Genomic DNA, 72,089 nt, shown 5'->3' with positions numbered 1-72,089 from the left:
TCTTGCTTGGATGGCATTTTGACAACTGAAGAGTGATTTCCAAAATCCAAACAGGAGCAACATTCTACACACACACCTTCAAACTGAGGGGTGTTCAGGTTTTTTAAATGCAAAATTGAAATAAATACGTCAAGTTTATATTGACCAAATTTTGACCGTATCACCCTTTAATCTCTTACATTCTTGAGTCCCGAGCAACGTAGGTGTACCCAGATGTGACATGCGCTGCACAACCTCCGCACGTGACTTGCCGCGAACAAACTGGACACATGTACTTCACTGGTCCTGGATTACTTTCAATGTCTCCGGCACACAGGAGAAGACCGCCTGCACAGATGTAGGACTGCCTGCAGTGAGGGTGGCCGAGTATTTGTCGACCATTCCTTTGCATTTGAATATGGTTTGCGGTCGAACCGTAATGTCCGCACTTACCTTCCGGCAATCACGTTTTGTGGCCTCGTGTTATTTCCGAGCAAATTACCACATTCCGTTATGGCACGCACTTCTACCTGTAAAATTGTGTTGTGGTCTGATAACAGAAATAGGATCTCGGTGTTCAGGTCCTTCATATATACGCCCAGTCCCGTCCCATCACCCATGTTCGATCCATTGGTGTAGCAGTTATTTCTGATGTCCCATTCTTACGGCAGCATCTCACAGGCGTCAGAATGTGACATTCGGCAGCTATGGCCACGTCAGATATACGATCATGAATTATTGCGGCTCCCCCATTATACATCCTAACAGGTTGGCTGATAAGTCCCCGGTCTGACACATAGATGGCGTCGCTAGTATTAAATGTATATTATTTTTATATAGTACCAATCTTCAAATGATTTGACGTCTGTAAGTCAATTAGGTTGTGAGATAGAGCGTCTTTTGTGAATCAACTTTTTTTGTGAAAAAAAAAAAATGGAAAAGAAGGAATTTCGTGTTTTAATAAAATACTGTTTTCTGAAGGGAAAAAATACGGTGGAAGCAAAAACTTGGCTTGATAATGAGTTTCCGGACTCTGACTCAGGGAAATCAACAATAATTGATCGGTATTCAAAATTCAAGCGTGGTGAAATGAGCACGGAGGACGGTGAACGCTGTGGATGCCCGAAAGAGGTGGTTACCTACGAAAACATCAAAAAAATCCACAAAATGATTTTGAATGACCGTAAAATGGAGTTGATCGAGATAGCAGAGGCCTTAAAGATATCAAAGGAACGTGTTGGTCATATCATTCATCAATATTTGGATATGCGGAAGCTCTGTGCAAAATGGGTGCTGCGCGAGCTCACATTTGACCAAAAACAACAACGTGTTGATGATTCTGAGCGATGTTTGCAGCTGTTAACTCGTAATACACGCAAGTTTTTCCGTCGATATGTGGCAATGGATGAAACATGGCTCCATCACTACACTCCTGAGTCCAATCGACAGTCGGCTGAGTGGAAAGCGACCGGTGAACCCGAAACGTGGAAATACTCAAAAGTCCGCTGGCAAAGTAATGGCCTATTTTTTTGGGATGCGCATGGAATAATTTTTATCGATTATCTTCACAGAAAAAAATTTCACGAAAATTTTTCCAATTAAAATTTTAATTGAGTTTTAAAATATATTCAATTAAAAATTTAATTGATTCAACAAATTTTTTAATTGAAACAAAAATCAATCACAAAAATTAATAGTATCAATTAATTTTTTAATTGGCCTTAAATTAATTTTTTAATTGATACTATCATTTCTGTGATTGAAGACATTTCAATTAAAAATTAATTGAATCAATTAATTTCGTGATTGAACCAGAAAACAATTTTCTTGTGTGTTGAGAAGGGAAAAACCATCAACAGTGACTTTTATATGGCGTTATTGGAGCGTTTGAAGGTCGAAATCGGGGCAAAACGGCCCCATATGAAGAAGAAAAAGTGTTGTTCCACCAAGACAACACACTGTGCTACAAGTCATTGAGAACGATGGCAAAAATTCATGAATTGGGCTTCGAATTGCTTCCCCACCCACCGTATTCTCCAGATCTGGCCCCTAGCGACTTTTTCTTGTTCTCAGACCTCAAAAGGATGCTCACAGGGGAAAAATTTGGCTGCAATGAAGAGGTGATCGCCGAAACTGAGGCCTATTTTGAGGCAAAACCGAAGGAGTACTATGAATTGTTGCGGCTCCCCCATTACACATCCTATTATCCTTTGATGGTTCGTCATATTTCATATTTCCGTCCATTCTCCCAACATATTCAGTATCATCGCAACCATGGCGTATTCGCTTTTGATGTGAACCTCTTAGATCCAGTACCGCCACCAAGGCAAGTATTAACGGGGCCTACATTGCTCCAGTTACACCAAAAAAAAAATGTCCGTTGAACTCGTTGTAAAATTTCAATGTTGCACTTCCTCTCCATTGAAATCCATCAGACTATCGACGCGAATGTTAGGATTTGCCTAATTACGCTCTCATATACCCAGTGCGTCATTTATAGCCCACCGCTCTTTTGCAGAGTGCCCAACATCTATAGGCTTTCTCAGTTCTCTCTTTGATGGTGCTCTTCCATTCAGTTTCCTGTCTACACCCAGAGAAGGAATATTATCACCTCAAACATGTTTTAAGAGCAAAATGTTATTTTTGGGTGGTGACCATGTAACATGGTTTTCACAACCATGTTATTTTCTCGGAAATCATGTATCTGATTTCGGCAAGCAGGTTATATTTGACGAGAAAATAACATTTTGGTGACAAGTCACCATACAAAAATAGCATTTTGCTCTTGAAACATGTTTGAGGTGATTATATTCCTTCTCTGCGTGTAAGGTTAGACCTAAGTACTTTTTTCTCAGACACTTGGTATCGGCTTGCCCAAAAAAATCGTTTCGATACATTGTACAGTTTTAGTTTTTCTAGTGAATACGGTTCTAGGTTAACATTCAGGTTCCTGGATTATGCCCAGTAATATTTCATCTCTAGGAACCTTTCTGGCCTCCCACAGACTCTGTTAGCATCCGTTCCCTGCAGAAGTTTTACAACATCGTCTGCATAACAGACGTGGATTTAAATCCCTCCTTAGCTCGAATCCTTATTAGGGCATGTATAGTTATTATCCACAGTAGTGGCGACAGTGTACCTCCCTGTGGTGTACCTCGCTCTACATTGGCCGTTATCCACACACATTTACTTAAATACAATTATTCGAATAATCTATTGTTCAACATATTCCAAAATTTTTTTCCTTTTCGGGTCCGAATAGCACGAATTTCTTAAGAGGTTGTCCAAGATTGGTGCGATCCTATTAAACTGTTCCGGGACGTGCCCTTTCGAATAAGTCCAAATCGTATCCGAAAGTGTAAATTTAACCCGTCAATGACAAACCAGGGACTAGTTCTGTACCAGTCTTGAAATTGTTTCATTTCCTGCCGAAACTTTCATATGACGGATTTGTAAGCAAACTGTTTCAAAAATAATCTGCTATAGAGGGTTTTGTAGTGCAAAAAATTTTAAACTACCAGTTCTTTCTTTCATAAACATCACTTAGCAACATTTTAAAATCATCTCACCATTTAGTTTAGTGATTTTACCATTTGCAAGAAAAACGGAGACAAATAGCGAACGCATTCACTGTTAAATACTTTCGAAAAGTCAAATCTGAACTTAGAGCTCTAAAAAGAAGTAAGCAAAACATTTTGACCCACTTGCTGAAGAGAGAAAGAAAGAGAGAGAGAGAGCGCGTTTTTATTTTTCGTATTTTCAAAGGCAAAGGCTTGGAGCAAAGTTATTTATGGCTGTGTATTTAGAGCAAGAAACAACATTAAATGCAACTAAGACCACATCGCAAAAGCGGTGGTCACAGCGGGTGAATGCATAAATAAACTATTACGCCTTCAAAAACATACAACACAAATAAAGCCTCACACAGCTTCATACCCATACATATGTATACAGAGAAATATATCACAGAATAGTTTATCTTTTAGTAGAGAAAGAAAGAAAAATGACATCAAATAAAAAAAGTAAGCTTGCTCTTTTAAAAATTAAGAAAGTTTTCTTCAAAAAATTTAGATCACATAGGAGTTCTTCAAATTTCTTGGGAAATTCACTTTTAAATAATGTAATACTGTTGCCGAAATAGTAACTTTGTTTGTGAAGATAATAAGATTTTATCGGTGGATGTGTTATTGAAGCATTAAACAGTATATTGTAAAGATCTATTACAAATTTGCAGAATAAAACTACAGTCCCAAAAAACATTAAGTTTTTTAGCATACCTTGGGATTTTCTATCCAAGTTTTTGCAATTCCGATAGAATTCTTTTGGATAAGACTAAGAAAATATGCGTTTTCGCCGTCTTAAGCGAAAAATTAAATTCTGGAAAAATAAATGACGAAAAAATAGAAAACCAATAACAAAAAGCAATGAAAGTTAAATTAAAAATATCAGCCCAGCGGGATCAAAAAATGTACTTTTTTAGTTCGATGAAAGTTTAGTTAAAACTTAATCGAGAAACTTGGCAGCAAGATAATATGTCGATAAGGCGTATCGACATTATCCTGTTCCCTGGGATTCTGTAAAAACAACAACAATGGACTGAATAGTCTAAGTGAGCCTGAATCTTAATCGGGCTGCCACTTTAACCTAACCTAACCTAGCCTATTTTCCAGTAATTCGGCAAAGAAGATACTGTGCTTCATCATCTCTTTTTGGATTTTTAAACTCGATAAAAAGAGATTCAAAATTCGATAAATGAGATATGTATCCCAGATGTGTCCCTAAAAAGTCTTTACTTTAAAGAAGTCATAGCTTTGATTTGGTATCTATACAAAAATTCCTTAGGGAAGGCTAGTATATTTGGATCCAACTCTTTTTTTTAACCTCCACCATAGGATGGGGGTATATTAACTTTGTCATTCCGTTTGTAACACATCGAAATATTGCTCAAAGACCCCATAAAGTATATATATTCTGGGTCGTGGTGAAATTCTGAGTCGATCTGAGCATGTCCGTACATCCGTCCGTCCGTCTGTTGAAATCACGCTAACTTCCGAACGAAACAAGCTATCGACTTGAAACTTGGCACAAGTAGTTGTTATTGACGTAGGTCGAATGGTATTGCAACTGGGCCATATCGGTCCACTTTTACGTATAGCCCCCATATAAACGGACCCCAAAATTTGGTTTGCGGACCCTCTAAGAGAAGCAAATTTCATCCGATCCTGCAGAAATTTGGTACATAGTGTTGGTATATGGTATCTAACAACCATACAAAAAATGGTTCACATAGGTCCATAATTATATATAGCCCCCATATAAACCGATCCCCCGATTTGGTTTGCGGAGCCTCTAAGAGAAGCAAATTTCATGCGATCCAGCTGAAATTTGGTACATAGTGTAAGTATATGGTCTTTCACAACCATGCAAAAATTGGTCCACAGAGGTCCATAATTATATATAGCCCCCATATACACCGATCGCTAGATTTGGCTTGCGGAGCCTCAAAGAGAAGCAAATTTCATCCGATCCTGCTGAAATTTGGTACATGGTGTTAGTATATGGTCTTTCACAACCATGCAAACATTGGTCCACATCGGTCCGTAATTATATATAGCCCCCATAAAAACCGATCTCCAGATTTGGCTTACGGAGCCTCTAAGAGAACAAAATTTCATCCGATCCGGCTGAAATTTGGTACATGGTGTTAGTATATGGTCGCTAATGACCATGCATAAATTGGTCCACATCGGTCCATAATTATATATAGCCCCCATAAAAACCGATCTCCAGATTTGGCTTACGGAGCCTCTAAGAGAACAAAATTTCATCCGATCCGGCTGAAATTTGGTACATGGTGTTAGTATATGGTCGCTAATGACCATGCATAAATTGGTCCACATCGGTCCATAATTATATATAGCCCCCATATAAACCGATCCCCAGCCCCTTGGAAGAGCAAAATTCATCCGATTCGGTTGAAATTTGGTACGTGATGTTTGTATATGGTATCCAACAACCATACGGGAATTGGTTCATATCAGTCCATAATTATATATAGACCCCATATAAACCCATCCCCAGATTTGACCTCCAGCGCCTTTTGGAGAAGCAAAATTCATCCGATCTGGTTGATATTTGGTACGTGGTGGTAGTATATGATATTTAAAAACCGTGCCAAAGCCCCCATATAAACCGATCCCGAGATTTGGTTTTGGAGCCACCTGGAGGAGCAAATTTCATCCGAGTCAGTTGAAATTTGGGACATTGTGCTAGTATATGGCCGTTAACAACCATGCTAACTAGGTCCATATCGGTCTATAGTTATATATCATACAAAAATTGGTCCATATCAAGTTCATAATTGTATATAGCCCCCATATATAAGCGACCCCCATATTTCAATTCCGGCTCTCTACGTACCATGCAAAGTCATTTCAAATTTTTTTTAATAGTAATACAATTTTGACAAAGTTTTCCATAGAAATAAAATTTTGACAAAATTTTCTATAGAAATAAAACTTTGACAAAATTTTCTATAGAAATAAAACTTTGACAAAATTTTCTATAGAAATAAAATTTTGACAAAATTTTCTATAGAAAGAAAATTTTGACAAAATTTTCAATAGTAATAAAATTTTGACAAAATTTTCGATAGAAAGAAAATTTTGACAAAATTTTCTATAGAAATAAAATGCATTAAAAAACAACAACAATGCTTAAAGAACAAAACCAACAATAACAAAACAAAACAAATGGAAAAAGAAGAGGAGGCACGCTCAAAATAAACCCAGCCATGTGAATTCAAATCGATGATTTGACAGTGGCATAGGAAAAGAGATATGTTTGTTTCGAATTTATTTCGGCATAAGCCGGCTATCAATGTAAAACCTTTTTTCGGAGGGTTCAAGTGTGGTTTTTGTTGGGTTTAATAAACTACCTGAATTTATTCTGATAATTGGTTGATAGTTTTGCTGCAAGTAGAGGATGCTGATGAGGAATGTGGTAATTCCGAAACGTGCGTCCATCCAACCATCTTGCAGTCTATAGGGCTTTGCCCAAATAAATTTGACAAACATTCTTTTCCTCTGTTGGTTAAGCTACACTTGTAGTTTAGTCAATGTATGGTTTTAAGCTGCATTAAAAAACAACAACAATGAAATAAAATTTTGACAAAATATTCTATAGAAATAAAATTTTGACAAAATTTTCTATAGAAATAAAATATTTGCAAAATTTTCTATAGAAAAAATTTTTGACAAAATTTCTTTATAGAAATAAAATTTTGACAAAATTTTCTATAGAAATAGAATTTTGCCACAAGTTTCCATAGAAATAAAATTTTGACAAAATTTTCTATAGAAATAAAATGTTGACAAAATTTTTTATAGAAAAAAAATTTTGACAAAATTTTCTATAGAAATAGAGTTTTGACAACATTTTCTATAGAAGTAGAATTTTGACAAACTTTTCTATAGAAAAAAATGTTGACATAATTTTCCATAGAAAAAAATGTTGACATAATTTTCTAAAAAAAACAATGTTGACAAAATTTTTTATAGAAAAAATTTCTACAAACTTTTCTATAGAAATAAAAAATTGACAAAATTTTCAATAGAAATAAAATTTTGAAAAAATTTTCAATAGAAATAAAATTTTGAAAAAATTTTCTATAGACAAAAATATATAATTTCGACAAAATATTCTATAGAAATAGAATTTGGACAAAATTTTCTATAGAAATAAAATGTTGCCAAAATTTTCTATAGAAATAGAAGCTTGACAAAAATTTCTATAGAAATAGAATTTTGACAAAATTTTCTAAAGAAAAAAAAGTTGACAATTTTCTCTAGAGAAAAAAAATTTGACAAAATTTTCTATAGAAAAAAAAAAATTTTACAAAATTTTCTATAGAAATAAAAAATTGACAAAATTTTCAATAGAAATAAAATGTTGACAAAATTTTCTTTAGAAATCAAATTTGGGAAAATTTTCTATAGAAATAAAATTTGTTGTTTTTTTTTTTATTTTATTTTTTTTTTTATTTCAGCTTAAAACCATACATTGACTAAACTACAAGAGTAGCTTAACCAACAGAGGAAAAGAATGTTTGTCAAATTTATTTGGGCAAAGCCCTATAGACTGCAAGATGGTTGGATGGACGCACGTTTCGGAATTACCACATCCCTCATCAGCATCCTCTACTTGCAGCAAAACTATCAACCAATTATCAGAATAAATTCAGGCAGTTTATTAAACCCAACAAAAACCACACTTGAACCCTGCGAAAAAAGGTTTTACATTGATAGCCGGCTTATGCCGAAATAAATTCGAAACAAACATATCTCTTTTCCTATGCCACTGTCAAATCATCGATTTGAATTCACATGGCTGGGTTTATTTTGAGCGTGCCTCCTCTTCTTTTTCCATTTGTTTTGTTTTGTTATTGTTGGTTTTGTTCTTTAAGCATTGTTGTTGTTTTTTTTTATTTCAGCTTAAAACCATACATTGACTAAACTACAAGAGTAGCTTAACCAACAGAGGAAAAGAATGTTTGTCAAATTTATTTGGGCAAAGGCTTTGTGGTTTTTGTTGGGTTTAATAAACTGCCTGAATTTATTCTGATAATTGGTTGATAGTTTTGCTGCAAGTAGAGGATGCTGATGAGGGATGTGGTAATTCCGAAACGTGCGTCCATCCAACCATCTTGCAGTCTATAGGGCTTTGCCCAAATAAATTTGACAAACATTCTTTTCCTCTGTTGGTTAAGCTACTCTTGTAGTTTAGTCAATGTATGGTTTTAAGCTGAAATAAAAAAAACAACAACAATGCTTAAAGAACAAAACCTACAATAACAAAACGAAATAAAATTTTGACAGAATTTCTCAACAAAAAAATCGTCGCAAAAAAAGTAGCACAAATGTTCTTTTTGGATCCCGAAGTGGTGCAAAAGCGACGAATTTAATATGGGCTTCTCATAGGACAGATGTCCACCATTTCAACAGCCTTTGCACTGAATATGAATCACTTTTAGGGTGTGATCTGAATTCAGTGTTTTGGATGTGAATTAAAGAATTCTGCGATATTTTGATAAATAAATAATTTTAAAATTTTTTTATGATTTTTAGTGCACTCTATCGATTGTCTGAAACGTTTGGCCTGATATATTTTCAAAAATTCGCAATTTTTCTGGATTGGATTTCGGAGTTTTATCGACAAAATTTTAATAATTTTTTCCATTATATTAATTCTTACTCTGTTTTTAATCTATTTGAAACAAAACAACTTAAAATTACCCCCAAAAAAATATGAAAAAAGCGAGTTATGAAAAATTGAATTAAATGAACTTCCTGTGTAGTTAAAATATAGAACATCTTTGGCAGGACATTTTTGGAAGTGCATTTAAAGTTGTGCCTTTAGAAGAACTTCCAATTTTTTTTTGCTGGATTTCTATAGAAACAAAATTTTGACAAAATTTTCTATAGAAGATTTTTTTGTTTGGTTGTTTTTTTGGTAGAATTTTCTCAAAATATCATATCAATTCAATTTTATTCTAGAAAATGAATGCAATGAATGTTTTGTTTGGAGATCATGAAAAAAAACTGGTGCAATTTGTTATGTTCTATTTTTTTTTTTTTTTTCAAATTCGAGGCTTCTTATTTATAGTAACTATTTCGTGGCACTTTAAGAACGTAGTTTTTACAACATATATAGGTTTGCTTGATGGTTTCGTGAATTATTTAAAACAAAAAAATATGTTTATTGACCAATTATTAGCAATACACAGGATACGTTGACCATACACTAGACATTGACCATGCAAAAAACGAACATGTTCCACCATCAGTTATCACGAAACATGATACCTTATATCTATTTTACTACATGGCCATTTTGTAATTCAGATATAATACCCTCCAAAAAAAAAAGAAAATAAAATAATGCTACTGTTGAAGCTCTTATTTGATTAAATTTCCCTTGTACATGTTAATCTAATGTCGTGTCAGCCATATATAGATTTCTCTACAACGATGTGGCACTTTTGGCCTGCCTGTCTGCCAGCCAGTCAGCCTGTGTGTTATTTTAGCAGTTGAGGAGGCACAAACCCAAGAAAAACATGAAACGGAAGATTTAAGGTTTTATCGTGCACAACAAAGTGCACTCATGCCAAGAAGGACATGACACTGATGTAATGCCTTACATTATGGCAACGCCGCAATAGCAGCAGCACCAGCCTGCACCACTTTTAATTCCTTTGCCAGCTCCATTGAAGTTTATAGTGAACAAGCCTTTTTTGGTGTTTGTTAGGGTTTTTGTGTGTTAGTTTCATTGTTTTTGGGTTTTGTTTTTTTTTTTTTTATTTCAGTTACTCCTATTTTAGTTTTGTGACATTGTCGAAATTTTTTTTTGGGGGAGGGGAGATAGGAGTAAATGGCTTATAGTAAACATTGTACAAAATTAAGTAATTTTTGCTTACTATTTTTACCACCTCACACATAAAAAAATGAAAGCGTAGCATGTACTAAAAAATGTCCTAAAAAACGAACAAGGGCATAAAATCATTTGTAAGTGCAACTTAATGATGATCTCTATGCACAATAATGACGATGCTGGCAATGATGAGGATAAAGTTAAGTAGAGCAGCAAATCTGGCGCCTTAGAATTTGTATTTTAGCAATGAAATAAACAGCGCAGCAGAGGGCCCTTCAAATATAAAAAAGGGTTTACAAATATGAAAAAAAAAAAAACAAACTTAAGCATCCTTTAGATTAAAGGATTGAAAAAAGGGATTTTATAGGATGGAACCTATAAGAAATATGTATATTAATTTTTGTATTATTTATTAAAATTAAAAAATATAAAAACTATTAACCCACTAATGTTGATTAATGGCAAAGGGAAGAAATAAATGAAATAGACAAAAATAAAAATAATAATAATAAAATAAAACAAGTATATAAGTCAATAAATTCGGCCCGGCCGAAACTTAAATACCCACCACCATGCATCAGGCTGGTTAATTGAACCTATATAAAATTTCAGGTTGGTTTGATGACAGATGTTCTCCCTAGCAGATGGGTTCTAATGGTAATCTTCCAGAAGTTACATTTACAATTTCTACATATGGAGGCAGATTCTGGATTTATAAGACTCAGTTTTGTTTGAGTTTTAAAGGAATCATAAATATCTCATCAAAATGAGCTTGAAAATCCGAAAGAATAACACGTTTCATATAATTCGAGAAGCAAACTCGGGACATTTTTACTTTTAGTTTCGTGCAATTTAGATGACAAGTGCGCATTCTATCCTTATAGTTAAATAGGTAGACTGGTCTATATTAGGATTAAAAAATTTACAAATTCACGACGATCGAATAAAATAGTGGTGTCTAGAGGCCCAAGAACTCAAAACGGGGCGATCTGTCTATATGGATGCCACACAAAAATAAAGATCGTGATCTATGGAGTCTATATGAAAATATGAACCGATACACCCCAACTTCGGCACACTTCTGGTGGACCTAAAGAATTTCTAGATTTCCAATTTCAGACAAATCGCATGAATATTGAGGGGAATCACTTTATACGTGAGGTATATCAAAGCTTGGACTGGTATACACCATATTTGACAAATCTCGTTGTGTACCTAAAGTACCAAAGGCAAATCTGGAGATCGGTTTATATGGGGGCTATACCAAAACGTGGACCGATATCCATCATATTCGCTACAACTCTTTTTGGACCTAAAATACCTTTACATTTAGAATTTCAGCCAAATCGTATAAAAATTGAGGTCCCTAGACGCTCAAAAATTCAAATCGGGAAATCGGTCTATATAGGGTTTATAGCAAAACATGGAACGATACACACCATATTTACCATATCTCTTCGTGGACCTAAAATATATAAAAATTTGAAATTTCAGGCAAATCGGATAAAAATTGCGGTGTTTAGAAGCCCAAGAATTCAGATTTGGAGATCGGGCTATACTAAAACGTCATATTCACCACAACCCCTTGTGGACCTAAAATACCTTCACATTTTGAATTTCAGCCAAATTGTATGACAATTGCGATGTCTAGACGCTCAAGAATTCAAATCGGGAGATCGACCTATATATACCAAAAAATGGGTCGATATACATCACTAAGATTAATTTAATTGGGGAGCCACCGTGCTGCAATGGTTCGCATGTCCGCCTTGCAAGCAAAAAGTTTTTCAGCGGTGGATTATCCCACCTCAAACTCACCAAAACTTCTCTATGTGGTTTCACTGCAATGTGGAACGCCGTTCGGACTCGGCAAAAATTTTATTTCTATAGAAAATTTTGTCAAATTTTATTTCTATAGAAAATTTTGTCAAAATTGTATTTCTATAGAAAATTTAGTCAAAATTTTATTTCAATAGAAAAATTTTTCAAAATTTTATTTCAATAGAAAAATTTTTCAAAATTTTATTTCTATAGAAAAATTTGTCAAAATGTTATTTCTATAGAAAATTTTATCAAAATTTTATTTCTATAGAAAATGTTGTCAAAATTTTACTTCTATAGAAAATTTTGTCAAAATTTTATTTCTATAGAAAATTTTATCAAAATTTTACTTCTATAGAAAATTTTGTCAAAATTTTATTTCTATAGAAAATTATGTTAAAATTGTATTGCTATAGAAAATGTTGTCAAAATTTTATTTCTATAGAAAATTAGGTCAAAATTTTATTTCTATAGAAAATTTTGACAAAATTTTATTTCTATAGAAAATTTTGTCAAAATTTTATTTCTATAGAAAGTTTTGTCAAAATTTTATTTCTATAGAAAATTTTGTCAAAATTTTATTTCTATTGAAAATTTTGTCAAAATTTTATTTCTATAGAAAATTTTGTTAAAATCTTATTTCTATAGAAAATTTTGTCAATATTTTATTTCTATAGAAAATTTTGTCAAAATTTTATTTGTATAGAAAATTTTGTCAAAATTGAATTTCTATAGAAAATTTTGTCTAAATTTTATTTCTATAGAAAATTTTGACAAAATTTTATTTCTATAGAAAATTTTGTCAAAATTTTATTTCTATAGAAAGTTTTGTCAAAATTTTATTTCTATAGAAAGTTTTGTCAAAATTTTATTTCTATAGCAAATTTTGTCAAAATTTTATTTCTATTGAAAATTTTGTCAAAATTTTATTTCTATAGAAAATTTTGTTAAAATTTTATTTGTATAGAAAATTTTGTTAAAATTGTATTCCTATAGAAAATGTTGTCAAAATTTTATTTGTATAGAAAATTTTGTTAAAATTGTATTCCTATAGAAAATTTTGTCAAAATTTTATTTCTATAGAAAGTTTTGTCAAAATGTTATTTCTATAGAAAAATTTGTCAAAATTTTATTTCTATATGAAAATTTGTCAAAATGTTATTCCTAAAAAAAAATTTATTTCTACAAAAAAATTTGTCAAAATTTTATTTCTATAGAAAATTTTGTCAAAATTTTATTTCTATTGAAAATTTTGTCAAAATTTTATTTGTATAGAAAAATTTGTCAAAATTTTATTTCTATAGAACAATTTGTCAACATTTTATTTCTATAGAATTTTTTTCAAAATTTTATTTCTATAGAAAATTTTGTCAACATTTTATTTCTATAGAAAATTTTGTCAAAATTTTATTTCTATAGGAAATTTTGTCAAAATTTTATTTCTATCGACAATTTTGTCAACATTTTATTTCTATTGAAAAATTTGTTGAAATTTTCTTTCTATAGAAAATTTTGTCAAAATTTTATTTCTGTAGAAAATTTTGTCAAAATTTTATTTCTATAGAAAATTTTGTCACAATTTTATTTCTATAGAAAGTTTTGTCAACATTTATTTCCTCTTGTATCCTTAAATGTAGGTTGCAAATGTATTGCTCCAAATGCATTACAAATCTATGACCAATATTCAGCTGTAACAATATCAAATCAATGCGTCTTGTTAGGGTTTGGAAACCCTATCAACATTATTTGCTACCCTTATATCATAACCCTTTATCGATTCGTTACAAAAACCCAAAATAAAATTTGTCGACAGAGTTTTTCTCACACAATGCCATCAATAAAGCGTAACACATGAAGCTAAAGTAACATGTCAGCTGACAATATTTATGACTACGGATATTTGTGCTCATATGCGAGAACTAAAAGTATAAAAAATAGAGTTATTTTCGCTTTTTTTCGTGGCATCAACAATTTGCATGCATATGCACAAAACAATAAATACATTCACTCATTCTCACACACACACACGCACACAGATACACTTGTGTAAACTATATCCTTTTATTTATATGGAAACCATTTATTTGTGAGGATGTGTTAAGTAATATCTGCCAATAACAAAAAATAAAAAGTTGTTGCAGTAGAACTCCTGAAACTTTTTGTTTCAACATTTTTAATTAAATTTGTCAATTTTATGCTTCACTTTCTCTATGATGATGAAAAAAAAAAAAAAACAAAAATCGAAATCTGAGCCAGAAACTACGAGAGACATTAATTACCTATATTTTCGTAAAGGAAAAAAATATTTCGATTAAGGTCAAGTACACATTTATATTAAAATAAATTTTCAGGTGAAATATGATATTGCAATCAATTGAGAAAAATGTATAAAGTTGTCAAATATGCTCTTTTTATACCCACCACCATAGAATGGTTGTTTGCCGTTCCGTTTGTAACACATCGAAATATCGATTTGCGACTATATAAAGTATATATATATATATATATATATATATATATATATATATATATATATATATATATATATATATATATATATATATATATATATATATATATATATATATATATATATATATATATATATATATATATATATATATATATATATATATATATATATATATATATATATATATATATATATATATATACTTTATATAGTCGCAAATCGATATGTCCATCTATCTGTCTGTTGTAATCAAACTACAGCCTTCAATAATGGCCCTATCGTCTTGAAATTTGGCACAGATTCGTTTTTTGTTTGCAGGCAGGTCAAGTTCAAAGATGGGCTATATCGGTCCAAGTTTTGACATAGTCCCCATATAAACCGCACGCTCACAAAAAATCGCTTCTGTAATATATACTCCCAAACATATTTTTCTTCAAGCATATACATTTTGGGCTATTGTCCAAACATTTATATGTTTGATCTCTTCCAATATATAATATGTTTGAAAGCATATTGGTCTAAACAATATATGTTTGGGTAGTCGAAGTTCCAAGCATTTTGTATTTTTGCATCCAAATTCAATAATGTTGTCTTCCAAAAAACAATATGTTATTATGTGAACATATAATATGTTTGGAAGCATTTTGCACCCAAAAATATTATATGCTTAAAAAAAATTCTCCCAAACAATATTGTGCTCAAAATTTTATTTATTTATTTATATATTTACAATCATAATGAATTATGAAAATAAACAGGTAATATAGGTGCTAACAACATAGGTTTTCGACCTGAATGCTCAAAATTTTGTTTCTGCCCAATTGTATATTCCCCCACATCTTTCTCACTTCCACGAGATTTTTTAGTTCTTAGCACCTTTTTCTGTAATACAAACATTGTAGAGGAAATTATTCAATTGTATGATTTTTTTTTATTTTAATTTTACCTTTTGCCGGACGGGGATTCGAACAGCGGACCACACAGTTTGTAAGGATCAAAGAAGTAGCTGATCAATTGCCCAAGGAAAAATAAAATGTTAATTTTGTAATAACAAGCAACAACCACCAACTTAATTCAATGTCGCTCCCTGTTAAATAGCGCTCCTAGCTACTAAACACATATATGTTTATAGGCTATTTCTAAATTAATATATGTTTGCATCCAAGCATATTATATTTACAAACATTTTATGTCCCAAACATAATATGTTCTAACATATTAACATATATGTCCCAAACATGTTATGCTAGTTTATGAACATTATATGCTTGCACTCAAAAATATTGTGTTTAAAAATTTGTGTTCCAAACATATAATGTTTATAGCCAAACATATGAAAAACAGTCTTTTTCATCCGTGCGATTTCTCGATTTGGGGTCTTGGGCTTATAAAAACCGTAGTTTTTATGCAATTTGCCTGAAATTAAAAATCTAAAGGTAATGGTGCCCATCGGTCCATGTTTTGGTATAGCCTCCCATATAGACCGATTTCCCGATTTTTATTCTTGGGCGTGTAGAAACTGTATTTTCCATCCGATTTGCCTGAAATTGAAAACTGTGTGTATCGGTCCATGTTTCGGTATAGTCCTCATATAGACCGATTTCCCGATTTGCCTGAAATTGGAAGTATTTTAGGACCACAAATAGTTGTGTCGAATATGGTGTGGATCTGTCAAAGGTTTAATTTAGCCTCCACATAGCCCTAGTCCCGATTTGACTTCTTGAGCGTCTAGACATCCGAACTTTCAGCCGATCTATCTGAAATTCAAAATCTAGAGGTATTTTTGGGTTCATAAATAAATGTGCCGAATATGGTTTGTATCGGTCCACGCTTTGGTGTAACCACCATTTTTATCCGATCTGCCTGAAATTCAAAATTTGGAAATATAGCCCCCATATAAACCCATCCCCAGATATGGTTTGCGGATCCTCAAAGAGAAGCAAATTTCATCCGATACGGCTGAAATTTGGTACATGGTATAAGTATATAGTCTCTAACAACCATGCAAGAATTAGTCCATATCGGTCAATCATTATATATAGACCCCATATAAACCGATCCCCAGATATGACTTCCGGAGCCTCTTGCAGGAGCAAAATTCATACGATCCAGCTGAAATTTCGTACATGCAGTTGCTATATGGTCTCTAACAACCATGCAAAAATTGGTCCACATCGGTTCATAATTATATATAAACCGATCCCCAGATATGACTTCCGGAGCCTCCAAGAGAAGGTAAGATCTCTAACAACCATGCAAAAATTGGTCTACATCGGTCCATAATTATATATAGCCCCCATATAAATCGATCCCCCGATTTGGCTTGCGGAGTCTCTAAGAGAAGCAAATTTCAACCGATCCGGCTGAAATTTGGTACATGATGTAAGTATATGGTCTTTAATGACCATGCAAAAATTGGTCAACATCGGTCAATAATTATATATAGCCGCCATATAAACCGATCACCAGATTTGACCTACGGAGCCTCTTGGAAGACCAAAATTCATCTGATTCAGTTTTAAATTTGGTACGTGGTGTTAATATATGGCCTCAAACACCAATGCAAAAATTGTTCGAAATCCTCCATAATTATATATAGGCCCCATATAAACCGATCCCCAAATTTGACCTCAGGAGCCCCTTGGAAGAGCAGAATTCATCCGATTCGGTTGAACTTTGGTACGTGGTGTATATGTTATCCAACAACAATGCAGGAATTGGTTCATATAAGCCCATAAGTATATATAGCCCCCATATAAACCGATCCCCAGATTTGACCTCCGGTGCCTTTTGGAGAAGCAAAATTCATTCGATGTGGTTGAAATTTGGTACGTGGTGGTAGTATATGATATTTAACAGCCATGCCAAAAGTGGTCTATATCAGTCCATAATCATATATAGCCCCCATATAAACCGATCCCGAGATTTGGTTTTGGAGCCTCTTGGAGGAGCAAATTTCATCCGAGTCAGTTGAAATTTGACTCCATGTCGGTCTATAGTTATATATAGCCCTCAGATAAATCGATCCCCAATCACAAAAAAATTGGTCCATATCAAGTTCATAATTGTATATAGCCCCCATATAAGCGACCCCCATATTTCAATTCTGGCTCTTTACCACGTATGGAATAACTCACAATTTAGAAAACGATGTTAAGAAGTTTTACGATACCACAACCCAAGTAATTCGATTGTGGATGACAGTCTTTAGTAGAAGTTTCTATGCAATCCATGGAGGAGAGTACATAAGCTTCGGCCTGGCCGAACTTAAGTCCCTATATAGTTGTTTCTATTTATATACCCACTGAAATTAAGAATATTTTAATTTTTTTGCTTAAATAGCGTAAAACAACAGATTTTTTTATATCATAATACAAGAACATTTTGTGAAGTGAACAAATATACATGGAGGAAAGTACAGCCGTGACCAATTTTAAATAACCACCATCATGAATCAAATATAATAGTTTCCTTTGAAAGTCTCGTCGTAGACTTGAAAATATATAGAGTTTCAGGTTAGCTGAAAAAAAAATATTGTCGTGACGCCAAAAATTTCATGTCCTTAAAATACGAATGCAAATTTTGCTTAGCAAAATATAAAGTTTTTTCCATGTCCAAAAATCGATACATTTTTCAATGAAGCCGTTTTGTCCTTATAGCAAAGTGATCCGACTTACAAATGGGCATTTTTATATGAAAGAGAATTTTATTTGACTAAGGTCAAATTGACTTTAATAATTCTGAAAAATTCTTCAAAATTAATGAATTTGCCTTTAAATTTGTTGACTTGTTGTATCTTTTTTTTTTAAAAACCTTTTTTACTTGAAACATAGTATAATTGAAAATTTAAGTTGTTGTTAACACGTTTTTAATGGAAATGATTAAAATTCCATTTATCTCTTATTTTATAAATTTCTAAAATATTTGTTACATTTGTCATTGTCAAAATGATGTAAATCTATGGAGGAATAGAATTCGCATGGTTATATAAAAATATTTCCTACAAATTAAATTACATTTAATTCATTCAATCAAGTGTCTTACTTTTAAGACATTTTTCAAACAATTTCACTACATTCTACATCTGTTAGGTACGTATTCGAACAAATGGGAATGCAAAGTAAAATGGCATTTAATAAGGGCTTAAATGAATTCAATTTGAATTGCCATTGCCATTGCTATGCATGATACATTTCATTTTGCCACATCCAGGAGACCTTTAAACCCTTTTTGGAAAAGCTTTTAACAATTTCCTTGAAATTCTTTTACTTTTGTTCCATCCATTTCCTTGTTGTATGGCTGTTGATAGATGATGAAGTCTGATGATGACGATAGTGTTAGAATCATCGAGTGAACTTAGATGTTTAACAAAATTTCAAATGTAAATTGTCTTAATTTCACTGTCATTTCACTATGCCACTAGGAAGTTATTTTCTTCGTTTGCTCGTCATTGGCACATTTTCACCAGCCAACCAACAATGTGAAGTTGCTTGTCAAATTTTGAAGTAAAAGCTCAAGGCGAAATTTAGCTTTCCTTTCCATTTTTTGTCAAGTTGCAAGTGAAGTGAATGGATGGATGGATGATGTAACACACATAGACACACACATTGACATAATACACTTTACCAATGGCACTTTTCGTTTCGAATTCTTACTTTTTCCTTTGTAGTTTTTGGTGTTAATGACACATTCCCTTCGTCTCTTAATTTCTATTCTCCTTCGCAATAGTAGTAATGAATTAAAAGCATTTACATTTGTAAATAGGGTGAAAATAATTGCTTTCTATTTACAAAATAATTTTACGAATTTGTTAGCAAGAGCCAAAGATGTATAAGGACATAAATCCTTATAGAATGAAACATAGTAGAAGTAAGGAATAAAATTTTAATTTTGACATTGGCAAAGTATATTGTTTTATTCGTAGAATTCCTGATGTTTTGATAGATTTTGCAAAATATTCCTCTCCAACTAAGAGGTACTTAAATTTTCTATGGAATTAAAATTTTGACAAAATTTTCTATAGAAATATAAAAATTGTATTTCAACAAAATGTTATATACATATAAAACAGAAATAGAAATAAAATGTTGAGACATTTTTCTAGAGAAATAAAATTTTGATAAAATTTTCTATAAAAATAAACTTTTGAAAAATGTTTGTATAGAAATAAAATTTTGACATATTTTTCTATAGAAATAAAATATTCAGAACTTTTTCTATAGATATAAAACAAAATTTTATATACAAATAAACTTTTGAAAAAGGTTTCTATAGAAATAAAATGTTGAGAAATTTTTCTATAGGAATAAAAAATTGACAAAATCTTCTAAAGAAATAAAATTTTGACAAATTTTTCTATACTCGTAGAAATAAAATTTTGACAAAATTTTCTATAGCAATAAATGTTTGACAAAATTATCTATAGAAATCAAATTTTGACAAAATTTTCTATAGAAATAAACCTTTGAAAAATATTTCTATAGAAATAAAATGTTGAGAAATGATCCTATATGAATATATATTATTTCTATAGAAATAAAATGTTGAGAAATTTTTCTATAGGAATAAAAATTTGACAAAATCTTCTAAAGAAATAAAATTTTGACAAATTTTTCTATACTCGTAGAAATAAAATTTTGACAAAATTTTCTATAGAAATAAATGTTTGACAAAATTATCTATAGAAATCCAATTTTGACAAAATTTTCTATAGAAACAAACCTTTGAAAAATATTTCTATAGAAATAAAATGTTGAGAAATGATCCTATATGAATATATATTATTTCTATAGAAATAAAATGTTGAGAAATTTTTCTATAGGAATAAAAATTTGACAAAATCTTCTAAAGAAATAAAATGTTGACAAATTTTTCTATACTCGTAGAAATAAAATTTTGACAAAATTTTCTATAAAAAAAAAAACTTTTGACAAAATTTTCTATAAAAAAAAATTTGACAAAATTTTCTATAGATATAAAATATTGACATATTTTTATATAGTAGTAAAATTTGGAGAAAAAAAATTATAGATATAAAATTTTTACAAAATTTTCTATAGAAATAAAATTTAGACAAAACTTTTCTACAGAAATAAAATTTTGACAAAATTATCTATATATATAAAATTTTGACAAAATTTTCTATTGATATAAAATTTTGACAAATTTTTCTATAACAGAAAAATTTTAAAAATTGTTTATAGAAATAAAATTTTTACAAAATTTTCTATAGAAATAAAACTTTGACAAAACTTTTCTACAGAAATAAAATGTTGACAAAATTTTCTATATAAATAGAATTTTGTAAAATATTTTTTTTTGAAAATGAAATTTTGACAAAACTTTCTATAGAAATAAAATTTTGACAAAATTTTCTATAGAAATGAAATTTTGACAAAATTTTCAATAAAAATAAAATTGTGACAAAATTTCCTATAGAAATAGAATATTTATAAAATTTCCTGCATACATAATCTTTTGACAAAATTTTCTATAGAAATAAAATTTTGACAAAATTTTCTATAGAAATAAAATTTTGACAAAATTTTCTTTTGAAATTAAATTTTGACAAAATTTTCTATAGAAGTACATTTTTGACAAAATGTTCTATAGTAATTAAATTTTTGACAAACTCTCCTATAGAAATAAAATTTTGAAAAAATTTGCCACAGAAATAAAATTTGTATATAATTTTCGCAGAAATAAAATTTTTACAAAATTTCCTGCAGACATAAACTTTTGACAAAAGTTTCTATAGAAATAAAATTTTGACAAAATTTTCTATAGAAATGAAATCTTCACAAAATTTTCTATAGAAATGAAATTTTCACAAAATTTTCTATAGAAATGAAATTTTGACAAAATTTTAATGAAGATAATGAAGAAATAAATATGAAGAAATAATAATGAAGAAATAAAATTTTGACAATTTTTTTTTTGAATAAAATTTTGATAACATTTTTTTTAAAATAAAATTTTGACAATTTTTTTTGTAAATAAAATTTTGACAATATTTTCTATAGAAATAAAATTTTGACCAAATTTTCTATAGAAATAAAACTTTTGAAAAATTTTCTACAGAAATAAAATTTTGACGAAATTTTCTATAGATATAAAATTTTGACAAATTTTTCTATAACAGTAAAATTTTTAAAAATTTTTTTATAGACATAAAATTTTTACAAAATTTTCTATAGAAATAAAGTTTTGACAAAATGTTCTATAGAAATACAATTTTGACAATATTTTCTAAAGAAATAAAATGTTGACAAAATTTTCTATAGAAATAAAATTTTTACAAAATTTTCTATAGAAATAAAATTTTTACAAAATTTTCTATAGAAATGAAACTTTGACAAAACTTTTCTACAGAAATAAAATGTTGACAAAATTTTCGTTAGAAATAATATTTTGACAAAATTTTTTTTTATAGAAATAAAACTTTAAAAAAATAATGTATAGAAATAAAATTTTGGACAAAAAATCTATAGAAATAAAATTTTGAAAAAAAAATCTGTAGAAACAGTTTTCTGTAGAAAAAAAATTAAACAAAAATTCTATTGAAAAACTGTAGAAATAAAAGTTTGACAAAATCTTCTATAGAAATAATTTTTTGACCAAATTTCCAATAGAAAAAAATTGGCAAAATTTCCTATAGAAATAAAATAAAAACAAGTATATACAGCCGTAAGTTCGACCAAGCCGAAGCCTATGTACCCTTCACCATGGGTTGCGTAGAAACTTCTTCTAAACACTGCCATCCACAACCAAATTACTTGGGTCGCAGTAGCCCTTGCCGATATCAAGGTATTTTAAAACCTCCTAAAGTTTTGACAAAATTTTCTATAGAAATGAAATTTTAACCAAATTTTCTATAGAAATAAAAGTTTAAAAAAATGTTTATAGAAATAAAATGTTGACAAAATTTTTTATAGAAATAAAATTTTGAAATAGAAATAAATGAAATGATAGAAAATAGAAATAAAATTTTGGTAGATTATTTTTGGCTCGAGTGGCAACCATGTTTATGAACCGATATGGACCAATTTGGGATTGGAGATCGGCTATATATAACTATAAACCGATATGGATCAATTTTGGTATGGTTGTTACCGGCCATATACTAACACCACGTTCCAAATTTGAACCAGATCGGATGTTAGAGACCAAATTTCAACCGGATCGGATGTCGACTAATTTTTGCATGGTTGTTAGAGACCAAATACCAACACCATGTATCAAATTTCAGCCTGATCGGATGAAATTTGCTTCTCTTAGAGGCTCCGTAAGTCAAATCTGGCGATCGGTTTATATGAGGGCTATACGTAAAAGTGGACCGATATGACCCATTTGCAATACCATCCGACCTACATCAATAACAACTACTTGTGACAAATTTCAAGTCGATAGCTTATTTCGTTCGGAAGTTATCGTGATTTCAACAGACTGACGGACGGACGGACATGCTCAGATCGACTCAGAATTTCACCACGACCCAGAATATATATACTTTATGGAGTGTTAGAGCAATATATCGATATGTTACAAACGAAATGACAAAGTTAATATACCCCTATCCTATGGTGGAGGGTATAAAAATTGACAACATTTTCTGTAGGTTAGGTTAGGTGGCAGCCCGATGTATCAGGCTCACTTAGACTATTCAGTCCATTGTGATATCAAATTGGTGAACTTCTCCCTTATCACTGAGCGCTGCCCGATTCCAAGTTAAGCTCAATGACAAGGGACCTACTTTTATTATCCGAGTCGTTCCACATTGCAGTGAAACCACTTAGAGAAGCTAACCATTGCACCATGGTGGCTCCCATTTTTGTAGAAATAAAAGTTTGACAAAATTTTCTATAAAAATAATTTTTTGATTAAATTTTCAATAGAAATACAATAACAAAAAACATAAAATTTATAAATTTTCTATAAAAATTAAATTTTCTATAGAAATAGAATTTTCTATAATAATATATGACAAATATAAAGATATTACAAAATTTAAAATAATGAAACATTTCTATCGAAGAAAATTTTTTTTCCGGAATAACCACAAAAAACTTCAAAATAAAATTTTTTAAATTTGGTAGAGTTTTGGTAAAAGATTCTTCAAATTCTGATAAATTGCTTTTGGCACGACGTGTTTAAATATCACAAATACCCAGCAAAAAAAGCGTCCCCAAAAAAGTAATGAAAATGTTCTTTTCAGATCCGGAAGTGGTGCAAAATTGACGCAGAAGCGATGAATTTAACATGGGCATGTCATAGGATGGAAGTCCTCCATTTCAACAGCCGTTGCACTGAATTTGCATTACTTCTTTAGATGTGATCCGAATTCAATGTTTTGGATGTAAATTAAAAAATTCTGTGATATTTTGTCAAATAAATAATTTTTATAATTTTTTATCATTTTTAATGGATTCTAACGCTTGTCGGAAACGTTTGACCTCAGATATTTTCAAAAATGCACAATTTTTTCAGATTGGATGTAACATTTTTTTCGACAAAATTTAAATGATTTGTACCATTTTATGAATTCTTACTCTTTTTTTAACCTATTTCAAAAAAAAGTTAAAATTATCCATTAAAAGTATGAAAAAAAAAACAAGTGATAAAAAATTGAATTAAAAGAACATCCTGTATAGTTAAAATAAAGAACATCATTAGGAGTACATCTTCTGGAAGTGCTATTAAAGTTGTGCCTTTGGAAGAACTTCAAAATTTTTTTGGTGGGTAATTGAGCCGAATATTGTGTGTATTGACCCATGTTTTGATATAGCCTCCATATAGACCAATTACCTAATTTGACTTCTTGAGGCCAATTCAAATCAAAATGGCTCTAATATATCCAGAATCTGATCAAGTGTCCATACGTAGGACCTTTAAACTTGACTTCGGGAAATCAATATTTCGATGTGCTACAAACGGAATGGCAAATTTATTATACCTCCATCTGTCATCCATATAGATATTCATCTAGATCAATCTTTCCAACTTAAATTGCGCAGAAAATTTCAACTTTGCCTATATATTTTTTTACGCCTTCTCTGGCGAATTTACTTTCAATGAAATGAAAAATTTTAAGTATGTCAATATATGAATTCTGTAAAATACTTCAAATCCTTTGATTACATGAGACATGACCTCTAACGAGTCTGCATATTCTTATGAGAAATGTTACACATCAATTTTTTCTAACATTTCTTTAAACCAATCATTCGGTAGAATTGAGTCTTATGCATATGCATAATGCCAAAAAAAAAAAACGGAAAAGCAGATATGTAAATATTCTAAAAAAACGAAAGAAAATATTGCAACATATTGTCTGTTTCAAAATAAATCTGTAAGTAAAGCTAAATGGTTTTCATATACCAAGAAGTGGATTTAAACATAGAAAATATATCACAACTATTTTTTTTCATAAAATTATAATTTTTAAATTTAATTATAATTTTATGAAAAAAATAGTTGTGATATATTTTCTATGTTTAAATCCACTTCTTGGTATATGAAAGGTCATTTATAAAATAAAATAGATTCACTTAATTTTTTATTTAACCAAAAATAATTGCATCAAATATTTTTTTTAATAATTTTGTTACCGAAATGGTCACCAAAGGAAAAAAAATTAAACCACCATAAAAGAAAATTTTGACTTATTTTAGAAAATTTTAACTAAAATCTGTAATAAGAGACGATTTGATATAAATTAGTAAATATTTTTAATTCGAGGAAAAATAAATAAAAATTAAATTTTATAAAAATTTTATTAGCGATAATTAAGTATTTAATTTGATAAATTTTAGTAGGTAATTGTGAATGTTTGATACAAAAATATTTTTTCTGTGTAGTCCATTTTTTCAATTAAAATTTTAATTTAAAAAATATTGGTAACATTTTTTCTGTGTATACACACGATTTTAAATTTAATTTCGGGAGCCGTATCACTTAAACCGTTCCATACAATCATATTTCTACCACTAATATCCACATACTATAATTATAATATTTAAAATCTTGTCGTATGTGAAAGCTAAACTAAATAAAATACAAATTCACCTAAAATTCTATATATTACTAAGACGAGGTTTTCTCAAGTCATATTATAATATTTCAATCCTGGTTATGAGTGTTGAAGATTCGACCCTGTCGAATATACTTGTTTTTAAATAAATTATTGATATGAAAATTGCATAAATATGGATTCACTCTCTCCCAATTCACTCCTATTCTAGGAAAAAACATCTCAAATATATTTAAAGAATTTTTTTTTTGAATTTTACTCCACCCAATAAAAGGATGTAAGCACATCAAACCCCTTTTATACCTCATTTTTAGGATATATGTATATTTAGGACTTGCTGAAAAAGACATATAAAACAAAAAAAGCATACGTTTATAATCCATGTGTATATGCATAACAATAAAATACTTTATTGTGACATTTATGCGAATACATATTTGATGAATGTTTTTTTTTTTTTTTCATAAAACAAAATGTTCCATTTTTTATTGTTCATTGATGTAGCATCTAAATATGTATGAAATTTGTAAAATGATTGTATTTAATATCCTTGTTTAGATCTATGAAAATAAAGATAGATAGGATAGAAAAACACAAAATTGAAAATAGGAATAACGTTCACAAAATTCATTCACACATATTTGGACATGTGTGTTTGTGTTTTTATGTTGACAACATAGAGACATCAGTTTTCATTTTTGTATAATATATCGTATATATAACGCAGTTTCAAAGCGATAATAGGATTGCTACTCCATACCATTTGAAAGTAAAATTAAATACCCTTTTCAAAACATTTACAAAATGCATAATAATTTAATTTACATAGATGGAAAAATTTGATCTTAACTTAAGGATTTTGATTCCCAGCCAAAAATGCATCTTCTTTACATTAAATATAATTTGAAAAAGCAATCCAACTTGAAATCTAATTCAAAAACAATATTGCAGTGAGGCCATAGATTGTTTGTCTTTGAGATACGAATGCGAATTTTGCTTGTCATGGAAGATGCATTTTTCTGATATAAATTTTTATTCCTTTTGCTAAAGTCGATACTTTTTTTCCAGTGAAGTTGTTTTCAGGAGGACTTGAGGACACTTCCCGAAGATAAATTTAAAGATTTCACCTATGAGGACTATATCAGATTCTGGATTTATAAGAACCATTTTTGTTTGAGTTTTAGAGGAATCATTAACATCTCTTGTAAGTGTGCAAGAAAATTATAAAATAACGTCTTGATTTGAAATCTTAAATCTGTAGATTTTCACCCGAGATGTAAAATCTGGAAATTTTACATTGAGTTTGCATAATCAGTGCGCCCTCAAGAAGTGAAGTCGGTTTATGTGGAGGCAATACCAAATGGACCGATAAAAATTTAATCCGATACACGTTTTTGTGAGCCTAAAATACCAGAATATTTACAATTTCAGCCAAATCGGATAAAAACTACGGTTTCTAGAAACCCAAGGAGTTAAATCGGGAGATCGTTCTTATGGGGGCTATACTAAAATATGGACCGATACTCACCGTTTTCAGCTCACCTCTGCATGGCCCGAAAATACCTCTAGATTTCCAATACCAATAAAATTACAATTTCAAGCAAATTGTATATAAACTACGGATTCTATTAACCCAAGATGTAAAATCGGGAGATCGGTCTATATGGGGGCTATACCAAAACATTGAACGATACGGACCATTTTCGGCACACCTTTTGATGGTCCTCAAGTACCTCTAGATTTTCAATTTCAGGCAAATTGGATAAAAACTACAGTTTCTATAAGCCCAAGACCCCAAATCGGGAGGTCGGTTTATATGGGAACCATACCAAAACATGGACCTATGCTCACCATTTTTGGCACGCCTCTTTACGGTTTTAAAGTACCTCTCGATTTCAGGTAAATTGGATAAAACTGTGGTTTCTATAAGCCCAAGAAGTAAAATCGGAAGATCGGTCTATATAGAGGCTATACCAAAATATGGACCGATACTCACAATTTTTGGCACACGTATTTTTGGTCCTACAATACCTCTAGATTTCCAATTTCAGGTAAATTGAATAAAAACTGCATATTCTATAAGCCCAAGAAGTAAAATCAGGAGATCGGTCTATATGGAGGCTATACCAAAACATGGACCGATACTCATCATTTTTGGCACACCTCTTTATGGTCATAAAATACCTCTAGATTTCAAATTTCAGGCAAATTGGATAAAAATTACGATTTCTATAAGCCCAAGACCCCAAATCGGGAGGTCGGTTTATATGGGGACTATATCAAAACCTGGACCCATATAGCCCATCTTCGAGCTTGACCTGCCTGCAGACAAAAGACGAGTTTGTACAAAATTTCAGCACGATTGCTTCATTATTGAAGACTGTAGCGTGATTACAACAGACAGCCAGACAGACAGACAGACGCACCCTCACAAAAAATCGCTTCTGTAACATATACTCCCAAACATATTTTGCTTCAAGCATATACATTTTTGGGTATTGCCCAAACATTTGTATGTTTGATCTCTACCAATATATAATATGTTTGAAAGCATATTGGTCTAAACAATATATGTTTGGGTAGTCTAAGTTCCAAACATTTTGTATTTTTGCATCCAAATTCAATAATGTTGTCTTCCAAAAAACAATATGTTATTATGTGACCATATAATATGTTTGGAAGCATTTTGCACCCAAAAATATTATATGCTTAAAAAAAATTCTCCCAAACAATATTGTGCTCAAAATTTTATTTATATATTTACAATCATAATGAATTATGAAAATAAATAGGTAATATAGGTGCTACCAACATAGGTTTTCGACCTGAATGCTCAAAATTTTGTTTCTGCCCAATTGTATATTCCCCCACATCTTTCTCACTTCCACGAGATTTTTTAGTTCTTAGCACCTTTTTCTGTAATACAAACATTGTAGAAGAAATTATTCAATTTTATGATTTTTTATTTTTTATTTTTTTATTTTAATTTTACCTTTTGCCGGACGGGGATTCGAACAGCGGACCACACAGTTTGTAAGGATCAAAGAAGTAGCTGATCAATTGCCCAAGGAAAAATAAAATGTTAAATTTGTAATAACAAGCAACAACCACCAACTTAATTCAATATCGCTCCCTGTTAAATAGCGCTCCTAGCTACTAAACACATATATGTTTATAGGCTATTTCTAAATTAATATATGTTTGCATCCAAGCATATTATATTTACAAACATTTTATGTCCCAAACATAATATGTTCTAACATATTAACATATATGTCCCAAACATGTTATGCTAGTTTATGAACATTATATGCTTGCACTCAAAAATATTGTGTTTAAAAATTTTAAAAATGTTTATAGCCAAACATATGAAAAACAGTCTTTTTCATCCGTGCGGACATCGTTATATCGTCTTAGAATTTCTCCCTGATCAAGAATATATATATATACTTTATATAGTCGGAAATCGATATTTCGATGTGTTACAAACGGAATGACAAACTTATTATACCGTCACCAATCTATGGTGGTGGGTATAAAAATCGCAAAAAAAAAATAATAAAATTTAACTAAAAACAAATAATTTTTTGCAATAAAAATGAAAAGGAACAAATTTGAGTTCCAAATTGCAAGAATGTCTTTGGTGCCATACGAAGTTCAAGATGGGCGTATTGGTAGTAAAATTTACAAATTTAAAGAAATAATTAACTATTTTGTGAGAAGTATGAATTTAGTAAATCTATATGCTTTCTGTATAATTATTCCCGCAAAACTAAAATTTAAAAGAGAATTGTGTCTTAAATGTATCCTTATTTCAATTCTTCGCTTCTTTGCCTTGGAGCCAATATCAAAATCAATAGGGCAGACACCGGCTGTCCGAATGATGGAAACATGCTGTATAAATAATAACTTATAATACCCTGTTCCACAGTGTGGCGCAGGGTATAAAAATAATAGTAACAAACCTAGGCACTATTAAAGGTACATGTTTGAATATTTTTTTCTAATCAATTTAAATTTGTACTTTAAAATAATCAAAGAAGAATTAATTAGCATTACACCGAAATACATTTTGTCTAGACGGTTGTATATGCGCCCATGGCCAAATTGGCAACGACGAAAATTTGTGCAGCGAGACGGTATTATATTTCGCTTTTTGCAGGCGATGGCTAACATTTGATGTGGACATAAAATTAGTTCAAGGTAAAACAAAGTTCATAAGGGGTGGAATAAAACAAAATAAAATAAATAAAAAATATATGTTATTGTAAACGTTAAGACCAAGATTAATATGGCAGAGTAGAAGAAGAAAATTGAATTGAAATAGCCCTTGTTTAGGCATTTAGCATTAAAACCAAGTTTTAAATTACCAAAGAGCATTCTTAAAATTTTCTACTAAATGGCAAGTTAGTCCAAATGGAGTCTTTGTTAAATAAAAAATGGAAGATGAAATAATATCATACCATAAGCCATCTTAAATCTTGATCGGTTCATATAACAGGTTGGCTGATAAGTCCCCGGTCAAACAAAGAAAAACACATTTTTTGTCAAAATTCGTTTTAATTACTCAAGAGTGATATAACGATTATAACCACCTTCCAATTTTTTGATACCATTTTGGTAGTATTGCTTCGGTTTTGCCTCAAAATAGGCCTCAGTTTCGGCGATCAGCTCTTCATTGCAGCCAATTTTTTTCCCTGCGAGCATCTTTTTGAGATCTGAGAACAAGAAAAAGTCGCTGGGGGCCAGATCTGGAGAATAAGGTGGGTGGGGAAGCAATTCGAAGCCCAATTCATGAATTTTTGCCATCGTTCTCAAGGACTTGTGGCACGGTGCATTGTCTTGGGGGATCAATACTTTTATCTTCATATGGGTCCGTTTTTCCGCGATTTCGACCTTCAAACGCTCCAATAACGCCATATAGTAGTCACTGTTGATGGGTTTTCCCTTCTCAAGATAATCGATAAAAATTATTCCATGCGCATCCCAAAAAACAGAGGCCATTACTTTGCCAGCGGACTTTTGAGACTTTCCGCGCTTCGGAGACGGTTCACCGGTCGCTCTCCACTCAGCCGACTGTCGATTGGACTCAGGAGTGTAGTGATGGAGCCATGTTTCATCCATTGTCACATATCGACGGAAAAAGTCGAGTATATTACGAGTTAACAGCTGCAAACACCGCTCAGAATCATCAACAGGTTGTTGTTTTTGGTCAAATGTGAGCTCGCGCGACACCCATTTTGCACAGAGCTTCCGCATATCCAAATATTGATGAATGATATGACCAACACGTTCCTTTGATATCTTTAAGGCCTCTGCTATCTCGATCATCTTCATTTTAAGGCCATTCAAAATCATTTTGTGGATTCTTTTGATGTTTTCGTCGGTAACCACCTCTTTCGGGCATCCACTGCGTTTACCGTCCTCCGTGCTCATTTCACCACGCTTGAATTTTGCATACCAATCAATTATTGTTGATTTCCCTGGGGCAGAGTCCGGAAACTCATTATCAAGCCAAGTTTTTGCTTCCACCGTATGTTTTCCCTTCAGAAAACAGTATTTTATCAAAACACGAAATTCCTTTTTTTCCATTTTTTTCACAATCACAAAATTTGCTTCACAAAAGACGCTCTATCTCACAAACTAATTGACTTACAGACGTCAAATTTTGACACGAATCATTTGAAGGTTGGTACTATATAAAAATAATATGCATTTAATACTAGCTATCTAGCCATCTATGTGTCAGACCGGGGACTTTTCAGCCTACCTGTTATAGGGTCTTAGAGCAATATTTCGATGTGTTACAAACGGAGTTAATATACCTCCATCCTATGGTGGAGGATATAAAAATTGAAGTACTTCTAAGGGCACAACTTTAAAAGCACTTTCAAACAATGTCCTCCAAAGATGTTCTTTATTTAAACTACTCAGGAAGTTCTTTGAGTTCAATTTTTTATAACTCGCGTTTTTCATATTTTAAAAGGGTTATTTAAACTTTTTTGCTTCAAATAGGTTAAAAACAAAGTAAGGTTTAATAAAATGGTACAAATTATTTAAATTTTGTCAAAAAAAAAATGCTAAATCCATTCTAGAAAAATTGCGAATCTTTGAAAATACTTGAGGTCAAAAGTTTCGAACAAAGGTTAGAATGCATTAAAAATCATAAAAAATTATTTATTTGGCAAAATATCAAATTTTTTTTTAATTTACATCCAAAACACTGAATTCCGATCACACCTTAAGAAGTGAAGCAAATTCAGTGCAACGGCTGTGGAATTGGTGGACATCCGTCCTATGACAACCCAGCAATAAATTTGGAAGTTCTTCCAAAGGCACAACTTTAAAAGCACTTCCAATGATGTTCTTTATTTTAACTACCCTGGAAGTTCTTTTAATTCAATTTTTATAACTTGGTTTTTTTCATAGTTTTAATGGGTAATTTTAACTTTTTTTGTTTCAAATAGGTTAAAAGCGGAGTAAGAATTCATAAAATGGTACAAATTATATAAATTTTGTCGGAAAAAAATGCTAAATCCTATCTGAAAAAATTTTGAATTTTTGAAAATATTTGGGGTCAAACGTTTCCGACAAGCGTTAGAATCCACTAAAAATTATAAACAATTATAAAAATTATTTATTTTACAAAATATCACAGAATTTTTTAATTTACGACCAAAACATCGATTCGGATCACACCTAAAGAATTGATGCAAATTCAGTGCACCGGCTGTTTAAAATGGAGGATTTTCGTCCTATGACAAGCCCATGTTAAATTCATCGCTTCTGCGTCAATTTTGCACCACTTCCGCATCCAAAAAGAACATTTACATTACTGTTTTGGCGACGCTTTTTTTTCTGGGAAGCCCATGTTAAATTCATCGCTTCTGCGCCAATTTTGCATCACCTCCGGATCCAAAAAGCACATTTTCATTACTTTTTTAGCGACGCTTTTTTGCTGGGATGTTGTAGACCTTCGTTTCCTACACGACAACAAAATATGAAGTGATTTGCCTTTCGACGTGGTGGAACCAATATAAATGTTCTTTCGTTCAAAATAAAGCTATCGATCGATATAGAGAAACAGGGCATATGATCAATCATTTATTTAAAATTTCTTTATTTTAAATAAATTCTCAGTAATGTGCTAATCCTAAAATTTAGGTTGTATAATCTAATAGACCAACATGGAGGCACCGTGGTGCAGTGGTTAGCATGCCCGCCTTGCATACACAAGGTAGTGGGTTCGATTCCTGCTTCGACCGAAGACCAAAAAGTTTTTCAGCGGCGGATTATCCCACCTCAGTAATGCTGGTGACATTTCTGAGGGTTTCAAAGCTTCTGTAAGTGGTTTCACTGCAAGGTGGAACGCCGTTCGGTCTCGGCTATCTTTTTTATAGCCCAGTCCCTTGCCATTGAGCTTAACATGGAATCGGGCAGCACTCAGTGATAAGAGAGAAGTACATCAATGTGGTATCACAATGGACTGAATAGTCTAAGTGAGCCTGATACATCGGGCTGCCACCTAACCTAACCTAACCTAACCTAACCTAACAGTGTTTGTTGCAATGTATATACCGATATTTTAAATTTATTGGGAATATAAATCAAGCTATACGTACAACTTCTATTCGTATTTCTAATTTGTTTATGTGCTTTAAATAGGAAATCAACATTTATTCCCTTATTTATTTTTTTTAATGCTTAAAATCGCCAGTAAAACTTTCAAATAAATTTTCTATTTCTGTTGAAACTATAGAATCTGTATTATTACCGTTGGTTTAATCTTTGGTGAAGATGTCATCATTCTTTTCCATTGCCCTTTTCTCAGAGCTATGGCCAATATCTCAATGAACACTTAAGTTTCATTACATTCATTTAATGGAAGAGTTTGAACAACTATCCTATGCACACACACCTACATTTATACATATACACACATGTACACATGTTTTCTTAAACTTTTATAACACAAATTATTTATGCATATTATCTTCTTGTGTATGTTTAGTCGTTTTAACTAAAAGTGTTTGTATGCGTATGTGTAAATATTTTCGACCGGTTAAATTGTGAAATAAATATTTCATAGTTTTATTGTATTTATTTATTATTTCTATGTCATGAATGGCTTACTAATTAGAGACAAACATAAATATAAAGAATATGGTAGTACAAGAGAGAAACTAGAACGGAAGGACATTTTATTAAACAACAGGAAAAGGAAAAAGAAGACCAAAGTTTGAGAAATCAAAAACAAATGTTTATACTATACACCAAGAAGTTTGCATTGTAAGTTAACATTAGAGTGTGTCGATATTTACCACAAGAAAATTAAAATATTTAAATTTAAGATATTTTTATTTTTATTATTTTGTTAGCGTTCAAACTTTTAGGTAAAAAAAACGATTTCAATATCGATTCTTATCCGAAAACGATGAATGTCACTAGGGAATAAAAAAAAACTACATATGAATTTTAAACAAGTATATACGGCCGTAAGTTCGGCGGGCCGAATCTTATGTACCCTCCACCATGGATTGCGTAGAAACTTTTACTAAAGACGGTCATCCACAATTAAATTACTTGCACTGAAAGAAAATATTGACCTAATATGGAAGATTTTGCAACTTAATTTTTAAGACAAATTTCTTTAAAATAATGACATTTTAATTAAAAGAAAGTTTATAATTCTTGCATCAAAACATTTTTTCATTATATTTAGGACACAAATCGTGAAATTTTGCGTTCCTCTGTTGAAGTTGTATATCTTTGAAGTAAAGCAAAGTTTATAATCTTGCATCAAAACATTTTTTCATTATATTTAGGACACAAATCGTGAAATTTTGCGTTCCTCTGTTGAAGTTGTAGATCTTTGAAGTAAAGCAAATGTTCCCTTAAATAAAGAATAACATTTTTAATTTAATGAAATCATCTTTAACTCAACTGACATATTGAATTTTTAAATTTAAGATAAAAACGCTTCAATTATAGGCTAAGATTTATTTTATGGATTTACATCTTTGGTTTAAAGTTTTTTTTTTTTTTGCCATTAAGAAATCAGTTTTTACTTTGAAGTACTTGGCATAATTTGGATTTTGAAACTGGAATTTGTTTGTACATGAATACCTTTATTAATTGATAATCGTGTTAGGCAAATTAGTGAGATTTTGGATCTCGGCATTTTTTTCGATTCTAAATTATCATTTAATGCTCATATTGATTACATAATGCCAAAAGCCTATGCCCTTTTAGCTTTGATCAGACGACATAGTACAGAGTTTCAAGATCCTTATGTTCGCAAGACTTTGTACACTGCGCTTGTAAGGACAAAGTCTTGCGAACATAAGGATCTTGAAAGTCTGTACTATGTCGTCTGATCAAAGCTAAAAGGGCATAGGCTTTTGGCATTATGTAATCAATATGAGCATTATATGATAATTTAGAATCGAAAATATCATATCAATCGTATTGAACGTCTTCAGAAAAAATTTGTCAAGTTTTGCTTAAGTTCACTCAATTTCTTACATCACCATCACCAGATTTCTTGCAGAATGTAATAGAATAAGTTTGCTATACGACGTAGACTTTTCTTTGAATAATAATCAATTTAAGAACTTGTTAAACACAATTTATTATTAAGTATTAGTCTGTAAGGAATATTTTCCCTAGACGAAATAAATAAATATATCGCAAACAGAGAATAAAAATTCGATGAATGAGATCTGTATCCAATTTAGATTTAAAGCCAGTGAGGAAAGGTCTGTTAAATACGCATATATTCAGTTCTTAACCGGTATATATACGGAAGAAATAATTACGAACCGATATGAACTTGTGTGCGATAATTATAGAACCAGAATTGAAATATGGGGGTCGCTTTATATGGGTGCTATATACGAGTACAATTATGAACACCAGTCTACCAAAAATGGCAAATTTTTTTACTGGTAGATTTTATTGGTGGATTGGTAGAATTCATGCTATTTTGGAAGATTTTGCAAACTATTCCACTCCAACTAAGAAATGCTTTATAAATTTTCTATAGAAATAACATTTTGACAAAATTTTCTACAGAAATAAAATTCTGACAAAATTTTCTATAGAAATAAATTGTTGCCAAAATTTTATATAGAAATTATATTTTGACAAAATTTTGTATAGAAATTATATTTTGACAAAATTACCTAAAGATACAAAATGTTGACAACATTTTTTATAGAAATACAATTTTGACAAATTTTCTATAGAAATATAAAATTTTGACATTTTCTATGGCAATAAAATTTTTGGTAGATTATTTTTGGCACGAGTGACAATTGTAATTTTACCGTGTTTGGGCATCGGTCTATTTGGGGGCTCTATATAATATAGATCGATACGGATCATATTCGGCATGGTTGTTATCAGCCATACACTAGCGAAATGTACCAAATTTCAACCGGATCAGATGAATTTTGCTCCTTCAAGAGGCTCCGCAAACCAAATCTGGGGATCGGTTTATATGGGGGCTATATATAATTATGAACCGATGTGGACTAATTTTTGCACGGTTGTTAGAGACTATATATCGACACCATGTTCCAAATTTCAACCGGATCGGATGAATTTTGCTTCTTCAAGAGGCTCCGGAGGTCAAATCTGGAGGTCAAATGGGGGCTATTTATAATTATGGACCGATATGGACTAATTTTTGCATGGTTGTTAGAGACTATATACCAACACCATGTTCCAAATTTCAACCGGATCGGATGAATTTTGCTCCTTCAAGAGGCCCCGGAGGTCAAATATGGAGATCGGTTTACATGGGGGCTATATATAATTATGGACTGATGTGGACTAATTTTTGCGTGGTTGTTAGAGACTATATACCAATACCATGTTCCAAATTTCAGCCGGATCGGATGAAATTTGCTTCTCTTTGCACGCCCAATTGGGGGATCGGTTTATATGGGGGCTTTATATAATTATTGACCGATATGGACCAATTTTTGCATGGTTGTTAGAGACCATATACCAACAGCATGTACCAAATTTCAGACGGATCGGACGAAATTTGAGTTCACCAATGTGGTATCACAATGGACTGAATAGTCTAAGTGAGCCTGATACATCGGGCTGCCACCTAACCTAACCTATATATAATTATCGACCGATGTGGACTAATTTTTGCGTGGTTGTTAGAGACTATATACCAACATCATGTACCAAATTTAAGGCGGATCGGATGAAATTTGCTTTTATTTGAGGCTCCGCAAATCAAATCTGTGGATAGGTTTATATGGGGGCTATATATAATTATGGACCGATGTGGACCAATTTTTGCATGGTTGTTTGAGACCATATACCAACACCATTTACGAAATTTTAGCCAGATCGGATGAAATATGCTTCTCTTACGAGGCTCCACAAGCCAAATCTGTTTGCCCGTTTATATGGGGGCTATACGTAAAAGTGGTCCGATATGACCCATCCGAACTACATCAATAACAACTACTTGTGCCAAGGTTCAAGTCGATAGCTGGGTTCGTTCGGAAGTTAGCGTGATTTCAACAGACGGATGGACGGACATGCTTAGATCGACTCAGAATTTCACCACGACCCAAAATATATACACTTTATGGGGTCTTAGAGAAATATTTCGATGTGTTACAAACGGAATGACATAGTTAATATACCCCCATCCTATGGTGGAAGGTATAATAACTCTTTACATCGATTGTTGTAATTTTTTTTTTTTTTTGGATTGTCGAGAAGCTAGAGTTTTCATATTATTTCCGGAAAAAAATTGATCTATTTTTCGAGCCATTCTTATATCAAGTACTAACATTCTGTACACATAATTAAACATATCCCTTTCCTTCTCAAAACACATCTCTTAATTAAACGATTTTTCTTGAAATATGAAATTTTATATTTTTAATTGGTTGCCATCAACAACTATGTTAAGGACATACATATTTGTGGTATTTTATGATATTTTCTAAGCAATTTCTTTGACATTTAACAAATGTTTTTATAATTTGTGGTTTTTCATTTAAGCAATTTGTTAATTTAAAAATTTAATAATTAGAAAACTTGACTTTAATGAAGTGAAACTTTAATTTCTTTAATAAATTCTTAATATTCTTTATCATTGCAGGTAAATAATGATTAGTCTATTGTCTATAAATAACTTAACGAAATCAACTAAAGATGCAGAAATATGTAAGTTATTTAAGTCATCTAAATTGTCGTATTTATTATTAAATTTATTTGTTTTACAATAGCTTTACTTATATATAAAGTGCGACAAACATGCTTTCTTTTTTATCAGAAAGCATTAAAAGAGATAGTATCTTTACCACCAGGATTTCATATCCTTAAAATACAAATGCTATTTTTGAGCAGTAGTGATAGTAACATTAACCAACGTCAATTAAATATATATTTTTACTATATTTGAAATAATAAAATTTTAAATTAAATATATATTTAAAATTCCATTAAAATTATAAAAATTGTGTTGATATTCGTTTCTGTGCAGCACATTTCTCTAATAATAAAATGTACTTGACCAAAATTTGATATCCTTTTCACTAAAGTCGTTATCTTCATATAAACGAAATTTTCTCTGAGCACTGAGCTCGTGGTGTCCTTATTTGAACAGAACAGAACCGAAGATGTCGAAGCCTTCAAAACAAGAAAGGAAAGTCTTCCATCGTGCATGGTCGACTATATTATACCCTTTACCTCTTTGCAAACTAAATTTTTTTTTCTCGAAATTCATCAAATTTAATAAAGATTTTACAATCGGCTAATATCCAGGGAGGGAGAAAAATGTTATTACAAATATATGAGAAATATATAAATTTGTATGTAATTTTGAAAAAGCGCATTTACGATTTATTGGGAAATATGTATGAATTTGAGGTTTAGGTAAATTTGAATCATTTTTAAAAATTTTCAAAATTAGCAGTGAAGATTTTACAAGCAATTGGACTACATCTTGCCAAGATAGGTGGTGACTTGTATGTTTATGGACAATATTTTGCCAAATCGGGCGATATTTTTAGATGTCGGAGGCTTAGCATAATCTTAACAAAGTAAGAATATTAATTTTACTCTATGTGCAAAATTTGAAGGAAATCGCAAGTCGATTGAACTATAACTGCGACCTAGACTGTAATTACAAAACAAGTATATACGGCCGCAAGTTCGGCCAGACCGAATCCTATGTACCCTTTGCCATGGATTGCGTAGAAACTACTACTAAAGACTGTCATCCACAATCGAATTACTTGGGTTGCGGTAACACTTGCCGATGACAACGTATATTAAAACTTATTATCGTCTTCTAAATTTAAAGTTAGTCCATGCGGGGTATATATTAAACAAGACAAGTATATAAAGCAGTAAGTTCGGCCGGGCCGAATCTTAAATACCCATCACCATGAATCAAATATTATAGTTTCCTGTGAAAATTTCTGGGGGATTTTGTGACAAACAGACCAGTTCAACCAGTACACTTCCCGAAGATAAATTCATAGATTTTACCTATGAAGACTAGATCAGATTCAGGATTTATAGGAACCATATTTGTTTGAGTTTTAGAGGAATCATAAACATCATGTCCAAGCGTGCAGAAAACGACGAAATAACGCCTTTATTTAAAATCTAATATCTGTAGAATTTTACCCCCATTATTTAAATGATTACCAGAAGTAAAATCTGGAAACTATAATTCAGTTTCAAGCCATTTTCATTATCAGTGCACATGGACCGATATTCACAATTTTCGGCACACCTCTTTATGTTCCTAAAATACTTCTAGATTTAAAATTTCATGAAAATTTGATAAAAACTATGGTTTCTAAAAGCCCAAGAAGTAAAATCGGGAGATCGGTCTATTTGGGAGATAAACCAAAACATGGACCAATACACGCCATTTTCGGCTCTCATATTTAAGGTCCTAAAATACCTGTAGATTTCTCATTTCAGGCAAATTGGATAAAAACTACGGATTCTAGAAGCCTAAAAAATAAAATCATTTCTTGCACACCTATTTGCATTTCTAAAAACCTCCAGATTTTCGATTTCAGGCAAAATGGACAACAATTACGGTTTATAGAAGCCCAAAAAGTAATATCGGGAGATCAGTCTATCTGATGGCTATATCAAAACATGGACCTATACTCAGCATTTTCGACATACCTTTTTATGGTCCTAAAATACCTCTAGATTTCCAATTTGAGGAAAGTTGGATACAAACTACGGTTTCTATAAGTCCAAGAATAAAATCTGAAGATCGGTCTATATGGGGGCTATATAGAAACATGGTCCGATACTCATCATTTTCGGCTCACCTCTTTACTGTTCTAAAATACCTCTAGATTTCCAATTTCAGGTAAATTGGATAAAAACTACGGATTTTATAAGCCCAAGGCCCCAAATCGGGAAATCGGTATATATGGGGAATATACCAAAACCTGGAACGATACTCACCATTTTTAGCACACCTCTTTTTGGTCCTAAAATACCTCTGGATTTAAAATTTCAACCAAAATGGGTAATAACTACGGATTCTTGAAGCCCAGAAGTAAAATCGGGAATTCGGTCCACATGGGGGCTATACCTAAACATCAACCGATAGTCACCATTTTTGGCACACCTCTTTATGGTGCTAAAATATCTCTAGATTTCCAATTTCAGGCGAATTGGATAGAAACTATAGATTCTAGAAGCCCTAGAAATATAATCGGGAGATCGGTCTATATGGTGGCTATACCAAAATATGGACCGATACTCACCATTTTTGGCACACATCTTTGTGGTCAATAAATACCTCTAGATTTAAAATTTCTGGCAAATTCGATAAAAACTACGATTTCTATAAGACCAAGACACCAAATCGGGAGGTCAGTTTATATGGGGACTATATCAAAACTTGGACCGATATAGTCCATCTTCGAACTTGACCTGCCTGCAGTCAAAAGACGAGTTTGTGCGAAATTTCAGCACGATTGCTTTATTATTGAAGACTGTAGCGTGATTACAACAGACAGACAGACGGACATATCGCTATATCGTCTTAGAATTTCTCCCTGATCAAGAATATATGTATACCTTATATAGTCAGAAATCGATATTTCGATGTGTTACAAACGGAATGACAAACTTATTATACCCCCGTCACCATTCTATGGTGGTGGGTATCAAAAGGCCGATTAAATACGTATATAATTCAGTTTCACAAAATTTTCTATAGAAATAAAATTTTTACACAACTTTCTACCGTAATAAAATTTTGACAAAATTTTCTATAGAAATAAAATTTTGGTGGATTATTTTTGGTGATTTGGACCAATTTTTGTGTGATTGGTCATCGGCTACACATAACTATAGACCGATATGGACCAATTTTTGCATGGTTATTACAGAACAAATACTACAATCGGATCGGATGAATTTTGCTCCTCCAAGATGCTCCGCGAGCCAAATCTGAGCATCGGTTTATATGGGGGCTATACGTAAAAGTGGTCCTATATTGGCCATTTTCAATACCATCCGACCTACATCAATAACAACTACTTGGGCCAAGTTTCAAGTCGATAGCTTGTTTCGTTCGCAAGTTAGCGTGATTTCAATAGACGGACGGAAGGACGGACATGTTTAGATCGACTCAGGATTTCACCAGGACCCAGAATATATATACTTTATGGTGTCTTAGAACAATATTTCGATGGAATGACAAAGTAAATATACCCCCATCCTATGGTGGAGGGTATAAAATATAGATTGACTCAGTGCCCAGACCTGAGTAATGACACACTATCTTGTCTTTCATGGTGTTGCAAGCCTTTGCACTGACTTATAATACCCCGTTTCCCAGAGGGGTTAAGGGCGTAAAATGACTTTTTACTTGACCATAATTTTATAAACTTTTTCATTGAAGGCGTTTTGTCTTTGGTTCTAGGTGAGCTGATTCGTGAAATGAGTATCTTTATACAAAAAAGAATTTTACTGAGTGAAGAGCTCTTAGAAGATGCCGAAAAGTTTCTTCCTGGACATTTATTTTGTTAATTAAAAATTTATGATCGTACTAAAATAAAATTTTGACTTTCATACAGAAATAAAACCCAGGCAAATCTATATATATAAAATTCAAATTATGTTTGTTTATTTGTTTGTTTGTTTGTTTATTTGTATGTTCCGGGTTGGCGCGAAAACGGCTGAACCGATTTACTTGAAACTTTCAGAGATCGTGGGGGGCACTCATGTGCTGAAAATAGGGTACCTCATTTTTTGATATATGGTCGCGGAGAGGAACCTCCCCTTTGTCCGACTTTTTGAAAATTAGACCAAAGTTGACCGATTTGCTTGAAATTTTCATTGAAGATTGGGGTTGGCATCTAGGCAAAGATCCACTACTTTTTATTTCGATATTTAGTGGCGGAGGGGGGCCTCCCCTTTGTTCGACTTTTTTTTAAGTACAGTGAAAAAACTAAAATTCTCTAAATTATCTGAGATTTACAGAGAACATGTGGTAAGGTTATGGAATTAATATGGGGTACCCGATGATTTCATATGTGGATGGGGAGGGGGACCTCCCCCTTGCCCTACTTTTTGAAACTTGGAACAAAATTATGCGATTTGCTTGAAATTTTCATTGAATGTTGGGGTTGGCATCTAGACAAAAATCCGCTACATTATTTTTCGATATTTGGTCGGGGAGGGGGACCACCCCTTTGCCCGAATTTTTTTGTTTGAAAGTACAAACAAAACTAAACTCCCCCGACTGAAATTTTACGGAAAAAATGGGTTATGAAATTTATATCAGGTTCTCGATTTTTTAATAAAAATAAAAGGGCATAGGGAGACATCCGCTTCTCTTAAGTACATACAGAGAAAAAATTAAACTTTTACCGAGTTACTTGAAATTTACAGAGGACTGGGGAGAGGTTACGATATCAACAGTTGATACCTGATTTTGTGATATTTGGACGGAAGAGAGGCCGCCCCTTTAGGCTTATAATTTGCTTGATATTTTCTGGGACGTTTACAAAAGTTACGCTACATCACTTTTCGATATTTAGTCGGGGAGGAGGTCGTCCTCTAAAACTGCAAAAAAAAACAACAATTCTTAAGTTTTCTTGAAATTTACATAGGCAGTAGTGGAAGGTTATGAACGAAGAGGCAACCTTCCTTGCCCCACACTTGAAGGAAAGTTTCAAGAATTTTCAGGGAAGGTTAGGGGTGCTCTTCACTACGGTGTTTGTCGATATTGTATCGGGGAAAGTGACGTCCCTTTAAAACAATAGAGCAAAATTTGAACATCGCCGATCTACTTGAAATTTACAGGGAACGTGGGAGGAGGTGATTAAATTTATACATGATTTTTAAATTAGTATATGATTTTTCGATATCTGGTTGGGGAAGGGGAAAATTGAAATAAACTTTGTCGATTTACTTCGATAGAATTTATAGGGACCATTGAGTAGTTGCGAAATTAATATAGGGTACGTGATAGTCCGATATCAGGTCGGAGTGGAGCGAAGGTGGGGGGAGGGTTCCCTTTTGTCCGTTTTTTTTTTTTCTTAAATTAAATTTAGTAAAGAACTTAAATTTACATGAAATTGGCAGCCAACGTAGAGGGTGCATCATTTTCCAAAATTTAGCAAATGTTAATGTGGTAAAATTTGTTACTATTTTTGCTTTTTCCGATTTATTGGATGGGAAACAGTAATTCTTTGTATGTTATTATAATATAGAGCATAATTTTCAGATATGTTGAGGAGAAGGATACCTTTCCTTGACAAACCACACTTAAAATTCACAAGAAATATAGAAGAAATATAGAAGAAGGTACACCCTCTCCCGCCGTATTTGCACCTATGAACGAAAAATCAAGTAGTCCGATTTGTTTAAAAGAATTCAAATCTTTTCGAATTTGTTTTCAGCACCAAGGATATAGTTGACTAAGTTAACGCAAAATATTCCTCGAAATATGCTTCGGAAGGAGCAGCGAAGCGGGCCGGGTTACGCTAGTTTTCTATAGAAATAAAATTTTACAAAAATTTTCTATAGAAATAAAATTATGGGAAAAATTAAAAAAAAAAATTATAGAAATGAAATTGTCACGAAATTTTTTATAGAAGTGAAATTGTGACCAAATTTTCTATAGAAATAAATTTTACAAAAATTTTCCTTTGGGAAACAAAAATTACAAAAATTTTATATGGGATAAACATTTACAAAAATGTTCTATAGAAATAAAATGTTGGCAAAGTTTTCTATAGAATAGAATTATGGGAAAATTTTCAAAAAAAAAATTATAGAAAGAAAATTTTGGCAAAATTTTCAATAGATATAAATTTTTGGCAAATTTTCTATAAAAATAAAATTTTACAAAAATTTTCTATAGAAATAAAATTTTGGCAACATTTTCTATATAAATAAAATTATGGGAAAATTTTCTATAGGAATAAAATTAAAAAAATGTGGAATAGAAAAAAATTGACAAAATTTTGTATAGAAATACAATTTGGCAACATTTTCTGTAGAAATAAAATGTTGGTAAAACTTTCTGTAGCAATAAAATTTTGCAAAAATTTTCTATAGAAATAAAAATGTTGACAAAAAAATTGATCTTGAACTTCAAAATAAATATTTTTACATTCGGTAGACTTTTTGTACAATTTTCTTAAACTTTTGTTATATTATTTTTGGTCACATATACATATTTACGGCCACATATATTTGTCTAGTAATCATCCTAAATTTCCATTTAAAAAAAATGTAAATTTATATCGGTCCTGTATGTGAGGAATAAAATTATTTCAAATAAAAAAACTAACATAATTAAAGCTTTACCTCTTCATATGTTATACCACACCCGCAGCAGCAGCAGCAACATGTCTATTCACCTCAAAGCATACTATAATCACACCAATAACTACACGTATACCCACAAATACACCTATCCATATGGGTACCATCACTGTCATTGCTCTATCGAGAGACACGAGAGAAAAAAACAGACACACACACGCCACCATGAAGGAGACAAAAATAAAAAACACAGTAACCCAGAAAAATTATGCGAAATACACGTGTTGTCAAAGGTTAACACATGCATATGTATGTTTTAGTGTAATACATATAAGCACTACTATATGTGAAAATATGTGAAAGAGAATTTCCGTTTGGTTATATAAACACCTATCGTATTTACCCACCATGTTCAAATATTATTCAGGTCATATATTTTTCGGCGTTTTTGTTTTTCGTTTTGGTTTTCTGGTCGATGGGATTTTCATCCTCTGGCCTAGGGGGGTATGAGTTATGTTTGTTAAACGTGAACACTGATAAAGCCCCAATGTCAACTGTGAAAATAGACCACAGCAAAACCACATAATACATATTAAACCACCGCCAGGACCAATTACACCGATTACATTCCAACTCATGCATATTGAGAGAAAAATCCAAGGACTTATGCAATACTGATAAACATAAATTTTAGCACAAAAACAAAATACGCTCACACATATGGAATGATGGAACCCATGAGGCCACTGCCTCTGGTCATATGTAAATATCGAAACGTTTAATTTTTGTAAAACCAAAGCTGTGATTAGGGTTAAAAATCGTTATCGCAATACTTTCAAAATCATAATGATGGTATTAGAAAGGGTTTCACAAAGACCAGACCTAAGCAAGAGCGACAAACAAAAAGCAGTTTGAAAAGAGATTTATGATACATATATTTTATGCGTCAATGAAAATGCTTTGTATAAAATCAAATGTTGTCAAAGTCAAAGGAGATAATTAGCTATTTGAGATTTCATGGGGTGTCTGCTTGGAAATTTTTATGTACAATCTGGATAAAGGAATTTTCTAGTGTTTTTTTTTTATAATATCCAGTTTCATTAAAAGTAAAAAATATGTTATGGGTGAAAATTTTTTTTTTATTTTTATTTTTTTTTTCATCAAGTAAGAGGCGCCATTGAGCAAATATGAAGGGTAAATTGTCCTATTAAAACCAAAATTCTGTTAGAGAGATTCCAATGAGAATTGACCAGTAAACTTTTTTCAAATTTAGTTTTTTTTTTCGGAACTTCAATGATTTTTGAAAACTATGTGTAGAATTCATTACCGGAATTTTGATCAGATCTGGCATTTACTTTTCAGATCATTTCTGGTATTGTGTGCCTATTTTTTCAATTGAAGATTTTTTATTGTTTGGTTGATTGGTAGAATTCTGAATTTTTTGCTAGATTTTACAAAAATTCCTCTCCAACTAAGGCAATTCACAACATATTTTACAAAATTTCAATGGAAATAAAATTTTGACAACAATTTCTATAGAATTAAAATTTTGACAAATTTTTTTATAGAAATAAAACGTTAAGAAAATATTCCATATAAATAAAATTTTGCGAAAATTTGTTTAGAAATCACATTTTGAAAAAATTTTCTACGAAATAAAATTTTCTATAAAAATAATATTCCTCTCCAATTATGGGTATTTCACAAGTTTTTAAGTTTCAATAGTAATACAATTTTGACAAATAAAATGTGACAAAAATTTTATATAGAAATAATATTTTGACAAAATTATCTTCAAAAACTAAATTGTGAAAAAAAATCTATAGGAATAAAATCTTGACAAAATTTTCTATAAATGTACAATTTTAACAAAATTTTCCATAGAAATAAAATTTTGAAAAAAAAATTTCTATATAAATAAAATATTGACAAATTTTTCTATAGATATAAAATTTTTGACAAAATATCCTACAGAAATAAAATTTTGACAAAATTTCCCATAGAAATAAAATTTTTACAAAATTTCCTGCAGAAATAAAATTTTGACAAAATTTTCTAAAGAAATAAAATTTTGACAAAATTTTCTATAGAAATTAAATTTTGACAAAATTTTCTATCGAAATGAAATTTTGACAAAATTTTCTATAGTAATTAAATTTTTGACAAAATCTCCTATAGAAATAACATTTTGAAAAAAATTCCCATAGAAATAAAATTTGTACAAAATTTTCGCAGAAATAAAATTTGTACTAAATTTTCGCAGAAATAAAATTTTCACAAAATTTCCGGCAGACATAAACTTTTGAAATTTTCCATAGAAATAAAATATTGACAAAATTTTCCATAGAAATAAAATGTTGACAAAATTTTCTATGGAAATGAAATTTTGACAACATTTTCTATAGAAATGGAATTTTGACAAACTTTTTTATGAAACGAAATTTGACAAAATATTCTATAGAAATAAAATTTTGAAATTTTTTTTTTTGAATAAAATTTTGATAATTTTCTTTTTAAATAAAATTTCGACAAAATTCTCTATAGAAATAAAATTTTTACAAAATTTTCCCAGAAATAAACTTTTACAAAATTTTCTTTGGAAATAAAATTTTGACAAAATTTTCTATAGAAATAAAATCTTGACAAAATTGTCTATAGAAATAAAATTTTGACAAAATTTTCTATAGAAATGAAATTTTGACAACATTTTCAATAAAAATAAAATTGTGACAAAATTTTCCATAGAAATAAAATATTTACAAAATTTCCTGCAGACATAATCTTTTGACAAACTTTTCCATAGAAATAAAATTTTGACAAACTTTTCTATAGAAATAAAATTTTGACAAAATTTTCTATAGAAATAAAATTTTGACAAAATTTTCTATAGAAATAAAATTTTGACAAAATTTTCTATAGAAATAAAATCTTGACAAAATTTTCCAAAAAAATAAAATTTTGACAAAATTTTCTATAGAAATAAAATTTTGCAAAATATTTTGTCGAAAATAAAATTTTGACAAAATTTTCAATAGCAATAAAATTTAGACAAAATTTTCTATAGCAATGAAATTTTCACAAAATTTTCTATAGAAGTAAAATTTTGACAAAATTTCCTATAGAAATAAAATGTTGAAAAAATTTTCTATAGAAATAAAATTTGAGATATTTATTTGTAGAAATGAAATTTTGACAAAATTTTCATTAGAAATAAAATCTTCCAAAGTAAGTTTTTTTAGAAAATGAAATTTTGACAAAATTTTCCACAGAAATAAAATTTAGACAAAATTTTCTATAGAAATGAAATTTTGACAAAATTTTCTATAAAAGTAAAATTTTGACAAAATAAAATGTTGACAACATTTTCTGTAAAAGTAAAATTTTCAAAAATTTTCTATAGAAATAAAATTTTGACAAAATTTCCCATAGAAATAAGATTTGACAAAATTTTCTATAGAAATAAAATTGTGACAAAACTTCACATAGAAATAAAATTTTTACAAAATTTCCTGCAGACATAAAATTTTTGTCAAAATTTTCTATAGAAATAAAATTTTTCAAAATAATGTTTTTTACAAAATGAAATTTTGACAAAATTTTCTATAGAAATAAAATTTTTACAAAATTTTCTATAGAAACAAAATTTTGACAAAATTTTCTATAGAATTAAAATTTTCACAAAATTTTGTATAGAAATATAATTTTGCAAAATAATTTTTTTAGAAAATGAATTTTGACAAGTTTTCCTGCAGACATAAAATTTTTACAAAATTTTCTTTAGAAATGAAATTTTGACAAAATTTTCTTTAGAAATGAAATTTTAACAAAATATTCTATAGAAGTAAAATTTTGACAAAATTTCCTATAGAAATAAAATTTTGATAAAATTTGACAGAATTTTCTATAGAAATAAAGCTTTTACAAAATTTTGTATAGAAATAAAATTTTGATAAAATTTCCTGCATACATAAACTTTTGACAGAATTTTCTATAGGAATAAAATTTTGCCAAAATTTTCTATAGAAATAAAATTTGGCAAAATTGTCTATAGAAATAGAATTTTGCAAAATATTTTTTTTTAGAAAATGAAATTTTGACAAAATATTCTATAGAAATAAAATTTTGACATTTTTTTTTTTTTTGAATAAAATTTTGATAATTTTCTTTCTAAATAAAATTTCGACAAAATTTTCGCAGAAATAAACTTGTACAAAATTTTCTTCAGAAATAAAATTTTGACAAAATTTTCTCTAGAAACAAAATCTTGACAAAATTGTCTATAGAAATAAAATTTTGACAAAAAATTTTCTATAGAAATGAAATTTTGACAAAATTTTCAATAAAAATAAAATTGTGACAAAATTTCCCATAGAAATAAAATTTTTACTAAATTTCCTGCAGTCATAATCTTTTGACAAACTTTTTATGGAAATAAAAGTTTGACAAAATTTTCTACAGAAATAAAATTTTGACAAAATTTTCTATAGAAATAAAATTTTGACAAAATTTTCTATAGAAATAAAATTTTGACAAAATTTTCTATAGAAATAAAATTTTAACAAAATTTTCTATAGAAATAAAATTTTGACAAAATTTTCTATAGAAATAGAATTTTGACAAAATTTTCTATAGAAATAGAATTTTGCAAAATATTTTTTTTTTAGAAAATGAAATTTTGACAAAATTTTCTACAGCTATAAAATTTAGACAAAATTTTCTATAGAAATGAAATCTTCACAAAATTTTCTATAGAAGTAAAATTTTGACAAAATTTCCTATAGAAGTAAAATGTTGACAAAATTTTCTATAGAAATAAAATTTGACAAATTTATTTATAGAAATGAAATTTTGACAAAATTTTCTATAGAAATAAAATTTTCCAAAGTAATTTTTTTTAGAAAATGAAATTTTGACAATATTTTCCACAGATATAAAATTTAGACAAAGTTTTCTATAGAAATGAAATTTTGACAAAATATTCTATAAAAGTAAAATAAAATGTTGACAAATTAAATGTTGACAATAAAATTGTGACAAAACTTCACATAGAAATAAAATTTTTACAAAATTTCCTGCAGACATAAAATTTTGTCAAAATTTTCTATAGAAATAAAATTTTGCAAAATAGTTTTTTTTTACAAAATGAAATTTTGACAAAATTTTCTATAGAAATAAAATTTTGACAAAATTTTCTATAGAATTAAAATTTTGACAAAATTTTCTATAGAAATAGAATTTTGCAAAATAATTTTTTGTTAGAAAATGAATTTTTGACAAAATTTTATATAGAAATAAAATTTTTACAAAATTTTCTTTAGAAATTAAATTTTAACAAAATTTTCTATAGAAGTAAAATTTTGACAACATTTCCTATAGAAATAAAATTTTGATAAAATTTGACAGAATTTTCTGTAGAAATAAAACTTTTACAAAATTTTGTATAGAAATAAAATTTTGATAAAATTTCCTGCATACAAAAAGTTTTGACAGAATTTTCTATAGGAATAAAATTTTGACAAAATTTTCTATAGAAATAAAATTTGGCAAAATTTTCTATAGAAATAGAATTTTGCAAAATAATTTTTTTTAGAAAATGAAATTTTGACAAAATTTTCTATAGAAATAAAATTTTGGCAAAAATAAAAATTTGACAAAATTTTCTTTAGAAATGAATTTTTGACAAAATTTTCTATAGAAGTAAAAGTTTGAAAAAATTTCTTATAGAAATAACATTTTGACAAAATTTCCCATAGAAATAAAATTTGACAAAATTTTCTATAGAAATAAAACTTTGACATTTTCTATAGAAAAAAAAAATTGACAAAATTTCCCATAGAAATAAAATTTTTACAAAATTTTCGCAGAAATAAAATTTTTACAAAATTTCCTGCAGAAATAAACTTTTGACAAAATTTTCTGTAGAAATAAAATTTTGCAAATTTTTTTTTTTTTATTTAGAAAATCACAAAAAAAATTTAAATCGGTCTAGATTTAAATATACGTTTGCAATAGTCTTCAATGTTGATATTATGTAATTTTAGCACTTTTTGGCTTCGAAAAGTAAATTTTCAATAGATTTTTAGTACTTTTTCCTCAAAACGTTCTGAGTATGTATTAACGTCAAATTTCCCACGCTTTACCATAAAGCAGTCTGTTGATAGATTGCAACACAAAGGTTGTCATCTTAGGTCACCGGTTTTTCCGGTGCAGTGCTATGATTTAAGCTATTTATCGTTAATCAGTGCATAATTAGTAGAACGTTCCCTCTGGTATAAATTATTAAAGAACTCTATAATAAAATACAAAATCGTTATATCTCCAGATGACCAGCTGTCAAATGAATAAACAAAGTTATTGCCTCAATAAAAATTACTCAACTCAAACATTGTACGTCTGCTTTGACAATGACCCAATACAAATCCCTTGTATTATAGAGAACAAGATAGCTTGTTATAAAATTTTAATTTTATTTTTATAAATGTATCCTTTTTGCAATGGCCTTTTTTCAGTTCTATTACATCTTAGGCTCTAGAACCGGAATATACTTAAACTCTTTCAAAGTTTCTTAAACATTTATAAGAAGGATAGTATTCATTTCCATATGAGTGGCCCAAGTGATAATGTGAAAATCAAAAATTAAACTTTTCACTAGAAAAAGGGATACTTAACATAAATTACGTTTAGTGACAGTGTCCTTGTTGTACATGGACCACTGTCACAGACATACACAAGTAAATGTATGTTCACTGTAACCCTATGTCATTTTTATTTCTTTATAAATATTTGGCCCTTTTTTGTTGCCCACATCCGAATAAAACCCAAAATGTTAAAGCAAAGAATACCACACCCTCATCCGGTGAGGAGACATTATTTGGGAGGGGTGGTGGGGATGGGGAAGTCTGTGTCGAATATTTCACATCCATTTAAACTCTTTTCCTTACTTTTACAAACCCATGCCCTAAATTTAGCGCACATGTTTCTCCATTTAGCTGATTTAAACTAACTAATGGCAGTCCATAGCGCTTGTTTATATGACTGTATGCGTGTGTGTGGGTGTGAGTGAGTGCCAAAATGGCCGGCAATATGAGTTTACTACCCATCATGGGGTGTTCTAAGTGTGAGTGCTTTTAGGTGGGGTGCCTGATGTTAACAGTTGGTCATACATTAATTATGTTCTCAAATTTAACAACCATCTAATCCTTTTTTCATTAGTTGCCATTAACATTGGATTGCTGATTTTGGACTAAACTCCAAGCTGAATTCCCGTATTTCTCTTCAATCTGATGGTGGTGGTGGAGGAAGGATGGGGAGAATGTGAATAAAATACGAAGCTTATTCGTGGGAATGAAGCCTGTTGCGTGTGTCAGTTTGTGTTGGCCAGATACTGAAAGGATGATTTGATTGAAAGAATGATTCCCAGTTTTTTTTTTCTGCTTTTACTAACTGAATCAATATCGTTGAGATTTGCTTGGTTGGCATCAGTTTTTGATTTCTAGCAATTTTGGGGTTTTTATTCAAATCACCATGATTGTTACCATTATTTTGCCATTAACATGAAAATTGTGTTTGTTTTCCGTTACGCCAAGTTTGTTATGGTCAAAATGATAATGGTTTTTATTGCAAGGAATGAGAAAGGAAACTCAGAGTGGCATGGAGAACCCAAAAAATAATGTGAGAAGCTGTTATAAACAGAACTATGGGTCTATGAAGTTTTGTGAAGCTACTGAACTGAATTAGGCATGCATGAATTATCAAACAGGATATACTATTCGATTGGGATTTGTTATGCTAGCAGAGAATATTCCATTTGTATTTCATCCGGAAAATCATTTGAGAGAGGATGTTTTTCTTTGTACAGCCAAGCTGCTTAGTTTAAACCTTAGGGTATAAATTAACAATAACAGATTGTTTTGATCAAGATGAGTAAGTATTGTTATTCTCTAGTTAATAGTAAGTTGACACATGATTAGTAATGTGGAAGGGCAGGGGAAAGGAAAACTAACAAAAAAAATGTAATACATTTTTTTTGAAACGATAAGAATCAGAATAAGTGTCTTATGATCTAATAGAAAAATATAGTTGGGTCATATTAATAGAAAAAAATATGGACCCATTACCATGAAATACTTACAAAATTCTGCAAATAGATGGTTTGTTCACGAGAGTATTACTACAATTAATTATGAACCGATATTGGCAATTTTTTTGTTTGGTGAATATCGACATTTCATATCGCATCAGATGTAAAATAAAATCCCCAAGAAGAATTTTGGTAATATTACTTAACATTGACTTTGATGGTGTTAGTATATGGTCTCTAACAACCATGCAAAAATTGGTCCATAGCGGTCCACTTTTACGTATAGCCCACATATGAACGGAAAACCAAATTTGGCTTGCGATTGCTCTAAGAGAAGCAGATTTCATCCGATCCGGCTGAAATTTGGTACACGGTGTTAGTATATCGTCTCTAACAACCATGTAGAAATTAGTCCATATCGTTCCATAATTACATATAGCCCCCGTATAAACCGATCTCCCGATTTGGCTTGCGGAGCCTCTAAGAGAACCAAATTTCATCCGATCCGGCTGAAATTTGGTACATGGTGTAAGTATATGGTCTCTAACAACCATGCACAAATTGGTCCACATCGGTCCATAATTATATATAGCCCCCATATAAACCGATCCCCAGATTTGGCTTGCGGAGCCTCTAAGAGAAGCTAATTTCATCCCATCCGGCTGAAATTTCATACTTGGTGTTGGTATATGTTCTCTAATGACCATGCAAAAATTGGTCCACATCGGCCCATAATTATATATAGTCCCCATATAAGCCGATCCCCAGATTTGACCTCCGGAGTCTCTTAGAGGAGCAAAATTCATCCGATCCGGTTGAAATTGGGTACGTGGTGTTAGTATATGGACTCTAACAACCATGCAAGAATTGGTCCATATCGGTCCATAATTATATATAGCCCCCATATAAATCGATCCCCAGATTTGTCCTCCGGAGACTCTTGGAGGAGCAAAATTCATCCGATCCGGTTGAAATTTGGAACGTGGTGTTAGAATGTAGTCTCCAACAAACACGCAAAAATTAGTCCATATCGGTCCATAATTATATATAGCCCCCATATAAACTGTTCCCCAGATTTGATCTCCGGAGCCTCTTGGAGGAGCAAAATTCATCCGATCCGGTTGAAATTTGCAACGTGGTGTTAGTATAAGGCCGCTAATAACCATGCCAAAATTGGTCCATATCGGTCTAAAGTTATATATAGGCGATCCCCAATCGCACAAAAATTGGTCCTTATCGGTTCATAATCATGGTTGCCGCCCGAGCCAAATATAATCTACCAAAATTTTATTTTTATAGAAAACATTGTCAAAATGATATTTTGTAATTTTGTCAAGATTTTATTTCTATAGAAAATTTTGTCAAAATTTTGTTTCTATAGAAAATTTTGTAAGAATTTTATTTCTATAGAAAATTGTATCCAAATTTTATTTCTATAGAAATTGTTTTTCCATTTTCTATAGAAATTGTTGTTACTTCAATAGAAAATGTTGTCAAAATTTTTTTTCTATAGAAACCTTAAACTTAATTATATACGTATTTAATCGGTCTTTTTTAGTTTAATATATACCACGTATGGACCATGTGGTATATATTACGGTGTTAGGAAGTTTTAAGATACCTTGCCATCGGCAATTGTTACCGCAACCCAAGAAATTCGATTGTGGATGACAGTCTTCAGTAGAAGTTTCTACGCAATCTATGGTGGAGGGTACATAAGCTTCGGCCTGGCCGAACTTACGGCCGTATATACTTGTTTAATTTTGTTTCTCAATTCGTAACCATTACGTTGTCAGATCATGAACGCTGGTTGTTGTTTTGACAACGCATGGTGTCATTTTTACGTTGTCAGTTTGATCCCGTCCTTTCTCAGTTTGAAAACACATGTGTGTTGATTCACTTTCATGAACGGATCGTCTTGAAATGACCACGCCGTTCATGATTTTTTCTATGGGTGTATAGACAATTTTGTGAATAATTCATTCCAACAATTTTTTTTTTTTAATTTTTATTCCGAGATAAAATTTTGACAATATTTTATTCCTATAGAAAATTTTTCCAACATTTTATTAGTATTAAAAATTTTGTCAAAATTTTATTCCTATAGAAAATGTTGTCAAAATTTTATGCACATAGAACATTTTTCTCAAAATTTTATACTTATATAAATTTTCGTCAAAATTTTATACCTATGGAGTATTTTATCACTATTTTATTCATTGAGAAAATTTTGTCAAAATGTTATTCCTTTTTATCACAGTTTTATTCAATAGAAATTTTTTTCAACATTTTATACCTATAAAAAAGTTTGTCAAAATTTTATTTCTAGAGAAAATGTTGTCAAAAGTTTATTCCTTTTTTGTCAATATTTTATTCATATAAAAAAATGTTGTCAATATTTTATTCCTATATAAATATTTTATTTTTAGGGAAAATTTTGTCAAGATTTTTTTAATACTTTATTCCTAGAGAAAATTTTGTCAAAACTTTATGCCTGGAGAAAATCATGATTTTTTTTCTATGGGTGTATAGACAATTTTGTGAATAATTCATTCCAATATTTTTTTGTAATTTTAGTCCAATATAAAATTTTGACAATTTTTTTTTCCTATAGAAAATTTTTCCAACATTTTATTACTATTAAAAATTTTGTCAAAATTTTATTCCTATAGAAAATGTTGTCAAAATTTTATGCACATAGAACATTTTTGTCAAAATTTTATACTTATAAAAATTTTCGTCAAAATTTTATACCTATGGAGTATTTTATCACTATTTTATTCATTGAGAAAATTTTGTCTAAATGTTATTCCTTTTTATCACAGTTTTATTCAATAGAAATTTTTTTTCAACATTTTATACCTTTAAAAAAATTTTGTCAAAAATTTATTCCTAGAGAAAATTTTGTCAAAAGTTTATTCCTTTTTTTGTCAATATTTTATTCATATAAAAATATTGTCAATATTTTATTCCTATAGAAATATTTTATTTTTAGGGAAAATTTTGTCAAAATTTTGTTAATACTTTATTCCTAGAGAAAATTTTGTCAAAACTTTATTCCTGGAGAAAATCATGACTTTTTCTATGAGTGTATAGACAATTTTGTGAATAATTCATTCCAAGAATTTTTTTTTTAATTTTAGTCCAATATAAAATTTTGACGATATTTTATTCCTTTAGAAAATGTTGTCAAAATTTTATGCACATAGAACATTTTTGTCAAAATTTATAATTTTCGTCAAAATTTTATACCTATGGAGTATTTTATCACTATTTTATTCATTGAGAAAATTTTGTCAAAATGTTATTCCTTTTTATCACAGTTTTATTCAATAGAAAATTTTTTCAACATTTTATACCTATAAAAAAATTTTGTCAAAAATTTATTCCTAGAGAAAATTTTGTCCAAATTTTATTCCTTTTTTGTCAATATTTTATTCAAATTAAAATGTTTTATTCCTACAGAAATATTTTATTTTTAGGGAAAATTTTGTCAAAATTATGTTAATACTTTATTCCTAGAGAAAATTTTGTCAAAACTTTATGCCTGGAGAAAATCATGATTTTTTTCTATGGGTGTATAGACAATTTTGTGAATAGTTCGTTCCAACAATTTTTTTTAATTTTATTCCGAGATAAAATTTTGACATTTTTTTTTCCTATAGAAAATTTTTCCAACATTTTATTACTATTAAAAATTTTGTCAAAATTTTATTCCTATAGAAAATGTTGTCAAAATTTTATGCACATAGAACATTTTTTGTCAAAATTTTATACTTATAAAAATTTTCGTCAAAATTTTATACCTATAGAATATTTTATCACTAGTTTATTCATTGAGAAAATTTTGTCAAAATGTTATACCTTTTTATCACAGTTTTATTCAATAGAATTTTTTTTTTTCAATATTTTATACCTATAAAAAATTTTGTCAAAATTTAATTCCTATAAAAAATTTGGTCAAAAGTTTATTCCTTTTTTGTCAATATTTTATTCATATAAAAAAATGTTGTCAATATTTTATTCCTATAGAAATACTTTATTTTTAGGGAAAATTTTTTAAAAATTTTTTTTCCTATAGAAAATTTTGTCAATACTTTATTCCTAGAGAAAATTTTGTCAAAACTTTTTTCTTGGAGAAAATTTTGTCAAAATTTTATTCCTAGAGAAATTTTTTTCAAAATTGTATTCCTAGAGAAAATTTTGTCAAAACTTTATTCCTGGAGAATTTTTTTTCAAAATTTTATTCCTAGAGAAAATTTTGTCAAAACTTTATTCCTAGAGATTTTTTTTTTCAAAATTTTGTTCCTATAGTAAATTTTGTCAATACTTTATTCCTATAGAAAATGTTGTCAAAACTTTATTCCTGGAAAAAATTTTGTCAAAATTTTATTCCTAGACAAAATTTTGTAAATATTTTATTCGTAGACAAAATTTTGTCAATATTTTATTCCTAGAAAATTTTTTTCACAATTTTATTCGTACAAAGAATTATGTCAAAGTTTTATTCCTAGAGAAAATTTTGTCAAAACTTTATTCTTAGAGAAAATTTTGTCGACATTTTATTCCGAGAGAAAAATTTATCAACCTTGCATTCCTAGAGAAAATTTTGTCAAAATTTTATGTATATAGAAAAAATTTTATCTTTATAGAATATTTATGAAGTAAAGTGAAGAGGAGTATTTAGCAAAATCTACCAAAATATCAAGAATTCTACCAATCTACCAAACCGTAAAAAATCGACTATTTTATCTACCAACTGTGACAACCGTGTCGTTATATCCAAAATTGGGCACTATATTAGGATTCCGCGCCGAAACCCCCCTTCTTTTCTCTGTTACCCGTTTGAATTAATGAATTAAGAAAGGTGTAATGTTGGACAATCAGGGCCCTATATATGTTTCCTCAATGATCTTCCAAGAATTGGTAAAAAATATTCATCGACCTATGCGAGGTCTGATCAAAAACTATTCCATTGGAAACTACCCTTAAGCCATAGAGCAAGGCCGGAAATACTGGTAGCTCCCGTGTATGTCCGAAAAAGTGGTCATAATTCTGTCTGTCTGTATTTAGGTATCTTGGCAGAACTAGACTAGAGATGTGCACGTGAGTAATAGTTTACTCACGCTCGCGCACACTCACAACGGCAAAATCTTACTCAGGACTCACGCACACTCACGAAAATATCGTGACTCACGAGAAATACCGTGACTCACGAACAATTTTTGAAGTAAGTTGCCTTAGCGACATGTCTGAAAATATGACCATTATTAAAATCGAGAGCGTTATTACACTCTTCACGTCCAAGGTATCACTAAAATTGTAAATGAATTTAACTCTTAAGCGTTTTATTTTTTTGTGAGCGTAAATCTTTACTCACGCACACTCACGAAGATAATATTTTCGTGACTCACGCACGACTTTTGGGTTTGTTAATCACGCACACTCACACCGTTGACATGAGCGTGACTCACGACCAACGCGTGAGTCACGAAAATTTCCGACTACACAGCCCTGATTTTAATATCATATTTTGTAACCGATCGATATATATTCTTTACGGCATGAACACAATCTAACCTCTAGCAAATCCGTCTGAAAAGATAATGCCTGTCAGTCTGTTGTAATCTCACATAAAGAAATGCTATATATCTACCAATTCTATTCATTGGGGAGCTGTAAGTTGACTTTTTTCCTGTAACTTGGAATCCACATATATTATGTAGATGCCTACAGGACCCGTAAAAAGTTATGCCAAATTTGATATATGTTATAATAGAACTGCAATTTTTTTTTTGAAGTCTTTTGTAATTTCTGGGCCCATAAACAGACCTTAGTCGGTCAAATATATTGACAACTTCCGTTAAGCCATTAGTAGAGTTATATATTTTTACAAATTAAAATAACTCTCTACCTCCATTTGCAAATTTCAAATATCTAATTGCTTTTTAAATGACTAGACTTCTCGTGCTTACATTTCATTCAACATTTTTGTTATATTTCATTTTAAAAATATTACACAACACAAAACATGACCATTTGTATTTTAGCCAAATGTAAATGTCAGTATGAGATAAACACGTATGTTTTTCCGTTAATTTATTTTCTTTACGTGATTAAGCAAACTTTTTACACCTACAAGTTATGCAAAATTAGGTGTTTGGAATCATTCGTGCGTAGGTATTTGTGATGATACCACAAACCGAAAAATAATACAAATAAAAAAAGAAAATAATCCTCACCGAAAAAAAAACAAAATATTATAATTAGGTAAATAAAAACGTGATTTTGTGGTTATTTTATTTTCATTTTATTTTGCTTCCCTACTTCCGGTTGGAATGTTTATGGTTACACAACAAAACGATATTAAAAACAAAACCCAAATAAATCCAATTTCATATATATTTTCCAAAAAGATAAACTTTGTAATAAATTCCGTGGGTATAACTTTGTTCAAGTGATTTATTTGCTTTTGAAAAGCAGTGTATGCGTATAACGCTTCTTGTTTGGGGGTCTATATAAGGTCATGTGTGACGTTTGGGAATCCTTAGGGGGGTATTCATACGCACCAGTGGTTTTAAGGTAAACAAAAAAAAAAAACACGCTAATGTGTTTCCTTGATGTAGATGAGCGTTTAAAAAATGGTTGACAACAAAAAAGGTAAAAACCGGTGTATTACACCGACATGACCCTATGCCTGAAAAACTTTTGGGATGGGTCTTCATTATTTATCAATTAAAACCAGATGACCAAAGCAGTATATCACTGGTCATTTACCTGAGCGAAAAGAAATTAAATAGGGCTACACTCAATAATGTATGCTAATAACTTGGTTGAACACTTTGTTGTAATTATCTAAAATATATGCAGGTTTTATAATTTCATATTATAGAACCCGGTTTACCTTTCAAAAATATTTGTAGTATTAAATTGTGCGCCATGTGTTGAAATTAAAAAACGAAATCATGCTTTCTAAATTGAATGGAAATAAAATATTGTGTCCAAACGTCGTACTATAGCTGTGAACAAAAAATATTGAACAAAGGGTTTGCTCATAATTTTTTTAAAATCTTCATTGCTCTGTGGAATCTACTTCTATTTAGGATGCAGCTCAAGAAATTCCTATGGATATAAATCCTTCGAGAAATGATATAATCCGTCATGCACTGTTTATAGGAGCTTGTAACCAGTACCTAAGAGCTCTATCGTAAAGCTGAAGGAGCGCTACGAGTATTTGTGTTGTCTACAGCAACTCAGCAAAATTCATGTCGCCCAAAACAGGGAATTATATCGGAATCATTTTCATGCGATTATTTTTTACAATTTCGACGATTAACTCAACAATAGGGCATCTATGAACTTACTTCAATACTTGGCGATGAAGCTCCGTCAAGGACGTACTTCACTCTAAGACGAATTTCGTGAAGAACAATTCTGTTGCGTCATCTGATATTGCAAAATCGTCATGTGACCTATCGTGAGATGGAGACAAACTTAAGCATTAGCATGTATTCAATATTGCATGAACGTTTGACCGTCAAAAAAAAAAAAAAAATAATAATAAAAAATTTTTCTCATTGTCAATCACTCAAAAAAAGGTTCTTGTCCATTGAAGAGTGGTGCCAAATCGCTGTTTTTGGAAATAATTCTGTAATTTTGGAATGGATAAATAATTTTAAAATTTAATTTTTTTCTTTGTGAGAAATCTGAGGTGTTTACCTCTAAGTCTTCAAGTTTGTAGGTCCCTAGCGGGTCCACAGGCTGACCTGTAAGCGTTGAAAGTTGGTCACCTCGGGGGTATGAAACCGATTTCGATGATTTTTTTATCGCCACATTTGATGCGTCATGGATTTACGCCTATGATCCTGAAAAATAAACAGCAATCGACTATGTGGGCATTTCAAGGCGATCCAACTCCAATAAAAGTTGCTCGCGCACGATGCACTTCGAAGCAAATCTGGATTTTTTCTCAAACATACCACTAAAGCAACGCAGATTGTTCAATGCTTTATGGTAGACATCTACTTGTTTGCCAATTGTCTTACACGAAATCAAAAAAACAAGTATATACGGCCGTAAGTTCGGCCGGGTCGAATCTTATGTTCGCTCCACCATGGATTGCGTAGAAACTTCTACGAAAGACTGTCATCCACAAATTTCAACTCACTCGGATGAAATTTGCTCCTCCAAGAGGCTCCAAACCCAAATCTCGGGATCGGTTTATATGGGGGCTATAAATGATTATGGACTGATATGGAACACTTTTGTCATGGTTGTTAAATTTCATATACTACCACCACGTACCAAATTTAAAAATGCACCGGAGGTCAAATCTGGCGATCGGTTTATACGGAAGCTATGTATAATTATGGACTGATAAGAACCAATTCCTGTTGGATGGTTGTTGGATACCATATACTAACATCACGTACCAAATTTCAACCTAATGGGAAAAATTTTGCTCTTCCAAGGTGCTCCGGAGGTCAAATCTGGGGATCGGTTAATAAGGGGTCTATATATAATTATGGACCGATATCGACCAATTTTTGCATGGGTGTTTGAGGGCATATATTAACATCACGCGCCAAATTTCAACTGAATCAGATGAATTTTGGTCTTCCAAGAGGCTCCGCAAGCCAAATCGGGGGATCGGTTTATATGGGGGCTATAATAATTATGGACCGATGTGGACCAATTTTTGCATGATTGTTAGAGACCATATACTAACGCCATGTACTAAATTTCAGCCGGATCGGATGAAATTTGTTTCTCTTAGAGGCTCTGCAAGTCAAATCAGGGGATCGGTTTATATAGGGGTTATATATAATTATGGGCCGATGTGATCCAATTTTTTGCATGGTTGTTAGAGACCATATACTTACACTATGTACCAAATTTCAGCCGGATGGGATGAAATTTGCTTCTCTTAGAGGCCTCGCAAGCCAAAGTTTGGGGTCCGTTTAAATGGGGGCTATACGTAAAAGTGGACTGATATGGCCCATTTGCAGTACCATCCGACCTACATCAATAACAACTACTTGTGCCAAGTTTCAAGTCGATAGCTTATTTCGTTCGGAAGTTAGCGTGATTTCAGCAGACGGACGGACGGACGGACATGCTCAGATCGACTCAGAATTTCACCACGACCCAGAATATATATACTTTATGGGTCTTAGATTAATATTTCGATGTGTTACAAACGGAATGACAAAGTTAATATACCCCCCATCCTATGGTGGAGGGTATAAAAACCAACGCTTAAGACAGATCACTTTTCACCACGATAAGATGAGGTCTCACACATCGTCTAAAACAACTGCATATTTGAGCACTCGAAACATCGATTCGCAGAAAAAAATATTTTTTGTTTTCAATCATGAAATTAACTGATCCAATTAATTTTTAATTGAAATTTCTTTAATCACAGAAATGAAAATATCAATCAACAAAGTCAACAATTAATTGATCCAATTAAAAATTTTATTGATAATATGAATTCGCCGAATGATTTTTTTCAATTAAAAATTGTTTGGTTCAATTAAATTTTTGAATTGATTTTTTTTTTGAATTCAATTAAAATTTTTACTGAAAAAAAATTTAGTCATACTTGTTTGGATGTTTGATGGATAGTCCGCCGTATAGTCTTGACCAGAGAATGAAAGCGCCGAACCGCGTCGCCGTAGCCAGTTTCTTTGAAGCAGAACAAAATATTAATCATTGTTGTACTTTTTGCAAAAATGTTGAACTCCTCTCACCCACAATCAATCGGTATCAAGTTGCGATAAAAATTTTGCAAAAAAAAAAAATTGATCAGGGCTGACGTGGTACCAAATGCCTTCCAATTATTCCCGGAGGTGTCGAATAACCTGAAGAAGCGGTTGATTCGTTCAGAGCAGATTCTCAACCGCAGTGGCAAAAGTATCTCGATAATAGATTCAAAGACGTACAAAAGTGTGTAGATTTTAATGGGGAATATTTTGAAAAAAACATTAAAACAAGTTTCTATGATTAATATTTCTGTTTGTTCTCTAATCCCGGAATATACAAGGCAACCCTCGTAATTTACATTGCAACAAAATTTACATTACAACAAAACACCCTGAGATTTAAGCGAGTTAAAAAATTTTGTATTTAACCAAGAATTTGCTTTGGTTTCATGGAAGCCTATCTTTTACGTGGAGCATAAGCTGAGATCATTTATTTATTTATATACGTGCGTACATGTGTTGATATAAGTTTGTCCATTAATTGTGTTTTCCGTTTAATATTTTAACTCTTAACGTGCAGTAAAACTACAAAGCCAAAGACTCACCGTAGACATTCACACAAACTCTATCTCTCTCTTTCTTTGGGTCATATATACCGAGGGCTCTTAAATAAACACAGATTAAACCAATGCAAAAAAATCGCCAGTGCTACTTATTCTCTTTCAATCTTACTTGCACTCCCATCAATCAAATGTTGTATAAATATTTGAATTAAAATCAGTAACAATAGCAGGAGAATATGAAAAAACAATCGAGAGAGAGATAGAGAAAGAGTTTGAGTAGGCCTACTTGAGCATGTAAAAAAAAAACTTTTTTTTATTTCTCCCCACAACAACTTACAGTTAATGGCTGTTTATGAGATTTATGCTTGCATGCAAGGGAATGTGTGTATCTGTAAGTGAGGTTGTGTAAATATTTCAGAAGAAGAGAAGGAGGTGTGAACATAACGGAAGTATAACAATACAGGTCGGTTTGGTTTGTCCATGGGATGCCAGTGAGAACAAAAATCATGTGAATTACGTGCAGTTACACATACACACGGATACAGAGTTCCATGCATATAAGTGAAATATGAGGGAAAATACACGCAAAGAAATTATTTTTTTATAGGAATTTTTTTTATTAATTGAAAATTCCAAACAGTAAAGGAATTGTTCCAAACTAAAAGTAAAGTACACCACTCCAGTATACTGCCTTTTATATTTCGGGAAAATAATTTTATTATTTTCAATATATCACTCATTAAGATCTATACATATTTCATTCGTTAAAACGAATAGTCGAAGAGCTTTTGCCTTTCTGATTGAGGTAACTTCAAAACATGCATTCTGAAGGCATCAACCGCTTCTTCAGTTGTCGAAAAACGTTGACCTCTCATATATATTTTTTATGTAAAAAAAGTCATTCGTTGCAAACTCAAGACTATATCAAATCGATGTTTTGAGTGCTTGAAGACGCAGTGGGATGGAACTTTATAGTCAAACATCCACGCCGAACGTTGTAGAAAAACATAGCCCAAATATTTTCAAGATTTGATTCAATTTTTTGATGTGTGAGATAGGTTAGTTTAGCTTATGTGGCAGCCCGATGTATCAGGCTCACTTACACTATTCAGTCCATTGTGATACCACAGTGGTGAACTTCTCTCTTATCACTGAGTGCTGCCCGATTCCATGTTAAGCTCAATGACAAGGGACCTGGGTGAGATGAATCTTTTCAATTACTGTACAAATAGCGCTCTAATGGCAAACCGTACTGATTACGTATCACCTCAAAACTGACAAGCTTTGCGATAGAACAGTCAGAAAATTACAAGACTCGGGTTGCCCACTACCGAAATATAAAAGGCAATCCACTTAAAACCATAAAATGCCATTCAATGGTCATATGCTGTTTTCCTTCATTGCGTTTTTCGGGTTTATCTTATCTAAACTTTTGACAAAATTTTCTCTAGGAAAAAAATTTAGACAAAGTTTCCTATAGAAAAAAAATTTTAACAAAATTTTCTATAGAAATAAAATTTTGATACAATTTTCTATATAAATAACATTTTGTCAACATTTTCTATAGAAATAAATTTTTGACAAAATTTTCTATAAAAATAAAATTTTGCAAAATTTTCTATAAAAATAAAATTTTAACAAAATTTTCTATAGAAATAAAATTTTGACAAAATTTTCTATAGAAATAAAATATTGACAAAATTGTCTACAAAAATAAAATTTTGACAAAATTTTCTATAGAAATAAAATTTTGAAAATTTTTTCTATAAATATAAAATTTTGCAAAATTTTCTATAGAAATAAAATTTTTACAAAATTTTTATAGAAATAAAATTTTGTCAAAGTTTTCTATAGAAACAAAATGTTGACAAAATTGTCTATAAAAATAAAATTTTGACAACATTTTCTATAGAAATAAAATTTTGACAAAATTTTCTATAGGAATAATATTTTGACAAAATTTTCTATAGAAACAAAATTTTGACAAAATTTTCTATAGAAATAAAATTTTCTACAGGAAAAAAAAATTAGACAAAGTTTTCTACAGAAATAAAATTTTGACAAAATTTTCTATATAAATAAAATTTTGACAAAATTTTCTATAGAAATAAAATTTTAACAAAATTTTCTATAGATATAAAATTTTGACAAAACTTTCTATAGAAATAAAATTTTGACATAATTTTCTATAGGAATAAAACTTTGACAAAATTTTCTATAGACATCAAATACTGACAAAATTGTCTATAAAAATAAAATTTTGACAAAATTTCCTATAGAAATACAATTTTGACAAAATTTTCTATAGAAATAAAATTTTGACAAAATTTTCTATAGGAATAAAACTTTGACAAAATTTTCTATTGAAATAAAATTTTGACAAAATTTTCTATATAAAAATAACATTTTGTCAAAGTTTTTTATAGAATTAAAATTTTGACAAATTTTTCTATAAATATAAAATTTTGCAAAATTTTCTATAGAAATAAAATTTTAACAAAATTTTTATAGAAATAAAGTTTTGACAAAATTTTCTATAGAAATAAAATCTTGACAAAATTTTCAATAGAAATAAAATTTTAAAAAAATTTTCTATAGAAATAAAATTTTGACAAAATTTTCTATAGAAATAAAATTTTGACAAAATTTTCTATAGAAATAACATTTTGTCAAAGTTTTCTATAGAAATAAAATTTTGACAAAATTTTCTATAGAAATAAAATTTTGACAAAAATTTCTATAGGAATAAAATTTTGACAAAATTGTCTATAAAAATAAAATTTTTAACAAATTTTCTATAGAAATAAAATTTCGACAAAATTTTCTATAGAAATAAAATTTTGACAAAATTTTCTATAGACATAAAATTTTGACAAAATTTTCTATAGAAATAACATTTCGTCAAAGTTTTCTATAGAAATAAAATTTTGACAAAATCTTCTATAGGAATAAAATACTGACAAAATTGTCTATGAAAATAAAATTTTGACAAAATTTCGTATAGAAATAAAATTTTGACAAAATTTTCTATAGGAATAAAATTTTGACAAAATTTTCTATAGGAATAAAATTTTGACAAAATTTTCTATAGAAATAAAATTTTAAAAATTTTTTCTATAAATATAGAATTTTGCAAAATATTCTATAGAAATAAAATTTTGTCAAAGTTTTCTATAGAAATAAAATTTTAACAAAATTGTCTATAGGAATAACATTTTGACAAAATTTTCTATAGGAATAAAACTTTGACAAAATTTTCTATTGAAATAAAATTTTGACAAAATTTTCTATATAAAAATAACATTTTGTCAAAGTTTTTTATAGAAATAAAATTTTGACAAATTTTTCTATAAATATGAAAATAAAATTTTGACAAAATTTTCTATAGGAATAAAATTTTGACAAAATTTTCTATAGGAATAAAATTTTGACAAAATTTTCTATAGAAATAAAATTTTAAAAATTTTTTCTATAAATATAAAATTTTGCAAAATTTTCTATAGAAATAGAATTTTGTCAAAGTTTTCTATAGAAATAAAATGTTGACAAAATTGTCTATAAAAATAAAATTTTGACAAAATTTTCTATAGAAATAAAATTTTGTCAAAGTTTTCTATAGAAATAAAATTTTAACAAAATTGTCTATAGGAATAACATTTTGACAAAATTTTCTATAGAAATAAAATTTTGACAAAATTTTCTATAGAAATAAAATTTTGACAAAATTTTCTATAGAAATTAAATTTTGACAAAATTTTCTATATAAATAAGATTTTGACAAATTTTTCTATAGAAATAATATTTTGACAAAATTGTCTATAAATATAAAATTTTGACAAATTTTTCTATAGAAATAAAATATTGACAAAATTTTCTATAGAAATTAAATTTTGACAAAATTTTCTATAGAAATTAAATTTTGACAAAATTTTCGATAGAAATAAAATATTGACAAAATTTTCTATAGACATAAAATTTTGACAAAATTTTCTATAGAAGTGAAATTTTGACAAAATTTTCTATAGAAATAAAATTTTGACAAAATTGTTACGGATTTTTCTATGGAAATAAAATTTTGCAAAATAGGATTTTGTTTGTTTGGTAGGTTTTTGGTCAAATTTTCTCTCAATTTTGGTAAATTTTTTTGCCTCGAGTGGCTAGATAGTCATTCCAGTTATTAGATTATATTGGTAAAGTCGTTATTCCGTCTACATAACCCAGCAAAAAAATTTGAAAATACTACCTAAGTCGTTACATTTAATGTGTATGCAAAAAATTACTTCTAGATGTGGACATAATTTTCACTTCATAAGAATTTTTTTTGAGGTTATACGTGTATATAAAAATTCTTTGTTTCACTCAGTTTTCAATATAAATTTAAAATTTCTGAATTTTTCCGGCTATAAAACACAATAGAACAAACAAAATAATAAAAATTAAAAAAAAAAAAAAAACAATATTGGGAAAGTGTACTGATTCATCGGCAGCAAAAAAATTTGGAAGTACTTCCTAAGTTGTTACTTTTAATGTATATGCAAAAATTCTCATCTAAAGATGGACTTAATTTTCACTTCACAAGAAGTTTTTTCAGGTTATATAAAAATATTCTGTGCTTTACTCATTTTTTGATATAAATTTAAAATTTCTTAATTTTACCAGTTATAAAATAAATAAAGGAAATATAAAATCAAATAATGTAAATTCCCAACAAAAATATATTGGAAAAATGTACTGATCCTGTACAATTTCAATTGTTTGCAAAAGAATTAGATTTTGTGAGTCAATAATTTTATTTCGTAGGAGATCGTTTTTTTTTTTTTTTTTGGTGTACTGGTCTACGTGCTGTTGTGCTTTACTGTTGTCATCGTATTCGTTTTAGTGTTCTCCAAATTGGTTTGATTGTATATTCATTGGTACGTGTGGCTGTATGCGGGAATGTTTACATTTAATTTGTGTATGATTTCCTTTATTTTTCCAAACATATATGGGCCTACGGACAGATGAGCGTATGAACGTTAATTTCATTTGAACACACATTAAAACCAAAATGTTCTCACATCCACGCAAAATTTAATGGGATGTAACGAATGTAAGCTAAGTTAAAGGAATGAGTGATTGGATGGAATACAATTCCTTCTCAAAAGATATTTTTATTTTATTTTTAACTATTTTATATGATACAATTGAAAGGCTATTCGAGGATAAGAGAATCACTTGGTGTGATTGTTTTTTTTTATTTGTATTTTTTATTAAAATATTAATTGATTTTAATTCTTTGATTTTTTTATTTAAAATTTTAAGATTAAGATAATTAAGATTTTAATTTAATTTTGGCGATATTTTTTATGTATTTCATTTTGTTTTTAAGTAATATTTGGGTCGTTTTCTTTACTTCTACTTCCTGTAAGATCTTATGTTCACCCTTGTGAACATAAACCCTATATCCTTTATGTGCACACGTTTCAACAATCTCACTATGTTGTGAAACATGTGAGTGTACTTTCGTGAATTCTATGGGAACGAAAAGATGGCATTTAATGTTTTGAATGGCATACTTGCCATAAATTATTTCATTTATGAGGCGAAACTATCATGAAAACTTTTATAATTAAGTTTTATTGTAAACGTAGAAGAAGTAAAAATCATTTTATGGTGAGAAGATGAAAATGTTGAACACATTTTTAACATAACTGGAGGTTACTACATATGGTGTAATCTCTGTGCTTGTGTGTGTGTGTATGAATTTAATGCGAACCATAATTGACAGATTTAATTCGTAGAATAAAAATCAAATGGTTAAGGTAAAAATAAAAGATGTTACTAGGAATACCGAGATTTATAAAATAGTTACAAGGGAATTTCACTGCAACTTTATAGTATGAAATCATTTACTGCTTAATTAAGGAGTTTGAAGAGCAGGGTAAAGCAGTAGTTGTACTATTTTCTTTATTTTATAAATTCATATATAAAACGATCAAAAATTCTATTTCGAAAAGTTATATTAAAATAATAAATTAAAAATTATTTATGACAATTACTACCATCAGTAATTTTGCCACAAAATTGAATTACTATTATTATTGTTAATTTATACATTAGTAAAATTTTGTTCCAATATTTTTTTGTTATAAGAAATAATTAGTAAGCATTCTTAATTTAATTTTTTTTATTATTTAGACTTTCAATTAAATATAATCTCAACCTAATCCAACTTGCCATTCTGTTCCTCCATTCAGAATTTGTATAGACTCGGACCTAGTTAGGTAGGGACACTAACAGTATGTATGATTAAATTTTCTTACTATAGGACACAGAGCCGCAATATAAAACGTTTTCGTTCCAACCGTGGGCTGAACCTGGGATTTATTTCTATAGAAAATTTTGTAAAAATTTTATTTTTATAGAAAATTTTGTCAACCTTTTTTATTTCTATGGAAAGTTTTCTCACATTTTCATTTCTATGGGGAATTTAGTAAAAAAAAAAAAATTCTAAGGGAAATTTTGTCAAAATTTTATTTCTATCGAAAAATTTTTTAAAGTTTTATTTCTATCGAATTTTTCAATATTTTATTTCTATCGAAAATTGTGTAAAATTTTAATTCTATAAATAATTTTGTCAAAATTTTTAATTTCTGTAGGATATTTTGTGAAAATTTTATTTCTAAAGAAATTTATCTCAAAATTTAATTTTTATAAAAATTTTTGAAGTACCTCTTAGTTGGAGAGGAATATTTTTCAAAATCTACCATACCATCACGAATTCTACTAATCTACCAAACAGTAAACAATCTACCAATTTTGGTAGAATTCTACCAATTGTGGCAACCGTGGTTGCGATGTATTTCAATTTGAGTTGATTTCGGTAACAGACATTACTGCTATTAAGGGTAATGTCTTAATATTGGTAGAGATTTAAATATACGTCTCGTAATTGTTGGTCTAATATTGAACTCATTATCAGATCCTGAGTGGATTTATCGATGGCCACCTATATTAATCATTACGCATCATAAAAATATCTTGTTTTTTTTTTTTGAAACACCATTGAAAATGAAAACTAACCTTGAAAGGAGAGCTTCGCAAGACTCCGTTATTGTCTTGTACTGACATTGTTACCAACAAGAGTACGGTCCTTAAGAGAGAGAGAGAGAGAGAGAGAGAGAGAATATAATCTATATAATCAGTTAAGCCCAATAATCAGTTAAGTCCCATATTATTAAAGAAAAACAAGTATATACGGCCGTAAGTTCGGCCAGGCCGAATCTTATGTACCCTCTACCATGGATTGCGTAGAAACTTCTACGAAAGACTATCATCCACAAATTTCAACTCACATGGTTGTTAAATATCATATAGTACCACCACTTACCAAATTTCAACCAGATCGGATGAATTTTGCTTCTCCAAAAGGCACCGGAGGTCAAATCTGGGGATCGGTTTATATGGGAGCTATATATTATTATGGACTGATAGGAATCAATTCCTGCATGGTTGTTGGATACCCGATACTAACATCACGTACCAAATTTCAACCGAATGGGAAGAATTTTGCTCCGGAGGTCAAATTTGGGGATCGGTTTATATGGGGCCTATATATAATTATCGACCAATTTTTGCATGGGTGTTTGAGGTCGTATATTAACATAACGTACCAAATTTCAACTGAATCAGATGAATTTTGGTCTTCCAAGAGGCTCCGGAGATAAAATCTGGTGATCGGTTTATATGGGGGCCATATATAATTATGGACCGATATGGACCAATTTTTGCATGGTTGTTAGAGATCATATACTAACACCATGTACCAAATTTCAGCCGTATCGGATGAAATTTGCTTCGCTTAGAGGCCTCGCAAGCCAAATTTGGGGGTCCGTTTATATGGGGGCTATACGTAAAAGTGGACCGATATGGCCCATGTGCAATACCATCCGACCTACATCGATAGCAACTACTTGTGGCAAGTTTCAAGTCGATAGCTTGTTTCGTTCGGATGTTAGCGTGATTTCAACAGACGGACGGACGGACGGACATGCTCAGATCGACTCAGAATTTCACCACGACCCAGAATATATATACTTTATGGGGTCTTAGAGCAATATTTCGATGTGTTACAAACGGAATGACAAAGTTAATATACCCCCATCCTATGGTGGAGGGTATAAAAAGGTAATAAGAAAGGGGGAACTCTTCACATACCGTATAAAAAATAAAAACAACTCCAGCCACAACAGAAACGTTTTAGGTGTATTCTAGGGTAATTTATTTGCCGTTGGTAATTTCTTACATGACGAAATTGTCTGTTTACTTATTTATATTAGTACATACGAATAAAAGCATACAAATATCCGCGCCGATACTAAACAGACAAACTTTACACAAATTTCGCAAATTAAAAATTAATAACGATCACCATTGAACCAAACCGAGCTAACGCCGAAATCAAACTAAACGTTTAGTTAACTGTACCTTTGGCTGATACTAATCAAAGTAAAACTTTAATTTGAGTGGAAGAGAGGAAGCGGATATTAAACTCTTCAAACTACTCAGAGTGTTGGAAACGGAAACTCTCCATTAGTTATGCTTTGTAGATATTCTCTCACCAAATGGTAATAGGAGAGATATCAACAACGTTTGGGAGCCATCTAGCGATGAATGTTATAACTACTAAGGTTGGTGTCTTTGGAGTTTCGAAAATGTCATCGATTATGGATCCGTTAATTAAAACTTGAGTTATATTACAGTTAATGGTCGATATTTTTTTTAATTTGATTTTATTGTACAATTTATCATCTAATTCATTATATAAATGGTCCTGCGCCAAAGAACATTATTGGGGCAAGTTGGCAAATATTATTTCATCATGTTCAGTAAAAAAAAAAAACACAAACAAACAAACAAAAAATATATGTACCTATATGTAAGAGATACTAACAATTAATATCCCTAAACAAATTCAAGTTATAATAAAACAAGTGAGTAAAGTAGAAAGTCAGGCGTCGCCGACTATATCATATCCTAAACTACCCCCAGTGAATTAGTAAACATACGTTTTTGGAGTTGAACCGCATTTCCTTATTTATGAAAATTAAGGTGTACATGTTTATTGCAATTTTATCACAATCTGAACAGAACATATGTACGTAAGATCTATATGTAAGTCTAAGTTCGATGGGCAAATATATCTAAATTTGAAATTTGAGTA

This window comes from Haematobia irritans, chromosome 3, assembly GCF_050003625.1.
Source record: "Haematobia irritans isolate KBUSLIRL chromosome 3, ASM5000362v1, whole genome shotgun sequence".
In the NCBI taxonomy this organism is placed as follows: Eukaryota; Metazoa; Arthropoda; class Insecta; order Diptera; family Muscidae; genus Haematobia; species Haematobia irritans.
Note: the sequence above shows the minus strand (reverse complement) of the source record.